Here is a 72089-nt window from a genome sequence, read left to right as displayed (position 1 = left end):
GCCGATAAGCCCATCTTTCTCCATTTTGTTCATTCTGTCTTCTCCAATATGGCCAAGCCTGAGGTGCCACAAATACTTTAGGTTTGTCTCATCCCTGGATCTCCTGGATCCTTTGGCATTCACTTCTTGCTTAGAAACATTCACAAACTCATCCATATGTAAATGATAGAGACTGTCAATCATAAAACCACGTGCGACTATTTTATTTCTGAAATAAATAGAACAGCAGTCTTTATCAAAAGTAAAAATATGACCATCCTGTGCTAGACATGAAACAGAAATCAAATTTCTCCTAGCAGCAGGTACATAATAACAATCTCTAAGTAATAAACTAAAACTAGACGGTAATCGCAGAGGATAGGTGCCCACAGCCACAGCAGCAACTTTTGCTCCATTGCCAACCCGAAGGGTTACCGCACCTTCCGCCAGCCTTCTACTTTTCTTTAGACCCTGCATGGTAGTGCACAAATGAGCACTAGAACCAGAATCTATAACCCAACTAGAAGTAGAAGAAACCGTTAGATTAGTTTCAATTACTAGCAAGTCTATACCTTCTGAAGGTGTGTCTCCCTTCTTGTTCTTCAAGCTCTCAAGATATGAAGGACAGTTTCTTTTCCAGTGGCCATCGACATTGCAGTGGAAACATTTTTCTTTGTCATTAGCCTTTTTCTTTTGAACTTTCTTCTTTGGCTTCTTGTCTTTCTTCTGCTTCTTTGCAGGCTTCTTTTTCTTCCAAGTAGACTTTCTCTTGAAATCAGAAGTCAACTCAGCAGCAAGGACATTGCCCCTTGAACCTTTCAGGGCTCCCTCAGCAGTTACCAACATGTTTAACAGTTCAGTCTTAGTGCATTCAATCTTATTCATGTGGTAGTTTACTATAAACTGTCCAAATGAATTAGGAAGGGATTGAAGGATCAGATCTACTTGCAATTCCTTGGGCATGTTCATACCGAGCTTCTCAAGCTCTTCTAGGTCCTTGATCATAGTCAGACCGTGATCATGGACAGACTGTCCTTCGCGCATCTTTGCTTTGAAGAGCCTCTTGGATACTTCAAAACGAGCTGTGCGACTCTGCTCACCATACAACTCTTGCAGGTATGCCAGTATATCCCTAGCAGTCTTCATATTCTCATGCTGGCATTGGAGTTCATTGGACATGGATGTCATGATGTAGCACTTGACTCTAACATCATCATCCGTCCACTTTTGATGCGTCTCACGCTGATCATCAGTAGGACGTGCTGGTAGTCTGGGGATATCTGTTTCGAGTATGTAGCCTAATTTCTCACAGTTCAAAATAATTTTGAGGTTTCTAAGCCAGTCTTTGTAATTGGTTCCAGTCAATCGGTTGGTCTCAAGAATACGGGTCAAAGGATTTGAAGCTGACATTGTGATCTGCAGAGAGTAAAGATTCTAGTTAGACTTTGTACTTGATCTAAATTTGTCCTAAGGTCTTTTAGAACAAATGTTCCTCCCACTATTTTCTCGAATCCCTTACACTCCCCTGGTAGGAAAATGGAAAACCTTCGCGATTAGGGTTTCTAGTGGGTACTGCGGTCCCACCTATTTACATGGCACCTCACCTAACAGTTTTTGGTGACATATAAATAGATGAGTGTACAACTCTTGTACAATGCTTCTCAAGCTTGTTGCAGTGCTACTTGGTCTCTAAGCCATGAAGACCTCACCTAACAGTTATTGGTCCCATTTCTTAGTTAAGTCAGACCCACCATATAACCGTAGAAATAAAGTCGTCATTGGGTCCTCACCTAACAGTTATTAGTGTCCAACCCCACCTTTACCCTACAACATCTCATGTCTATAGAGAGGTCTAGCCCCCTGATGCAACTTGCCCACTGTGTCCAGCCGAGACAAATCAACATCAGAAAGATCTTAGCAGCTCTACTACAGTGGAAGACCTATTGACTTAATATTGATTAATCAGGTCTTAGTGTTTGCAACTTGAGCTCTTCATAAGAGGTAATCGAACAATTGACCAGGTAAGCAGGTGGGAGGCTCCCCTTACTCAGAGAGTAAGGTCCTAATTAAGTAACCACCTTTCATGTTTTCCTAAACACCAATTAGATCAATTAATCTAATATGACTCGCTAATGTTGGTTCACTCTCGACTTGATTGAGGAGGTTTTAGTTTAGGTCTCATTGGGTTTGCTACATCACATGTAAATCTATCTACCCCGCTCTCATTCACATCATATGCAAACGGCACATTACAGGCAGTTACAATCACAGCAATAAATAAAGCTAAACTTTAAATAGGTGATGATCATGGATTCTAATTAGGTCATATTACAAGCACATGCACGTCAATCGATCAACTGGTCTTCAACTCTTGAATTGGTTCCAAGCCTTCTTGATTCGATCCTTGATCAACTCTTGATCCAATCGCCATCAACCGCTCAGATCGCCATTCATCTCATGCACTATCTTCGACTTGATCGTTGATGCACATCACATCACAGAAATACAACCAGATATAAAATAAAAATAATAATAAATTACATCCTCTTTTAGAAGGTACGCAGGCCTCTCAAAACATCAAATAAGATGTATGCAAGCATCTGAAAAATTACATGACATTACAGATCACATCGCAGGTCATTACATTTGATACCAAAAGGGTTTGAATCCTATGATCATCATCACATGCAGCAATTATACTTTTCAGATCTGAAACTTAATTGATTATGTTATGACATAGGTTGTTGATCATGCTAATCATGATTCTAAACTTTGTAATCTCATTAACAATGCAATTAGAATCATCATTTTATCACATAAAAATCAGCATGCAAAAATCAGCACCCCTAAAAAATCTGCATGTAGAAAATTTTCAGCATGCATAACCTTTTAAATTTCAGATCTAAGATGCCTTTAGATAATTAATCCTTACCTTAATCTACGATGCCTAGGCTCTGATCACTGTTAGAACCCGCCCATGCCGCAGAAAATTTAAGAAAAATTCAGATGCAGCGGAAGAGGCATGCGCGGGATCAACCGTTCATCGCATGAACGTTGTTCAAAAATCGTTCGTAGTTAGATAAGGATTAAAAACTTTTAAAACATTATGAAGACCAGATCTTCACCTTGTGCGGGTAGATGATCACCGCAAACTGAAGTTCGTGGATTAGGATGAAGGTTCGCTTGAAGCCGTTCAAGTGTCCGGCCTCTACGGGTATCCACACGAAGCAGAGATCCGATCAAAGCTTCCTTCTCTCCCCGGGGTGCTAGCTCCCTTGCAGAGACTACTTTAGGTGGCTGATTTTCTCCCTTTTGATCAACCCTTGATTGTGCTTGGGAGGAGGAAGAAGAAGGATGAAGATTGAAGAAGAATCAAAGCACCTTTGAAACCCTTTTCTTTCCCTTGCGTTGGATGAAGCAAAGGAGGAGGGAGGAGGCCACCAAGCTTCTTTCTTCTCCTCTTCTTGCTTGCGGCTGAACCAAGGAAAGGGGAGAGGGAGGCCACGGCACAAAGGGAAGAGGGCTTCTCATCAATGCCCTAGGTGCCTCCCATAGCCCTTTATAAGCAAGTGGAGCTCCTAACTTTTAGGAGCTCCTTGATAACCTTCCAAGAGGGGCGCTGGCCCCTCTTGTTTGCCGCACCAAGCAAGGAAAAGGAGGAGGGGCGTGTGCCCCTCCTTCATGGTTAACCTAATCCTCATTAAGTAAGGATTGGGATGCCCTAATGTGGCTAAGCCCTAATCTAATTAGGCTTAGTTCAAGGGTGAACCAATTTTGGGTTTGATCCATGCAATGTCCTAATCCAATTAGAACTCAATGAATCATGACTCAGTTGAACCCTTCGATCCTAATTTAATTAGGAGTCATTAGATTAATAATTAATTGGGACTTAAGAAATTCTAATCCAATTAGGACTTATTTAATTTTAATCCTAATCCAATTAGGACTCTAATTTAAATCCAAAGTCCTAATCCAATTAGGACTTCTAGGAATCCTATTCTAAGTAGGAATCCAAATTGAATTCAAAATCCTAATCTAATTAGGATTGTTGGAATCCTACTCTAAGTAGGACTTCCAATCCTACTCCAAGTAGGATTCCCAGTCCTAATCCAATTAGGACTCCCGAAATCCTACTCCAAGTAGGATTCGTATTTAAGTCCAATTAATTAATTCTCATTGTTCCTTCTTCAACTGATCATCAATCAAATTGATTACTCGTGATTCATAATCACATTTCAACCATCGAATCGGTCAATACTTCTAGTGTGTGTGACCCCATAGGTTCTATTCTGACTGGTAGTGAGATATATTGCGATCTCTATCATAATATCATTGAAAACTCCTTTCAATGGATTGGAACGATTCCAACTCAACTCATTAGGGTTTATCGATCATCGAGATATTTCCTGTGAGTCTCACCATCCACTAGTGACACCTAGCAGCATGTAGTGGCTACCCAGCAGAATGGAATAATGAACCTCTAGGTGCAGTTATCGTGTGATACAGTCCTTCTATCGTGGATCCCTATAGGGCGGAGGTCATGGACAACTCGTCAAACCCCATCGCCTGTCATATGTCAAGATTTATTTGACTTAAGCTCGAGAGTGGAAAACTCTTTCTCCACTGTACAATCTGCCTCGGCCGAGGTCTTACGAACTCAGTCTTATGAATCACATAGGATCTCTCCTTATCTACCAAGGTCGATAGATTCCATATAGGTGCATACCCTACTCCTACAGTGAACCTACTGCAGCCAATCTACACTGCATGGACCCATATGGCTAGAGACCATGTATGTGGGTAGTCAAACTACAATAACCTCACTGTGAGCAGCCGAAGCATCGCAGGTCAGAGGACCAGTCACACTACTGCAACATCAAGCAAGTTACTGACGAGTGGATAGACATCCAAGTGACTTCTTGTCTTGGTCACGCTCAGTACCCTTGTTCTCTAACAAGCACCTGTACTATCACTTCAGTGTCCCTATACTGTGGACTCGAGTATCATCCATCCGTAATGAAAGTGATGTGTGCACTGATCTTATCGGATCGATCACCGTCCTTGTGATGATCCATCGATCAGGAGTATTTAGAAATTAATCACCAATGATACATAGCTCAAATTCTCAACTCTTGAGAATATACATCATCATCTTATTAATTTCTTGGACGATTCATAGACACATAAATAATATGAATAAAAAAGATGCCTTTTATTTATTCAATAATAAATAGTCAAGTACAAAATTATGTTCCAGAATTAATAATGTGTCAGCCTTATTGGCTTCTAGGGCATATATCTAACACATGGATACTCTCTCCATACTTCTTAATTTAAAGGAACTATTTAGAGAGCAAAGCAGGACTGCTAGATATGAGATATCCAAGCAGTTGTTCCGTGCTAGAATGAATGAAGGGACATCTGTGCAAAACCATTGTCTTATGGTTATAGACTTGATCACCAGATTAAGTTAGTTAGGTTTTGCTATGGACAGTGAGCTCAGTCAGGATTTGATCCTGCAATCACTACCTGATTCATTCTCTCAGTTTGTTGTGAACTATCACATGAACAAATTGAATACCTCTTTGCCTGAGCTATTAAACATGCTCAAAACAGCTGAGGGCCACATCAAGAAAGGGAAGGGTCCAATTCTTCTTGTAGATGATGCCTTCAGGAAAAAGTCAGGCAATAAGGGTTCTAAGAAAAGGTTGAACCCTAAAAGAAGCATCAATAAGAAAAAGAAAGAAAAGAAAATCTCCAAACCAAGTACCTGTTTCCATTGCGGCAAGGAAGGTCACTGGAAGAGGAATTGCAAGAGTTTTCTTGCAAGTGTAAAGCAGGATGCAAAAGTTGCATCAAAAGGTATGTTTATGTTACATGCCAATTTGTCATTAAGTTCTTCAAATTCAAATTCATGGGTATTGGATACCGGCTGTGGTTCTCATATTTGCAAATCTTTGCATGGACTACAAAAAATTAGAAGTTTGAAGAAAGGTGATTTCGAGCTATATGGCACTGGAGGAGAGTCCATTCAGGCTGAAGCTGTTGGAATCTACCATTTGGAGTTGTCCTCGGGAGAGCTCCTGGAATTAGAAGATTGTTATTATATGCCCAAAATTATTAGAAATGTAATTTCCATTCCTTTGTTGTTAAAGAAAGGATATGAAATTAATGTAAAGAGCAATGGTTGCTCAATTTCTTTTTCTAATAAAGTCTATTGCAATGGCATTATGGAAAATGGTCTTCTTGTTCTATTACTTAATGACAATGTCTTTCATATTGATAAAAGCAATAAAAGAAAGAGAGAAGAAGTAAATAACAACTTTCTTTGGCATTGCCAATTTGGTCACATAAGCGAATCAAGAATCAACAAGTTGTACAAAGAAGAGTTCTTTGATCCTTATGATAATGAATCATTAGGAACTTGTGAATCTTGTCTTATGGGTAAAATGACTAAGTCTCCATTCATTGGACATGGAGAAAGGGCAAGTGAGTTATTAGGACTTGTGCATACAGATGTATGTGGTCCTATGACAACTCCAGCTAAAGGTGGATACTCTTACTTCATCACATTCACTGATGATTTATCAAGGTTCGGATATATGTATCTTATAAAACATAAATCCGAAGCCTTTGATAAGTTTAAAGAGTATCAAATTATGGTTGAAAAACAAACCGGAAAGTGTATTAAAATCCTTCAATCTGATCGAGGAGGTGAATACCTTTCTAGTGATTTTTTAAATCATCTTAAAGAAAAGGGCATTCTCTCTGAATAGACACCTCCGTATACGCCACAATTAAATGGTGTAGCCGAACGGAGGAATCGTACTCTATTAGATATGGTACGGTCCATGATGTGCTTTACAGATCTTTCTATTTTCTTATGGGGTTTTGCCCTAGAAACTGCTGCACTTGTATTAAATAGGGTATCATCAAAATCTGTATCTAGTACTCCATATGAGATATGGAGAGGAAAGAAGCCTAATCTTAAGTATCTTAAGATATGGGGCTGTAAAGCTTATGTCAAAAGAAATTTTGAACACAAGCTAAGTGCTAGATCAGATAAATGTATTTTTGTAGGTTATCCTAAAGATAGTATAGGATACATCTTCTATCATCCTACCGAACAAAAGATTTCTGTAGGTAGACATGCCACTTTCTTAGAGAAAGAGTTTATCTTAGAAAAAAGCAAAAATAGGAGAATTGAAGTTGAAGAAGTTCAAGACCTACAAATGGAAACACAAGATATTCCTCAACCAGATGTACCCATTGATGAAGTACAACCACAACACACATCTCCTCACCATAGGTCAAATAGAGTGCGAAATGCACCTAAGAAGTATGGGTTTATCATTAAGAATGATGAAGCCCGCATCGTTGAAAATGATGATCCTCTGACCTATTCGGAAGCTATCATGAGTAATGACTCTAACAAATGGTTAGAAGCTATGAAATCTGAAATAGACTCTATGTATACCAACCAAGTATGGACTTTGGTTGATGCACCAGAAGGTGTAAACCCTATAGGTTGCAAATGGGTCTATAAGAAGAAGATTGGAGTAGATGCCCAAGTAGAAACCTACAAGGCTAGATTGGTGGCAAAAGGTTTCAGGCAAAAGCAAGGAATTGACTATGATGAAACTTTTTCACCAGTTGCCATGCTTAAATCTATTCGGATTTTGCTTGCAATAGCTGCATACTATGATTATGAAATCTGGCAGATGGATGTTCTAAAGATATTTTTCTAGTTTATGGAGGTTCTGAGTTGAAACTAGAAGGATTTTCTAATTCTAGTTTTCAGACCCGGATGATAAAAAGTCCACTTCAGGGTATGTCTTTACCCTAAATGGTGGTGCAGTGAGCTGGAAGAGTTCCAAGCAACAAACTGTAGCTGACTCAACTACTGAGGCAGAATACATTGCTGTAAGTGAAGCCGCTAAGAAAGTTGTCTGGATGAAGAAGTTCATCTTTGAGTTGGGAGTAGTTTCTAAGATTGCTGGACCAGTCCTAGTTTATTGTGAGAACACTGGAGCTGTTGCTCAAGCAAAAGAACCAAGGTCTCATCACAAATCTAAGCACATTCTAAGACGCTTCCACCTCATTCGAGAGATTGTCGAGAGACAAGATATAGTCATTGAACGAGTAGACACAAAGAACAATCTAGTAGACCCGTTCACTAAAGCTCTACCATAGCAGCAGTTCGATCGCCATCTCAATTGTATGGGGATAAAATATAAAGGCGATTAGCTTTAATGCAAGTGGGAGATTGAAAGAATAGATGCCCTATAAGCCAGTCGCAATATGTATGGCAAAGAGTTTTTCTTTTGATTTTCCAAATCATGTACATGACATTTAATTATGAAACTCAGAATTCTGAAAATCACCCTCTACTGAGGTAAAGGCATTGTGTTTCATCATACGCTGTTTATTATATTTGTGATGAACCCCTTAGATTAGGGCAATTGTTTTAAGGCTATGTTGAGATCATACTAGTGAGACCTAAAATTCTAAAATCCTAATCTAAAAATGTTTTCAGTCGTTAGTACATTGAGTCGGGGATCAATGTTTACCGGAATGACTAGCACGTCTTATGTATGCTCGATGAAGAGAGTGATTGATCTCATAATCATTTATGTGGAGACACTAATACCAAGATATGGGTGCTCATTAGAGGAATGTGTTCACTGAAATGACCTGCATAGAAAAATCTTATGAAGTCTTACTTACATGTCAAAAGATGATTCTCTTAGTGGGAGTTGTGCAACTGATCCTATGACCTGAGATCACTATGGTATCTTGTGCACATGAACCCATATTTTGGTTTACACTCATTCATGACTTTAAGTTGTGTACGGGGTCTTCTGGATATGGTGAATTGTGTACGAAGATTATGAGTAGATCAACAAGGAATCAATCGCTTCTAGTAAGAGAAGATCGCATCCCATTTATTCTAATCATATGATAATTCAGGAAGTCTTTGATCAAAGCAGGATGAAAATTAGAAAGAGTTTCTAATGTTTCATGATTTGAATTATCATTAGAAAATTAAGAGAAATATAAATATGAAATTGAGTTTGACATACATTCATATTCATATACATATTCGGGATGCAGTTTGATTGAAGGATTGAATTGCACGGTAACTTGCCACTAAAGGATATTTTTGGTATTTCCACCAAATACCATATTTTTCGGATAGACATGACACGTTGCTAGACGTCAATCTTGTCTTATAGGTTTGATCGAATTAAAGAGTTTAATTCGATCACCAATTAAAAGAGTTCTAATTCCATATTTTTCGGGTTCGCGTAGTTTGGACCTAAATCGATTATAAGAGTTCTAATCAAGTTGGGTCAACTCGCACTCACACCTATTGTTGGATAAGTATGGAACTCAATGGGTCTCACACACAAGAAAACTGATCAAGGGTCTAATTGGATTAGATCATATTTGCAAGATAAACATTCTAGCAGGTGTTGCAAACCTTAGCTCCTGATTCGAATTGGATTCGAATCTAATTCGAATTGGATTCAAATCTGATTCTTAATTGATCTAATTTGATTAGATCATATCCTAATATGGGTTAGCCAAGAATTGGCACCTAATTGGTTTGTTTTGAGTCTAATTGGATTCATTTGATCTTATCCATTTTCTCTCTCCTCTCTTCATCACGCCTAAGGAGAATATGGCGCCCTCTTTCATGGCCTTTGGATCATCATCAAGGCTTGATCAATGGATGGGAATGACTCCTACATTTCATGCGTGAGAAGGAAATTAAAAGGTGAAGAGTACGGTGCAAAGATGAAATAACGTATCATGAAGAGGTGCTTCTTGATGGATAAGGATTACATATTATCCTTTCATTTCCTCCCTATCATGATATGCCCTTTCATCATGGGACGCCTCCCTTGGATCTCATGCCCCTCTTCATGGATGAACGGATGGATCCAAGCATCCGTACACTATCCATAAATAGCATCCCATTCCACCATATTTCTTCATTCCAACTCCACCGCATTCTCTTTGCCTTATCCCTTCTTTCTTACAAGGCTTTGTCTCTTTCTAGCATTGCTTCTAGGGTGTCCTAATCCAAGACAAGGTGGTTTTCTTTAGGACAAAAGGATTAGAAATGATTTTATAAAGAAGAAGAAAATTAGAAGGAAAGGAAAGCAAGCCATTAGAATTTTTTGAAAGAATTCTGCATTAAGGATCAAAGTATTTGGAGCTAAAGTCTTGAATCAAGTTTTCGTGTGGATCACCATTGGAGGGCGGACACTTGGATGCCTCGTGGAGATCATTCATATTGGATTAGCATTAGAGATATTCTTCTATTCCTATATTTATATTTATATATTATTTGGTTGTTACCATTAAGATGATCTAGGCTTATAAGGGTTTCATGTTAAGGGACTTTATTAAGAAATTTTTAAAATCCGTAGCTTCCGCTGCCCCTATATGAAATGTTAGAACCCTACACCTATACTTCAGGGATCGACCCCTCACAGACAGGGGTCGACCCCCTCCTGAGACGATAGAGAACAGCTCTCTGTCATCTCCCTGTGACTTCCTAGGGTCGACCCCTGACTGTTAGGGGTCGACCCCACCTGAGACCGACAGAGAAGTGCTCTCTGTCATCTTCCTGTGACTTCTTGGGGTCGACCCTTCTTTCACTAGGGTCAATCCTAGGGGTCGACCCCTGACTGTTAGGGGTCGACCACATCTGAGACCGATAGAGAAGTGATCTCTGTCGTCTCCCTGTGACTTCTTGGGGTCAACCCTTCCTTCACTGGGGTCGACCCCAACTCTTCATGGGTCGACCCTAGCTTTCCATGAGTCGACCCTAGCCTTGCAGAAACTGAATTTTGCGCTGGTTTTCCTTTGGATGCGCCACACATGAGCCTACAGGTATCATCCTAGCAGAAAATTTAGTATTGCATCTTTCCCCAATGGATCATGTAGGAGAAATTCGAGAGTGCTCAAGCGCTCTATCAACTCGATCATGTACAATACATGATCAGTTATCGAGGTTCCATCCTTTATTCGGGCGCTGAAAATGGCACAACTTGTTTTGTGCCTTTTAACATCATCGGAAATGCCGAAAGATTCATTCGACACTTGAACAATTTATTCTGGTTGTGCATTCTCGAACCTGCGATTAAACTTGTCGTTCATCGCAGCGAGCATAATGCAACGGACAGTGATACAGGCACTGAGTCACTTCTGATAAGTATTTCTGACTATACCCCGTGCATTAGTAGTGGGCTGCTTAGGTGCCGAATCCGTTATCACATAAAGAATCCGTTCATGCTCTAGCACAATCTTAAGTTTTCTAAGCCAGTTGTTAAAATTAGATCCTATCAACTTGTTGTTATCTAACAATGAATGGAGTGACAAACTAGTGGCCATTTATCTTCCATCTTGCCTAAACTTTGGTACATAATGTCTTGATACATGTTAATTTGCTTCAATTTATACCAAAAATTCAGTGATAATTACAAAGATTCTGAATGGGCTCTAATGTATTTGAAATATGTGTTCTCTATCTTAATGATTTAAGATGAGTTACAATGTAAAAAATACAAATCTCAAATTATAATTTTGAAAGCTTTCTTGAAAATTCTTATGAAACTCAGAATCTGATCTTGTATAACAATTTTTCTTAAACTCAATATAAATAATTGCTTATATCCTCACTTTTTTTGTATGTTTTATCATATGCTTCAATGATTGCATCATTTTGGAGAATGATTCAGTAAGATGTCTAGATGAAAACTACAATTTTAAAAAAAAATTAATGAATTGTGATGCCTTGATTGTTTGCTTCGATACGCTCGTAAAACATATCATTTTCTATTTCTAAAGTATACTAAAATTGGTCTAAATGATGTATTTTTCCATGATCTTGATCGCAAACAATTAATTTTTAAATATATATTTTTATTTTGAAAATAAGAAGATTTATTGTGTTTCATAAGGCTAGATTGGTGGCAAAAGATTTCAGGCAAAAGAAAGGAATTGACTATGATGAAACTTTTTCACCAGTTGCCATGCTTAAATCTATTCGGATTTTGCTTGCAATAGCTGGATACTATGATTATGAAATCTGGCAGATGGATGTCGAGGAAGAGGTTTGCATGACACAGTCAGAAGGATTTGTCTCAAGTGAGAGAGCAAATCAAGTATGCAAGCTTAAGAGATCCATTTATGGATTAAAGCAAGCATCGAGGAGTTGGAACATCCGTTTTGATACAACAGTCAAAGAGTTTGGTTTTATCAAAAATGTAGATGAACCATGTGTGTACAAGAAGACTAGTGGGAGTGCCATTGTCTTCTTAATATTGTATGTAGATGACATACTAATTATTGGAAATGATATTCCAATGTTACAATCGGTCAAGACTTGGCTATTAAAAAGCTTTTCCATGAAAGACTTGGGAGAAGCATCCTATATACTTGGTATAAAGATCTATAGGGATAGATCTAAAAGGATGCTAGGCTTGTCCCAGTCTACGTACATAGATCATGTGCTGAAAAGATTCAGCATGGAAGGAAGTAAAAGAGGTTACTTACCTATGAGTCAGGGCATACGTCTTTCTAAGAAGATGTCTCCTAAGACATCTGAAGAGAGAAATAGAATAAATTCTATTTCCTATGCTTCGGCAGTAGAATCGATTATGTATGCTATGCTATGTACTAGGCCTGATGTTGCTTATGCCTAGGCATAACAAGCAGATTCCAGGCTGATCCATGAGAGGATCATTGGATAGCTGTGAAAAATATTCTTAAGTACTTAAGAAGGACTAAAGATATTTTTCTAGTTTATGGAGGATCTGAGTTGAAACTAGAAGGATTTTCTGATTCTAGTTTTCAGTTAGACCCAGATGATAGCAAGTCCACTTCAGGGTATGTCTTTATCCTAAATGGTGGTGCAGTGAGCTGGAAGAGTTCTAAACAGCAAACTGTAGCTGACTCAACTACTGAGGCAGAATACATTGCTGTAAGTGAAGCCGCTAAGGAAGCTGTCTGGATGAAGAAGTTCATCTCTGAGTTAGGAGTAGTTTCTGAGATTGCTGGACCAGTCCTAGTTTATTGTGATAACACTGGAGCTGTTGCTCAAGCAAAGGAACCAAGGTCTCATCACAAATCCAAGCACATTCTAAGACGCTTCCACCTCGTTCGAGAGATCGTCGAGAGACAAGACATAGTGATTGAATGAGTAGACACAAAGAATAACCTAGCAGACCCGTTCACTAAAGCTCTACCACAACAGCAGTTCGATCGCCACCTCGATTGTATGGGGATGAAATATAAGAGCGATTGGCTTTAGTGCAAGTGGGAGAATTAAAGAGTAGATGCCCTACAAGCCAATCGCAATATGTATTGCGAAGGATTTTCTTTTAATTTTCCAAATCATGTACATGACATTTAAATATGAATAAAGACATTGTGTTTTATCATATGCTGTTGATTATATTTGTGATAAACTCCTTAGATTAGGGCAATGGTTTTGAGGCTATGATGAGATCATACTAGTGAGACCTGAAACCCTAAAATTTTAATCTTAAATATTCCAAGTCATTGGTACATTGAGTCGGGGATCAATATTTACCAGAAAGACTGGCACATCTTATGTATGCTCGATGCAGAGGGTGATTGATCTCACAATCACTTGTGTGGAGACACTAATACAAAGATGTGGGTGCTCATTAGAAGAATGAGTTCACTGAATCGACTTACAAAGAGAAATCTTATGAAGTCTTACTTACATGTCAGACTTACAAAGAGAAATCTTATGAAGTCTTACTTACATGTCAAAAGATGATTCTCTTAGTGGGAGTTGTGCAACTGATCCTATGACCTGAGATCACCATGGTAACTTGTGCACATGAACCCATGTTTTGGTTTACACTCATTCATGACAATAAGTTATGTACGAGGTCTTCTGGATATGGTGAATTGTGTACGAAGATTATGAGTAGATCAACAAGGAATTAATCACTTCTAGTAAGAGAAGATAGCATCCTATTTATTCTAATCATATGATAATTCAGAAAGCCTTTGATCAAAGCCGAATGAAAATTAGAAAGAGTTTCTAATGTTCTATTATTTGAATTATCATTAAAAGATTGAAAAAGATATGAATATAAAATTGAGTTTGACATATATTCATACTCATATACATATTCGGGATGTAGTTTGATTTAAGGATTGAATTGCACGGTAACTTGCCACTGAAGGGTATTTTTGATATTTCTACCAAATTTTATATTTTTTGGATAGACATGACACGTTGCTAGACGTCAAATTTGTCTTATAGGTTTGATCGAATTAAAGAGTTTAATTCGATCACCAATTAGAAAGGATTCTAATTGTTAAGTTCGGGTTCGCACAGTTTGGACTTAAATCGATTAGAAGAGTTCTAATCAAGTTAGGTCAACTCGCACTCACACCTATTGCTGGCTAAGTATGGAACCCAATGGGTCACACACAAGAAAACTTATCAAGGGTCTAATTGGATTAGATCATGTTTGCAAGATAAACATCCTAGCAGGTGTTGCAAACCCTTAGCTCCTGATTCGAATTGGATTCGAATTTGATTCTTAATTGATCTAATTTGATTAGATCATGTTCTAATACGGGTTAGCCAAGAGTTGGCACCTAATTGGCTTGGTTTGAGTCTAATTGGATTTGATTTGATAAATCATTCAATCTAGATCGTTAGATCTTGATCTACCGTTGGATGAAGACATAATGGAGCCCAATTGGATTGGGTTAAAGGATGGCTATCATAATTGACCATTGGATCTTAATCCACCATTGGATGAAGACATAATGGGTCAAGTGAATGGCGCTTTGCATTGGAGCCCTTGGATCATCATCATGAAAGATCAAGAGGTGAGGCATGATGGACATGTGATTGGCATGTGATATTGACTTGGTCAAAATATGGCACCACATGAAAGGACATATCATTTGATACACCTCCTCACTTGATCTGTGCCTCCTCTTATTTGATATGGCCCTTTAGATGATACCCTTTCATGAAAGGATGTGTGGATGGGATGCATCCCTTGGAGATGCATCCCTACGCCTATTATAAATAGGCTAGCGCTCCATGGGTTTCATCATTCCAACTCCACCGCATTCTCTCTCCCTTATCCCTTCTTTTTTACAAGACTTTGTCTCTTTCTAGCATTGCTTCTAGGGTGTCCTAATCCAAGACAAGGTGGTCTTCTTTAGGACAAAAGGATTATAAGTGATTTTAGAATGTGAAAGAAAAATAGAAAGGAAGGAAAGCAAGCCATTAGAGTTCTTTAGAAGAATTCTGCATTAAGGATCAAAGTCTTTGGAGCTTAAGACTTGAATTAAGTTTTCGTGTGGATCAACGTTGGAGGATGAACATTTGGGCACCTAGTGAAAATTCTACACATTGGATTAGTGTTAGAGGTATTCTTCTATTTCTGCATTTATATGATATTATTTGATTGCTTCTATTAAGGTGATCTAGGCTTATAAGGATTTAATGTTAAGGGACTTTATTAAGAAATTTTTAGAATTTCTAGCTTCCACTGCGCATTATAACATGTTAAAACCCTTCAATGTAGTGTTCAAGTCCTCCAATCAGGAAGAAAGCATAGAAAATGAAGAATCCGGTGATGAAGAAGAAGACCTATCATCATTCACTGAGAAAGTCAAAAATTTCCTGAACAAAGAAAAGAAGAACAAGATGAAAGGAAAGAAAGATTTGGCTAAGGGGAAGCCAAGCAAGAAAAAGAAGAAATCTTGGAGTGAAAATGAGGATTTCAGCTTCAAAGAAAAAGAAAAATCAGAGGTAAACAACTTGTGTCTTACGGCACATGAAGATGAGGTAAAAACTGAAACTCTTTATAATTTTACTTTTGATGTATTACAAAATGCTTACAAAGATCTCCATTATAAATATAAACAAGTTAGAGTAGATTGATTTTGATGAATATCTCTTTCTTTGCTTTACATGCTTTAATTTCATGATGTGTGTTTTGATGTCATGCTAAATTAAATGATTCATGCTTATTTAAATCATTTCTTGTAAGAAAGAAAACTTTGATTAATTGCTCTGATACACATCTGAAATATATAAATTTTCATCATTAAATTATATTAAAATTGGTCTGATTGATGTGTTTTGCGATTATTTTGATCGTGAACAAATGTTTTATCCATATGATTTTAATTTGAGAATGAAAAGAAAACCCCAGTAAATGAAACTGAAATCTTAATTGAGGAAAATAAAAAACTAAATCAGAAAAACCAACTTCTCACTGAAAGCCATGATAAACTTAAGAAAAATAATGAATTGCTTTCAGAAGATAATAGAAGATTAACTAAAAAGTTGACAAATTAAAACTTGGTGTTGAAAGATTTACTTTCATCTTTGAATGATAAATAATCAAAAAGCTGAATTTGATAAAGTTGGATTGGCATATCAACCTTGGTACATCCAAAAATCTTTGAAGAATATATTTGTTAAAACAGTTTCTAATTATTTTAAAATAGATTCTTATAATACTGATAAAAAGGAACAAAAGCCAAGTAAAATCTCTTCTGTTGTTCCTAAATCTGTACATTACAAATTTGATGAACTTAAAAGGCAAAAACAGAAAACTGAAAGTTTATCTACTACTCATGTTAAATCTATGTTTGTTAAATTCAACAAGAGGATGCAGAAATACATTTCTTGTAATCCTTAAATCTGCAAACTTATGGACAAAATAGCTATTAAGAAAATATGGGTTTCAAAAGGAACAATTATAGCTAACCTACAAGGATCCAAAAGAGCTTGGGCTCTTAAGTTGAAAATTTGAATATTTTTTGTAGGTGTGTCTAGCACTCAAGGCTCCAACAAAAGATGTTAATTTGGACATTGAGTGCTCTAGACACATATTAAAGAATAAAACTTTAAATATACTTAAGAAAAGTAATTTTAAAAAAAATAATAATGAAATCAGTAATCCTTGCATCTCATCATTTTCTTTGCTTTAGTATTTGATTAAAACATGAATTGCAGGTATTATTCAATTTTGTGATATAGGTAATATTTTTGGAAATATATTCAAATCACTTCATTTTATAGTATGCTTTACTTACTGTTGGATAAGTTGCTAAATAATTAATCAATTTTATAAGAATAACTCTATGAATTCTCCATATGCTTGATTGAGAGTTTTTATATCCATGGCATTATCTTCTATTGATCATAGACATAAAAATATGTACTTGATATGTTCTTAAAAAATATGCATTATAAATACCAAGATCAAAGAAACCTTTTTTTTCGGCATATAAAATTAACTCATGCTAGTATGGACCTAATTTCAAAAGACCTTGTCATTGGTTTACTTAGATTATTTTCTGCAAGGTCAAGGTTTGCTATGCATGTTAACTAAGGAAACAAACAAGAATCAATTTCTAAATCTAAAAATGTTGTTTCCATCACTAAGTTTTCAAAAGCTTACATTTGATTTGTTCTTAGCAAATAAAATTGAAGTATTTTCTGTATTTGCTAATTCTTGTAAAAGTGTTTCAAATGAAAAAGGTTTCCAAACTGTGAAGATAAAAAATATCATGGCACAGTATTGAAAACTAAAATTCTGATAAGGTTGACACAGAAAATAAAATTAAACAGAATATTTTTTTTTGCACCAAGAACACCATAAGTAAAATAGGTTAATAGAATCCTTGAAGAAATGAAAAAGACCATGCTGTATAATAGTCATTTACTTAAATGATTTTTGTTAAAAGCTATCATCACTGCTTGTCATACATATGGTTTCTATTAGATCTATTTTTGATGAAAACTCCTCTTAATCTTCTGAAAAATAGAAAATGAACTATTGCATATCTTTCATATTTTTCAGTCATACATGTTATGCTTGATATGTTCTTATGAAAATAATGCCAAATCTGATAAAGTTATTCCTATCTTTGGGTATCATTCATCAAGCAATGCATATAGAATATTCAATGAAAAAATCCTAGTTGTAGAAATATCAATTCATTTTATTCTTTATGAGACTAATAGTTTTTCATCAAGACACTAAAATCAGATTATATGATATGTATATGATTAATCTTTTTGCTTACATATAACAATCTGAAACTAAAACACTTAAGAAGAATGAACAAGATTATAATTGGTCAAGTTAAACTAAATTATTTTTGGAAGAGATAGAATTTGAAATCTTGCTGATAAAATCTGAAAACTTGTTAATAATTAGAACCAAATTGAGTTTTTCAGAAATGCACTTAATGAAGAAAAATTGGTGACTACTAAAAGATTTAATCAAGAAAAGATGAAATAAATCTTGATGAAATTCTTGCATGATTAGAAGTAAAGATCACCATTATCATTTGCTTGCTTTATGAGCTTTATATTCTGTCAAATGAATGTGTAGAATGCACTCCTATGTGATTATTTCATTAAAGAAGATCTATATAAAATAACCATCTTATTTGAAAACACTCATTACAAATATGATAAAGCAATATATGATTTGGAACAAGCACCAAAAGCATGATATGAAAGCTTGAGTAACTTTTTGATAGAAAGCAATATTAATAAATCTATGCATCAAAAAGAAAAATTTGTGATATTTTATCTGCTTAAAGTATACATTGATGACATCATTTTTAGTTCCACTAATGAAGCTTTATATGAAGGTTTTACTAAGCTCGAGCAGGGTGAGTTCGAAATATGTATGATGAATGAGTTAACATTTTCTCTCGAACTCCAAATTAAGACAAACAAGAAAGGGGATCTTCATTGGCCAAAGTAAGTCCACAATAAAATTCTTATGGAAGATTGGCATGAAGAAGGTATGTCTATGACCCCATCTTGTAGAATTTGAAAAGGATGAGCAAGGTAGATCTATTGTTTTGAAGCTGTATTAAAGCATGATAGAATAATTATTTTATCATGTAGCTAGTAGACCAGATTGTATGCTCATTATGTGCTCTTGTACAAGACTTCAATCTAACTCTAATGAATCATATTTTATTGATAACAAATGAATCATAATCAGAATTTTGATAGAAACAACTGATAATTAGATTAAAACTTAATTTGTGATCTTTTGAGCATAATAAGAATTTTGTTTGAAGCATATGTAACATGTGACATTCATAATTTGAAATGTATTTTAACTCTGCACACAAGTTTTTACTTCACCTTTGTCTTCGAAATAACTTGTGTTCCAAAGCTTAATGAAAATGGTTTTCACCTGCAAAACATACTTCTCAATGATATGTATTTTCTGCATTCATTGATTCTCCTTGTACTTTTCTAATTTTAATGAATATCTTCTTAAAAATAAAAAGAAAGAATAGACTGAATTTGCAATTTAGGCAAAATGAATTGATTTTGAATTATCTTCCATCTTGCCTAAACTTTGGTACATATTGTCCTAATACATGTTAAGTTGCTTCAATTTATACCAAAAATTCAGTGATAATTACAAAGATTCTAAATGGGCTCTAATGTATTTGAAATATGTGTTCTCTATCTTAATGATTTAAGATAAGTTACAATGTAGAAAATACATATCTCAAATTATAATTTTGAAAGCTTTCTTGGAAATTCTTATGAAACTCAGAATCTGATCTTGTATAATAATTTTTCTTAAACTCAATATAAATAATTGCTTATATCTTCACTTTTTTTGTAAGTTTTGTCGTATGCTTCAATGATTGCATCATTTTGGAGAATGATTCAGTAAGATGTCTAGATGAAAACTAAATTTTTTTAAAAAAATTAATGAACTGTGATGCCTTGATTGTTTGCTCCGATACGCTCATAAAACATATCATTTTCTATTTCTAAAGTATACTAAAATTGGTCTAAATGATGTACTTTTCAATGATCTTGATTATAAACAATTAATTTTTAAATATATATTTTTATTTTGAAAATAAGAAGATTTATTGTGTTTCATATACACATTGCAGTGAATCTATGAGTAAGAAATTAAATTCTATAAACATTCACTTGAATGATCTTCTATATCCCTTTCTGCATGATTGTTGCTTCCATCACTAAAAGAAAAAACTATTTTTAAAAGAGAGTGAATGCTCCTAAAACTAGAAATATTTTAACTCACTCAAATGACTCTTAAAAAAAAAAAATGTAATTGCTTTTGAAATAAATTGAGCTTCAAAAGAATTATTTTCTGATTAATATTTCAGTATATTTTTCAAAGATTAAGAGGAAGCATAACTTGTTCTTGAAATATTAAAAAGAGTGATTGCTATAAATTTTGAATAATTCGAGATCACTCTACATTCCTGATATCATAAAATTTCAGTTTTATTCACGCTTATCATTAAAATCTGAAATTCAACAAAAAGAAAAGAATGATTAAAGAAGAATGCATCTTTTGAGAGGGAGAGTTAGATATTCAATCTAAATACATTCTGTATCTTATCCAAAAGTTACATTCATTTGATCAATACCTTGAATGTTTTATGAATTGATTTTGATGAACCTCCTTGTATTGCTTTACTTGCCTTAGTTACATAATAGGCCTATATTTTGAGTTTAATTATATAAAGTTTTATATGTTCTCAATTGATAATTTGAATACTTCATTGAAAATACTTTTCTCAAATTATTAATCTGAAAGTTTCATTGAAAAGTATCCTCAAATTCTGAAATGGAATGAACAATTGAGGGGGAGAAAGAAATTGAAAGGGGGAGAGATCTCATAAGAAAATGAAAAATGATTCAAATGATCTCCAATAAGTATCATTTGAATATAAAATCTGAAAATTCTTGTGATACTCCTTGAAGCATGCTACTTATTGATACTTTTTGTGCTTCAATTATGAACTCTAATATTTGATGTGTTTAGCTCAACTAAAGTTGATTGCTTGAATTTAATGAAAAAGGAGAAGAGAAAAAGCTAACATTTGCTATGCCTAAATATCTTGAACCCTAAATTATATCATACATCAATTGTCAATATGTTAATCTTCCATGCTTGCATCTTGACAGTATTAATTGGAATAAAATTCTTGTTGCTGTAATTCTCTCGATTCCTATTAAATCTTTTAGTCTTTTTGATGTTGTCAAAAAGGAGGAGAGAATAGATTGAGTATATGCATGTGCTAATTTGATATATCTTTATACTTCATGAACTAATTATGCAATTATCCAAGAAACACAATGTGTTATGTTAAGCATATACTCAAAGTTTTGTCATCATCAAAAAGTGGGAGATTGTTGACCCTAGAATTGATTTTGATGATCACAAAACTTTGTAGCATAATTACTAATATTTGTGCTATAAGAAAAGGTTGTTTTTGTAGGGAGCTCCATTTGTTTGGATGCATGGAGAAGCTTAGAAGAATAATTCTCAAGTGCATGAGCCAACCTTTGAGTTAATAAGCTGAAATTTTGATCGTTCAGAGTCTCTTCCCAGAATGAATAGTAAATGGGTCAACCCTCATTTTCCACGAGTCAATCCATGTAAATGAGTCCCCTCACGAATCCCATTTGAACCAAGTTTAGATTCAAGCCTATTTAAACTTGCTACCCAATTGCTACAGTACCCTTTATTTCTATGAGTCAACCCTTTGATAGTCAACTTTAAAGACCACGCAATAGCACGTATCTGGTATGATAGTGATTACAGGTATCGATCCACAGGGATTGGAGTACAGTTGTTTTCTTAAAAATATTTGAAAAAGAGAATTTGTGAAGACTATTGAACTAAATAATTTAATAGAAAATGCAATTAAAATGATATCAGTTTGAGAGAACCTAGGGCAAGAAATTCATCACTAACAAAGCAACAAGGATTAATTGTATTTTACTTCATTCTTGGATTAACATGTAAATTGGCTACAAGCCTAATAAGCATTCAAATAAAGTTTCACAAAAGTAATTTAGGAATATCCATCTTCGGTTGGCATGAAATGTCTACCCTAAACTAATGTGGCAGGACACTGCATCTTTCCTAAGCATGGGTGATCTTTTACTAACATAGTGATCATGAAGAACAGTTGTATAAACTTTATATTTAAAATCACAGAAATTAAATATGAGATAAAAGAAGATATCCATTAAAAACAATAGGTTCATACAACTCCAAGAATATAAAATTAAATACATAAAACCCGTGTCCCTTTGTTAGGGCTGCATCCATCCCTAATAAAGGAATTAAGCTTCCATGTAGTAGTGGACGGTAGCAACAACGCAGGGGGACTCCATGACGATCGGCTTTCCCTCCCTTCTGCGTTTGCTCCCTCTTGGACTACTCCAGCACCGGAAGAATTATTGGGTGCAAATTAATGAGAAGAGTGAATCCCCCTAGAAGAGAAGAACTCCCTCCTTTTATAGGCTGCAATCTCCCACTCTCCTCTATTTCTTCCTATGGATATGGTCTTCCGAATGGGAAGATAAGGACGGCTGAAGATGCTGATTCGCGAGAGCTTGATCGATGGTTGCTGCGGGTTGTGATTCACGTGAAGCTTGGAATGGTTGAAGCAGAGCTGGAAAGAATGCGTGGAAGAATGGAACGTGTGCACGGGATGCTGCGTAGGACGTGGACAACATGGGATGGTTGGATCGATGAAGACTTGGGCTCTGTTCCGCTGAAGCAGGGGATGTGGAAGGAGCTCTTGGATGCTGGCTAGGATGCAGTAGCTTGATCCGATCTGTAGATGATGCAGGATCTGATCCGGACGTTGGGATAAGGATGCAAGGGAGGTTTGGATCCGTGAACGTGAAAGGATGCTGAAGAGGTTGGCTTGATTCGGCTAGTAACAGGGGATGGTGTGGATGGCATATCCGAACACGAACGAGAGAAAATCTAGGAAGACATTGGTACTGCTGGGAAGTTTGGACTTGGAGCTGTGAACGGCTTGAAGGGTAGATAAGCTGGAGCTTTGAACGCGGAAGGGATAAGGATGATTATGAATGTGAGATCGATCCGGAAGAAGGAAACTCATGCGGGACTTCAAAATATCCGGAAGTGCTGGGGGAAATTCAGAAGAAGATGTGGCTTTGTTCGGATGATGGAAGGTTGGATTCGCTGGGAGGAGAGCTTTGGATGTTGGGAGATTCCATGGGATCAAGCCAGAAGAGGATGGAACGCAAGCTTATCCCGTGGATCCTGCGGAGGATTTGGCTCTGTTTGGATGCCGTGAAGCTCAAGAGGGAACGGGAAGAGGACACGGAGAAACGGGGGATTCGGTCTATACTCGGTTCTAGATGAATGTCGTGAATGCAGGGGAGCTGGGAAGGGAGACCCGTGGCTGGGAAGTTCGGGAGGAATCACGTAAAAGGTGGTTGCTGGCTGTGGGATGAACGGTTGGAGATGTGAAGCAATAGAGTTCATCCGCAGATGAGGAGGAGACGTAGACGTGGGATTCAATGTGGAGCAAGGGAAAAGATGCGTGAACTCAGGATGTCCAAATTTGAAAGTTTGGACACATGGAGAAAATCAGGGATAACGTGTAAAGAAAAGAAAAGAAATTGATGGAGTTTAGGCATCACCCAATTGAGTTTGACTTGACCTGCATTCATTAGGCTCAATTAATAATTAAATTAAACTCGAATTAATTTATTAAAATGCAATGATGAGGGTAACACATCTTCTTATGTTTAAATTTAGAATATGTGTATAAAAATAATAATATATGCTATGTAAAATAAATTAATTTATGCATTATTTAGCACTTATCACACCCCCAACCTATATTTTGCTAGTCCTCGAGCAAAATAAAAACTAACTCACTTTCGCAGGAATCGTGATTGCATTTACCATATGCAATAAGACTTTAAACCCCTAGGTGGCCCTAGTGGACGAGTTTTGTCTCGTGAGAATTTTCGGCGCAGCTACCCACAAACTGCTGTCAAAAGAATTTATTTTATTATTTTATAAAATCTAATTTCAAATGCATTAATACCAAGAATTTCAAAAGCACACAAAGTTTTAATTACTAAGTCAGCCCAAATCCTAGATCAGAATGCAATTTAAGTTGAAGTCATTAAGTTTCTGTTAGAGAGTTGTAAGACTTATTTATACTTGGGTGCTCGGTGATATCTGGACCATACACAAGCTAGGGCTTTAGATTCTCCAAAATACTGCTAAAGCTAGTAGTTTCCAAGAATTGGTCAGATAAGACCTATTCACTAATTCAAAATCATCCTATCTTGTAGGATTTCGAGAGTTGTGGATGTTTACTTTAATACCTCATGAGCTTTATCTGTAATATTCCAGTTTACTCGAATTTTTACAACGACGGCTTTCACACTATCATCTTTTTCAAAGTCAATATTATTTTCTCTTTCTCTCTCTTTTTTTTTATGATTATATTTTTTTTATTTTGTATTTATAAATAAATTACGCACTTTTACTCTTGTAATGATTCCTCCGTGTAGCGAGCATTCAGTCAACACTCCCACACTAGATGGCATAAGGTGTTGGGCATCAAGACTCCCCTACGGACCTATGCTCGGGTTCATCATCACAAGCCTGCTGACCTTTGATGATAGGTAGCCCTTTTCGATGTACCTGACTAAATTCACCTATTTTTATTTTATTTTATTTTATTTTTTTTATTTTTTATTTTTTATTTTTTTGTTATTTGAGATAAAAGTGAATTAGATAAGTATGATTCATCAGGACTCAAGGTTGCTACCAGACTTAACAACATAATGTTGAACCTAACCCTTAGAAGTGCAGGCCATGTGTGTTGTGCAAGTCCAAAGTAAAAATTATTTTACAACTCGCTAAAAGAACTTTTAATAAAAAGAACTCAAATTGTCTTACTTCTGACTAGTCATTGGGCTTGTTAGATTTTATATACTTTGTATGTTTATCATTTCAGCACTAAGGCATAGAAATTAAGTTTTTTTTAAATCAAAAATTCGAAAAACTTTTTCACAAATCAAAAATTCAAAAAATTTCTTCAAAATTTTCAATCTTATACCCCCAACCTAGATCAGACATTGTACTCAATATTTTTTTAATATTTTATTATTATTATTATTTTTATTTTATGTTATTTTATTTTGGACAAAAATATGATGCATATGGAGGATCGAAGCATTTTACCTTAGTTGAATCAGTAATATGAGGACTCCTGAAAAAAATGCGGCAAGATAGTTCACTATGTTGGCAAACCATGGTGTTTTCACTTGTTGTACCTCAAACAATTGTTCATCTGGAAAGGAGTCAAGAAGTGGTGAAATATTATGAGGAGGCTCGATAAGGATTCTAGACAAATGATCTGCTACAACATTTGTGGTACATTTCTTATCACGAATTTCTAGATTAAATTCCTGTAACAACAGGATCCATCAAATTAGGCGAGGCTTGGTGTCCTTTTTTGAATGGAGGTACCGGAGAGCAGAATGATCAGTGAACACAATAATCTTGGATCCTAAGAGATAGGACTGAAACTTGTCCAGAGCAAATACTACATCTAGTAATTCTTTCTCAGTAGTGGTGTAATTCAATTGTGCATCTGAGAGTGTCTTACTAGCGTAGTAGATGACGTGAGGTAACTTATCTAGTCGTTGCCCTAAAATCGCCCCAATGGCATAGTCAAAAGCATCACACATGAGTTCAAATGGAAGGATCCAATTGGGAGGTTGTATGACAGGTGTTGTAGATAACTTAGATCGGAGTTTTTCAAAGGCCTCTTTATATGCTTTATCAAAGACAAAGGGTGTATCCTTGGCAAGGAGATTGCACAAGGACCTAGAGATTTTGCTGAAGTCTTTAATGAAGCGACGATAAAAACCAGCTTGGCCAAGAAAGGAACGATTTGTTTTATAGATTTGGGTGGAGGAAGATTAGAAATAAGATCAACTTTTGCTTTATCTACCTCAATACCCCTTTTGGACGCAATGTGTCCCAAGACTATACCCTCTTGAACCATGAAATGGCTCTTTTTCCAACTTAGCACTAGATTGATCTCCTTACATCTTTTCAAAACCAGGGCTAAATTACTGAAACAATCATCAAATAAGGGGCCAAAAACTGAAAAATCGTCCATGAATACCTCAAAAAATTTTTCTACCATGTCAGAAAAAATTGCCATCATACATCGTTGAAATGTTGCGGGTGCATTACATAATCCAAATGGCATTCTCCTATCCGCAAATGTCCTAAATGGACATGTGAAAGTGGTTTTCTCTTGATCATCGGGATACACGGCTACTTGGTTATATCCAGAATAACCATCTAAGAAACAGTAGAAATCCTGACTGGCTAACCTTTCTAATATTTGGTCAATAAAGAGCAAAGAAAAATGGTTCTTCCTAGTCATGGAGTTTAACTTCCTGTAGTCAATGCAAACACGCCAGCTAGTGGTCGTGCGTGTGGGCATTAACTCTCCTTCCACATTTTCAACCACAGTAATGCCCGATTTCTTTGGTACTACTTGAGTCGGACTCACCCAGTTGCTATCAGAGATAGGATAAATGATTCCGGCATTTAGCAACTTCACTACTTCTTTCTTATCCACCTCTTTCATGTTAGGATTGAGTCTCCTTTGCATCTTCTTTTAGGTGATTTCGATGCATGCAAATAGATGGGTCAATCCCCTTCAAATCAATTACGGACCATCCAATTGCATGTTTGTGTTCTCCTAGCACACTCAAAAGTTGACTCTCCTGTTTGTCAGACAGGTCAGCTACGATGATTACAAGTAGGATGTCTTCTGATCCTAGAAAAGTATACTTAAGTGTTACCAAAAGTGGCTTTAACTCAAGTTTGGGAGGGGACTCGATGGAGGGGCACTATGACGCACTAGAAAGGGTAGGAAGAGTTTCATATCGGATTCGCCAAGGATGAGAATTCGTGGGAGATGGATTGTCGAGCAGGACATTGACTTCTTCTATGGCCTTGTCTAGATCAAAGTTATCAATATCAAAATGGGCTAAGCATGCTTCTAGAGGGTCGTCTACCGGAATATAGAAAAGGGCTTCTTCTACAAGATCGTCCATTTTGTCTATTAGGAAGTACTCTTCCTCTCTTGCAGGTTGGTCAGAGGCATGGAATACATTTAGCTTTACTTTCATGTTTCCAAAAGATATATCCATCACCCCAGTTCTACAATTAATACATGCATTGGCTGTAGCTAAGAAAGAACGGCCAAGAATCATAGGGATTTGTTTTTTAAGGTTCGGCACAGGTTCCATATCAAGGACGATGAAATCAACTGGAAATAAAATTTATCTACCTTAACTAGGACATCTTCAATTGTTCCTCGTGGTATTTTAACAGATCGATCAGCCAATTGTAGGGATACCGAAGTAGGTTTTAATTCACCTAATCCGAACTTCTCGTAGACTGAATAAGAAAGAAGATTAACACTTGCCCCTAAATCTAATAGTGCTCAATCAATAGAATTGTCTCCTACCACACAAGAGATGGTAGGGGCACCAGGATCTTTGAACTTAGGAGGGGTTTTGTGCTGGAGGATGAAACTTACTTGTTCAGTTAAGAAGATCTTTTTAGGCACATGTGACCTAGATTTTCGTTTTTGGGTACAAAGGTCTTTGAGAAATTTGGCATAAAATAGAACTTGTTTTATAGTATCAAGGAGAGAAAGGTTGATTTTGACTTGTTTAAATACCTCCATTATTTCTTCCAACGAAGTTTCTTTCTTGCTAAAGGAAGAAGGTGCATTCAGACACTGAGGAAAAGGAGCCTTCGGTGTAAAAGGTGTGGTTGATACTGGACTAGATGGAAACAAGGAAGTGTTTGGATTCTCGTTAGGCACAGTCATACTCTTGTCTTCATTTTTTTTATGTTCTTTTTCTCCAACCTTATTGTCCACTACACGTCCGCTTCTTAAAGTAGTCATGGTATTAGCTTGTTCATGGTGAACATAATTCGGGTGGGTCTCGTGAGCCATGCACTGTCCCCTCGGGTTACTCACTGGTTGACTTGGAAGCTTGCCTTCCTCTCTCTTATTTAGGGTACTAGCTAGCTACCCTAGCTGGGTTTCTAATTTGGCAATCGACTGAGTATGTTAGTGCAACAGTTGTGTATTGGCTTCCAGTCCTTGAAGAGCAGTTAATACTTTCTGCTCAAAAGCAGTATCTCTCTGGGGTGGTAGAGGAGGGACATGTTGAAATTGTGAATAGTGAGTAGGAGGACGGTTTGGATGAACATTCTGAAACGGTTGAAAGTTTTGGGAATAAGGTTGGGAGGTGTTAGGAGTCTGCTGCTTCCAAGAGAAGTTTGGATGGTTGCGCCATCCCGGGTTATAAGTAGTGGAATATGGATCATTACCCGGTCGGGATTGTGTTTGGGTAGCATTAACTTGTTCTTGCACAAATTCAGGGAATTGAGCTGCCAAAGGGCACTCAAAAATAGGGTGAGATAGGCTAGAACAGAGAGCACAAACTTGTGCTTGGGAAAAGTTTAGAAGCTGTTCTCCAGATATTAGCTGGTCCAACTTGCAGGATAGTGCATCTACTTTGTCAAATAGACCTATGGACTGGCTAACTTCATTTATGGTCCCTTTTCTTTGAGAACTCGGGGGTGCTTGACGAGCGGAGGAGGCATGGTGGAGGAAATTTTCATTAAGGTTTTCAAACAATTGCCATGCCTCCTGGTCACTTTTAAGCATGAAAGTTCCTCCGCATGCGGCATCGATCATCTAACGGTTTCGTTCAGTCAATCTGTCATAGAAACATTGCACTAGCTGCCATTTAGGTATTTGATGATGTGGGCATTTACGGATTAGGTCCCGAAATCTCTTCCAAGTTTCATGAAATTCTTCTTCCTCAATTTGGGAGAAGCTTGTGATGGCACGTCTAAACTAGTTCGTTCTTCCTATGAAAAAGTATTTTTTAAGAAATTCTTGTTGCATTTGATCCTAGGAATGAATTGAATTGGCTTCTAAAGAATTTAGCCATTGCTTGGCTCTATCCTTAAGGAAGAAGGGGAATAATCTAAGTTTCAGAGCATCATCAATGAAGTTCTGAATCTTGACAGTGGTGCAAATCTCAAGAAATTCATCTAAGTGTTTATATGGGTCTTCATTGGTGAGCCCATAAAAAGATGGAAGCATTTGGATCACACTAGACTTTATTTCATATTGTACAGCTGCTATCTCAGGTAATCGAATGCAAGATGGGGAAGTATAAATGGTGGGAGTAAAGTACTCCCTCAGGAGTTTGGGTTGTTCTTCAGCCATCTCAGGAGGTGGGGATGATTCTAATGTTCTGATCTCAGCTCGAATATTCCTAAGGGTCCGTTCTATTTCAGGGTCAAAAGGTAATAGGTCACGCACTCTAGAATGACTCCCTTGCATAAACTAATACTTGATCAGTTGATAAGTGCTAATTAATCTATAATTTAATATTCTTTTTCCAGCACTTATCAATGTTCTTAAACGGATAACTACTTATTTTACCATGAAATTGAATAATCATTGAAATAAATTTAAATTATGGTAAGAAGTAAATAATTCTTTTCTTAAACCAGACTCTGAACTTATCTCTCTCTTGGTTGCGATCTTTCATGAAAACTACAGAAAAACATATAAGGAGGAGATCGTGTTGACCTGGTTCGGTAACCTGATGGAATTGTAATCAAGCTAAGGGTATAATTAAATGGGTTTTGGTCCTGATTAGATTGAAAGTTATAATTAATTATTTTTGTATGGGAAAAAGTTTTTTTTTTTAAGTCACAGTCTTGTTTATTTTATTGGTCAAGTCCAATCTATGCAAGTCTAATATATGTAGGTTGAGTCAAACTCATTTGGGATGGTCCCTGACCCGAATCACATGCACCTCGTGAATCAGACCCTCTCAGATTTTCGTTTCAGCCCAACTCATCTATTCCTTTCACCTCCAATCGAGTTCAACCATTTATGTTTTAACCTTCTCCCCCCACAACTCCCACATTATAATATTTGAGTCCGTATCACATCCATTCTTAGATTCCCGATTAATTCCCAATCTCCCCTATTCCTTCCCTCCCATGTCCAAAGAACAGATTCCTCCTTCCACGAATAACTCCCATCTCGTTCATCTCCTAGCTCATCCCCCGCCATTCTGTTCCTATCCACGAAATCATCGCGCCCAGAAATCCTTCCGAACCAGCCCGCATCCTCGCCTCCTCACGACCCCCTGTTTATCGCTTCAAAATAGAGCCATCTTCCAATCCAACCCGATCTTCCGGCCGTCCGCATCCCTCCTGTCGATCCCGCGTCTTCAGCCGAGATCCAGCACCACCGCATTAGCTTCGTGCCAGCCGCATCAACCGCGTGCCATCCGCCGCCCGTTCCACCTCCCAGCAGTCGAAAATCAGCCATTTCCTCCAAGCATTCCAGCCATCCCGAGCTTCACCCGGATTCGTTCCAAGAAGAGATCCCATCGATTCCCAGCTCCAATCACTGTGATTCAGCCTTCACCGCGATTCCAGCCGACTGCATTCAACGAGCCGGTAACCCAGCTCCTTCCGGATCGGCACCCGTTTCGAGCTCCATCCCCATCTTTGCCCGAGATCCAGCCATTCTCCCAGCATCATGCCCTCGCGTGCAACAGGAATCAAGCCTCCGCAAGATCATTCCCAGCATCATGCCCTCCTCCTCTCTCGGGATCCATCACTGGTCTTCGGCGATCTATAAGAGGAAGACGAAGAAGAGAGGAAAGGGGGAGAGCTCGGTTCGAGAACAAAGCTTGCTCTATTTCGGTGAAGGGAAAGAAATAAAAAAAAAAGGAAAAGAGAATAAAAACCAAGAGAGGGTTTGAAGCGGATGGCAAAGGAGTTCTTCAGCATACCAATGGAGATGACGAGCACCATGAGCAGCTAAGCCTCGGTTTAGGGGTTTGATGAAGCCATAGAGGAGTATTCGTTTTATTTTTATTGATTTGAGTTTGTATTGTAAGATGGTTGCATGATGAAGAATTTATCAATTGATTTTATGATTTATCCAATTTATGTGAATCATTTATCTTGCATAAAATATTTTACATAGATTGATCTATTTCATCGAATCCAATACCTGTGGTTTGGAGGAGATATTCATGTGACATCAACTTCATGTTTAATGATTTAATGATCAGATGCATCATGCTAGGTTAGACAGGTCATGCTTATCGTTAGAGTAGATGGTTTGTGCTAGACTTAGATGATTCATGCTGGGAATTAGTTATAATTTTTTTTTGTGATTGCTTTGGCTTGTAGTCGGAAGCAATCAAGTCTTACATACAACTCAATCATTGAAAGCGTCACGGATATAAATCTATCGGTGGAATCTAGCCCTAAACACCTCTCTCCATAGATAATTCATACTACTACACCCATATTAATTCTTAGTTTTTATCATTTACTCTAGCTTATCCCCTTTGAAGTAATTATTTAATTAGAAAAAATAACTTGTCTCCAATCCCTATGGACCGACACCCGTAATCACTATCCTACAGGATACGTGTTATTGCGTGGTTTATTTTTGAAATTGAAATAACCGATCAATTTTTGGCGCCGTTGCCGGAGATTGCTGGCATAGTTATTCTTCCTATCATTAAAAAAAAATTACAAAAAAAAACTTTTTTTAAAATATATATATATATCTAAAATAAAAATATTTTCTATTGTTGTTACTTTTCTTACCTTTTTTTTCTCTCTTATTAATTTTTAATTTTTTTTTATATTATTTGATCAGGAATCGAGCAAAATAATCTGGGATGATCAAAAAGAGAACTGCTGGAAAAGGAATGCTGTAGAGGTTTGCCTAAAAAAAATTTAAAATTGCTGGGAAAATTTCCTTTGGTAACCTCTAAACCTTTCTTGTTTAAATTGATTATTAGCTTGAATTTTGTGGTGATTGTTTGATTTTAATCTTAGCAAAATTGTGAATGCATGCCTGATACACATACACCAATTAATCTGCACATAGTAAGGGCAATCACCCCAACAAGATAAGAACCGGATTTCATCACCGGACTCTTGCCCAACTTAAGTGAACTCAATCTCACATAGTGTCATTTTAATTAAAATCAATTAGACGTTGGCTCCTAAGGACATTCGAGCTCAATAGGATGAAGATCACCGAAAGTTGCACCAATTTCGCTCTGTGGCTTAGTTGATGTCTAGGCAAGCTTTGTCCCTATAAGGGAGACAGTTCATCTGTTCGAGACAAGTGGGTTTTAAGTGGGACCTTTGCGAATGCATCGTGACCCCTCCACTTATCTTGGAGCTTACCTGGTCAACTCGGTTCATTAGACCGGATTGGAGGCTTAGGTGCCCTCTTCAAACCAGTTAGGAGCTGTCTAGTGATTTTAGGATAAATACAAGGATTGATGTGTTTATCTTTTATAGCATGCTTGACTGATCAAGTACTAGTGTATGCAAGGGAGTCGTTCTAGAGTACGTGACCTATTACCTTTTGACCCTGAAATAGAACGGATCCTTAGGAATATTCGAGCTGAGATCAGAACATTAGAATCATCCCCACCTCTTAAGATGGCTGAAGAACAACCCAAAATCCTGAGGGAGTACTTTACTCCCACCATTTACACTTCCCCATCTTGCATTCGATTACCTGAGGTAGTAGTTGTACAATACGAAATAAAGTCTAGTGTGATCCAAATGCTTCCATCTTTTTATGGGCTCACCAACGAAGACCCATATAAATACTTAGATGAATTTCTTGAGATTTGCATCACTGTCAAGATTCAGAATTTCACTGATGATGCTTTGAAACTTAGATTATTCTCCTTCTTCCTTAAAGATGGAGCCAAACAATGGCTGAATTCTTTAGAAGCCAACTCGATTCGTTCTTGGGATCAAATGCAACAAGAATTCCTAAAAAAATACTTTTCCATAGGAAGAACGAACCATTTTAGACATGCCATCACAAGCTTCTCCCAAACTGAGGGAGAAGAATTTTATGAAACTTGGGAGAGATTTCGGGACCTAATCCGTAAATGCCCACATCATCAAATACCTAAATGGCAGCTAGTGCAATGTTTCTATGATGGATTGACTGAACGAAACCGTCAGATGATTGATGCCGCATGCGAGGGGACATTCATGCTTCGAAATGAGCATGAAGCATGGCAATTATTTGAAAATCTAAATGAAAACTCCCTCCACCATGCTTCCTGTTCTCGTCAAGCACCCCTGAGTTCTCAAAGGAAAGGGACCATTTGTGAAATAAGTCATTCTATGGACCTGTCTAGCAAGGTAGATGCATTGTCCTATAAGATTGACCAACTAATAATAGGTGGGCATTACATGAACTCTTCCCAAGCACAAGTATGTACTATCTGTTCTAGCCCATCCCACCCTATTCATGAGTGCCCTTCAGCGCGCCAATTTCTCGAACTCGTGCAAGAACACATCAATGCTGCTCAAACACAGCCTAGACCGGGTAATGACCCATTTTCCAATACATATAATCCAGGATGGCGAAATCATCCAAACTTTTCTTGGAAGCAGCAAGCTTCGAATACAGCCCAACCCTATTTCCAAAATTTTCAAAATCCTCAGAATTTTCAATCCCCACAAAATATTCATCCCTACCCTCCCTTGATTCAATTTCAATACACTCCTCCTCCACCCCAAAGAAACACAGCCTTTGAGGAGAAAGTGTTGAACGCCCTTCAAGGTTTGGAAACCATCACACAATTGGTGCACTCTCACATGCAATCCATCGCCAAGCTAGAATTCCAAATGGGGCAACTAGCTAATGCACTGAACAAGCGAGAGGAAGGAAAGCTTCCAAGCCAACCACTAAGTAATCCTAGGGGACAATACATGGCTCAAGAAAATCAATTAAATGCAATTCATCATGAACAAGCCAATGCTTTGACTACCTTAAGGAGTGGACGTGTAGTAGACAATAAGATTGAGGAAGATAACAATAAGGAAGATGAAGAAGAGGATAGACATGTGTCAAATAAAAATCTAAAACCTTCTTCTTCTTCAGCTAGTCCACCTTCTGCCAAAACTCACATCCCAAAGGCCCCATTTTCTGAAGCTCTTAATTCACCCTCTCCCTTTGGCAAGAAGGAAACTTCACTAGAAGAAATGATGGAGGTTTTCAAACAAGTTAAAATCAACCTTCCGCTTCTTGATGCTATTAGACAAGTTTCCTCCTATGCCAAATTTCTCAAAGACCTTTGTACCTAAAAGCAAAAATCTAGGACACATGTGCCTAGAAAGGTCTTCCTAATTGAGCAAGTGAGTTCTATTCTCCAACACAACATCCCTCCGAAATTCAAAGATCCTGGTGCTCCCACCATCTCCTGTGTCTTAGAAAATAATTTCATTGATCGAGCACTCTTAGATCTAGGGGCAAGTGTCAACCTTTTACCTTATTCAGTTTATGAGAAACTTGGTTTAGGTGAGTTAAAACTCACCTTGGTATCCCTTCAATTGGCTGATCGATCTGTAAAAACACCACGTGGGATAATTGAAGATGTTCTCGTCAAGGTAGACAAATTCTATTTTTCAGTAGATTTCATCGTCCTTGATATGGAACATGAACCTAATCCTAAGAAACAAATCCCCGTGATCCTTGGGCGCCCTTTTTAGCAACAGCCAATGCATGCTTTGTAGAACAGGGGTAATGAACATATCATTTGGAAACATGAAGGTAAAATTAAATGTGTTCAATGCGGCCGACCAACCCGCGAGGAAAGTTGAGTGTTTTATGATAGACAAAATAGATGACCTCATAGAAGGAGATGCAAAAAACTATCTCACTCAGTCTGGCTGAAGACAATAAACTTAGCACTTGTTGGGAGGCAACCCAATTCTCTTAGATTTTTTTAACATTGAGGACAATGTTAGGTTTAGGTTTGGAGGTATTTTTTAAGTATTTTTAATCATTTTTGTTTTGTTTGCATCTCTTGCATTCGTTTTTATTTCATAATGTCAGGTTTATTCGAAAAAATAAAAAATAAAAATTTGTCTTTTAAAAAAAATTGTGTTCATTTTCATTTTTATAAATTGAAAAAAAAACAAAAAAGTAATAAATAATAATGATAATAATAAAAAAGAAATTTTAAAAAAAATATTTTTTTTACCTAATTTCTATACATGAATGCGAGAATGATAAACACACAGGGTATATAAAATCTAAAAAGCCCAATGACTAGTCAGAAGAAATATAAAATTAAGTTCTTTTTATTAAGTCTCTCTTAGGGAGTTATAAGCTAATTATTACTTTGGAATTTCATTACACACTGGCCGACCCTTCTAAAGTCTAGGCTCGACATTATGTTGATAGTATAGTAGCAACCTTGGACCCTGATAAATCATACTTATATAATCCAAAAAAAAAATCATCAATAAAAATGAATTTAGTCAGGAACATCGAAAAGGGCTACCTATTGTCAAAGATCAAGTGGGCTTGTGATGAAGACTCTGAGCATAGGTCCGTAGGGAAGTCTTGATGCCCGACACCTTATGCCAATTGGTGTGAGAGTTATCGACTGATTGCTCGTTACACAGAGAAATCACCACAAGAGTAAAAGTACACAATTTATGATATTAAAAAAAAAGAAAAAAAAAGACAATAGTGTGAAAGCCATCGTTGTAAAAATTCGAGTAAACTGGAATATTAAAGATAAAGCCCGTGAGGTACTAAAATAAACATCTACAACTCTCGAAATTCTGCTGATAAGATGATTTTGAATCAGTGAGCAGGTCTTTTCGACCAATCCTTGGAAACTACTAGTATTAGCAATATTTTGGAGATCCAAACTCTTAGCTTGTGTATGGTCCAGATTTCACCGAGCACTCTAGTATAAATAAGTCTTACAACTCCCTAAACGGAAACTTAATGACTTTAACTAAGATTACATACTAACCTAGAATTTGGGCTGACTTAGTAAATAAAACCGTGTGTGCTTTGAAATTTTTATCATTTATGTATCTTAAATTAGATTTTAATTAAAAAAAAGAGTTTTTGAAATTCTTTACTAGTATGCATTTGAAATTCGATTTTCCCTTCATAGATCAATTGATCTAAAAAAAAATAACAATAATAAAAAGAGACTTATTTAAAGATAGAAGTTTGTGGGTATCTTCACTGAAAATCCTCACGAGACAAAACTCGTCCACTAGGGCCACCTAGGGATTTAAAGTCTTATTGCATACGGTAAATGCAATTGCGATTCCTGCGAAAGTGAGTTAATTTCTTTTTTCTATTTTATTTTGCTCGAGGACTAGCAAAATGTAGGTTTGGGGGTGTGATAAGTGCTGATTAATCTATAATTTAATATTCTTTTTCCAGCACTTATCAATGTTCTTAAACGGATAACTACTTATTTTACCATAAAATTGAATAATCATTGAAATAAATTTAAATTATGGTAAGAAGTAAATAATTCTTTTCTTAAACCAGACTCTGAACTTATCTCTCTCTTGGTTGCGATCTTTCATGAAAACTACAGAAAAACATATAAGGAGGAGATTGTGTTGACCCGGTTCGGTAACCTGATGGAATTGTAATCAAGCTAAGGGTATAATTTAATGGGTTTTGGTCCTGATTAGATTGAAAGTTATAATTAATTATTTTTCTATGGGGAAAAGTTTTTTTTTTTAAGTCACAGTCTTGTTTATTTTATTGGTCAAGTCCAATCTATGCAGGTCAAGTCTAATATATGCAGGTCGAGTCAAACTCATTTGGGATGGTCCCTGACCCGAATCACATGCACCTCGTGAATCAGACCCTCTCAGATTTTCGTTTCAGCCCAACTCATCTATTCCTTTCACCTCCAATCGAGTTCAACCATTTATGTTTTAACCTTCTCCCCCTACAACTCCCACATTATAATATTTGAGTCCGTATCACATCCATTCTCAGATTCCCGATTAATTCCCAATCTCCCCTATTCCTTCCCTCCCATGTCCAAAGAACAGATTCCTCCTTCCACGAATAACTCCCATCTCGTTCATCTCCTAGCTCATCCCCCGCCATTCCGCTCCTATCCACGGAATCATCACGCCCAGAAATCCGTTTCGAGCTCCATCCCCATCTTCGCTCGAGATCCAGCCATTCTCCCAGCATCACGCCCTCGCGTGCAACAGGAATCAAGCCTCCGCGAGATCATTCCCAGCATCACGCCCTCCTCCTCTCTCGGGATCCATCGCTGGTCTTCGGCGATCTATAAGAGGAAGACGAAGAAGAGAGGAAAGGGGGAGAGCTCGGTTCGAGAACAGAGCTTGCTCTGTTTCGGTGAAGGGAAAGAAATAAAAAAAAAAAAGAAGGAAAAGAGAATAAAAACCAAGAGACAGTTTGAGGTGGATGGCAAAGAAGTTCTTCAGCATACCAATGGAGATGACGAGCACCATGAGCAGCTAATCCTCGGTTTAGGGGTTTGATGAAGCCATAGAGAAGTATTCATTTCATTTTTATTGATTTGAGTCTGTATTGTAAGATGGTTGCATGATGAAGAATTTATCAATTGATCTTATGATTTATCCAATTTATGTGATTCATTTATCTTGCATAAAATATTTTACATAGATTAATCTATTTCATCGAATCCAACACCTGTGGTTTGGAGGAGATTTTCATGTGACATCGACTTCATGTTTAATGATTTAATGATCAGATGCATCATGCTAGGTTAGACAGGTCATGCTTATCGTTAGAGTAGATGGTTTGTGTTAGACTTAGATGATTCATGCTGGGAATTAGTTATAATTTTCTTTTGTAATTGCTTTGGCTTGTAGTCGGAAGCAATCAAGTCTTACATACAACTCAATCATTGAAAGCATCACGGATATAAATCTATCGGTGGAATCTCGCCCTAAACACCTCTCTCCATAGATAATTCATACTACTACACCCATATTAACTCTTAGTTTTTATCATTTACTCTAGCTTATCCCCTTTCAAGTAATTATTTAATTAGAAAAAATAACTTGTCTCCAATCCCTGTGGACCGACACCCGTAATCACTATCCTACAGGATACGTGCTATTGCGTGGTTTATTTTTGAAATTGAAATAACCGATCATCAGTCAAGATAAAAGAAAAACACATCAAATCCTTGTATTTGCCCTAAAATTACAAGACAACTCGTAACTGGTTTGAAGAGGGCACCTAAGCCTCCAATCCGGTCTAATGAAGTAAGTTGACCAGGTAAGCTCCCAGGTAAGTGGGGGGGGTCACGATGCGTTCACAAAGGTCCCACTTAAAAACCACTTGCCTCGAACAGATGAACTGTCTTTCTTAAGGGACAAAGCTTGCCTAGACATCAACTAGGCCACAGAGCGAAATTGGTGCAACTTTCGGTGATCTTCGTCCTATTGAGCTCGAATGTCCCTAGGGGCCAACATCTAATTATTTTAATTAAAGTGATAGCTATGTGCAAATTGGTTCACCTAATTTGTGCAAGAATTTGGTGATGAAATCCAGTTCTTATCTTGTTGGGGTGATTGCCCTTACTATGTGCGGATTAATTGGTGTATGTGTATCAAGCATGCATTCACACTTTTGCTGAAATTAAAATCAAACAATCACCTAATTTGGAATCAATTTAGATAAGAAAAGTTTAAAGGTTACCAAAGGAAATTTCTCCAGCATTTTTTTTTAGGCAGACCTCTACAGCATTCCTTTTCCTACAGTTCGCTTTTTGATCGTCCCAGATTTTCTCTTCGATTCCTGATCAAATAATACCAAGATAAAAATCAAAAATTAGTAAGAGAGAAAAAAGAGATAAGGAAAGTAACAAAAATAGAAAATATTTTTATTTTATTTTAGATATATATATATTTAAAAGTTTTTTTTTTAATGAAAAGAAAAACAACTATGCTAGCAATCTCCGGCAACGGCGCCAAAAATTGATAGTCAACTTTAAAGACCATGCAATAGCACGTATCTGGTAGGATAGTGATTACGGGTATCGATCCACAAGGATTGGGGTACAGTTGTTTTCTTAAAAATATTTGAAAAAGAGAATTTGTGAAGACTATTGAACTAAATAATTTAACAGAAAATGCAATTAAAATGATATCAGTTTGATAGAACCTAGGGCAAGGAATTCACCACTAACAAAGCAACAAGGATTAATTGTATTTTACTTTATTCTTGGATTAACATGCAAATTAGCTACAAGTCTAATAAGCATTCAAATAAAGTTTCACAAAAGTAATTTAGGAACATCCATCTTCGGTTGGCATGAAATGTCTATCCTAAACTAATGTGGCAGGACACTGCATCTTCCCAAAGCATGGGTGATCTTTTATTAACTTAGTGATCATGAAGAACAGTTGTATAAACTTTATATTTAAAATCACAGAAATTAAATATGAGATAAAAGAAGATATCTATTAAAAACAATAAGTTCATACAACTCCAAGAATATAAAATTAAATACATAAAACCTGTGTCCCTTTGTTAGGGCTGCATCCATCCCTAATAAAGGAATTAAGCTTCCATGCGGTAGTGGACGGTAGCAACAACACAGGGGGACTCCATGACGATCGGCTTTCCCTCCCTTCTGCATATGCTCCATCTTGGACTACTCCAGCACCGAAAGAATTATTGGATGCGAATTAATGAGAGGAGTGAATCCCCCTAGAAAAGAAGAACTCCCTCCTTTTATAGGCTGCAATCTCCACCTCCCTCCTCCTCTGTTTCTTCCTATGGATATGATCTTCCGAATGGGAAGATAAGGATGGCTGAAGATGCTGATTCGCGAGAGGTCGATCCATGGTTGCTGCGGGTTGTGATTCACGTGAAGCTCAGAACGGTTGAAGCAGAGCTGGGAAGAACGCGTGGAAGAATGGAACGTGTGCACGGGATGCTGCATAGGATGTGGACGACACGGGATGGATGGATCGATAAAAACTTGGGCTCTGTTCCGCTGAAGCAAGGGATGTGGAAGGAGCTCTTGGACGCTGGCTGGGACGCAGTAGCTTGATCTGATCAGTAGATGATGCAGGTGTTGGAAACCCTGGTGGTCGCATGCATATATTTTTAAAAATTTTACAGCGAAAGCATGAATTAAACTATTTAATTCCTATGCATGCTAGAGATCATATCTCTACAACAAAAATAGATCCAGGACTTTAAACATTTATCCTAAACAAGTAGGCATGATTCTATGTCTAACATGTAGTCATGCAGAATTTCAGCAACCTAGTTGATTTCTAATTTTAATTTTTAATGAGATCAGATCTTATACCTTTTTGCTTTGAGAACTTTAATGATGCCTTGATCACCTTGTATAGCCACACACGTGTCCGGCCTTTACGGATAGTCCACGCGAAGCTCTAGGAAGATCCACAACTGCAGGAGTGCTAGCTCGTGCAGAGGTGCTGCAGTGGCTAAACTTTTCTCCCTCGAAGCACTCAACTTTTTGATTCTTCTTTGAGAGGATAAAGGATGGTGATGAAGGATAAGAAGGAGGAGAAAAGGTGGCTGGCTCTCAGAATTTTTTTAGAATTTAGAACCTTTTCTAAAGACCATCTCTACAAACCCTATGTGTGGGGGTCCTTTTATAGCCAAAAGACCCCCCATGCCTCATACCTCTTTTGGCAAACGAATTTGGCTGATAAAATTCCCAAAAAATTTTGGTGAATTGGAAGCTAAGAGATGAACAAATTCTCTTTCAATCTTAAGCCACGAATCCCTAAAAATTAGGAGGTTATTGTGCCCCAATCTTCTGCTGCACGCCACCCTGCTTGATGCATAATGCAGTCCCTACAAATTAGGAATTTGATTCTTATCTTTTTAGGAAGATTTGAGGTGCCATATTTTTTTGGAAAATAGCCCCACGAATCCTCTTTCCTCACACCAAAAATTGGCCAAAAATAAAGAGCATAGGCACCACTGCTTTTAGGGATAAGGATGAGGTGTCTTTCTTCTCCAAGAAAGAAGCTATGGTCCTAAATTTTAGAAATTCTTCTCCATAATAAATTCTGATTATTTGAACTCTTAATAAATTTTGATTCAATTAGGTTATGCCCAATCGTCTTGGATCGAACCCGATCGAATTATGTCAAACCCTAATTTAGCCCAAATTGAATCTAATTCAATTTGTCTTAATTAAAGTCCAATAATTCAATCAAATTAAATTTATTAGTAATCCAATTATTAATTAACCCTCCAATAATTCAATAATTATTTTAATGCAACTTTTGCTTAGGATAATTTGTCAATCGAATTGGCCAAATTATCCCTGAATGATTCTTAATCATCAATCAGCCATTTGATCAACCTAGAAATTTCTATGCGTGTGACCCCATAGGTTCGAACCTAAGCCGGTAGCACAGGAACAACTTCTTGTACTAATCTAAATGACCATCTAGCAATGATATTCAACGTCCGGATAGGCCGAATGATTGCAAAGCAACATTCAAGAACCCTTGGACTATGGTTACCGTATAATTTATCCCTATGACTCCTAAATGCCAGGATGACTTCAGAGTTCTGTCAACTCTATAATAAGTGCATCCATGATGTGATTCAACTTTAGAAATCCTTTGACTCCTCACAAGGATTACCCTGGCCAAGGTTTTGCTAAATTGAACACAAGGCATTATCTCCTATTTTCAGGAGGGGTCAATTCCATCTTGACTCACAACTGATTACGCAAGTACTTGACTGTACCTAGTGATCTTCCGTCACTGAATTAGAAATTCAGGTAGTCCGATACCAAAGTACAGTGAGTTGCTTGCTAGTCACAAGTTACGGTCTCAGGTCTGAGGGCCAAACTTATACCCATATCCACTCGGAACATCTCTTGACAGTAGAGCATTCCGGAATTGGTCATGTTCAGTGAAATGTACTCCTACAGTTCACCTGTGTGACATATCAGTGTCTCCACACTCCTTAGTTAAGAGGACAATCAACGTATATGTCACACAACGACCTAATCTCGATAATGCTGTCGTCCTAGTAACAACATATCATTTGACCGCGAACAATTTTAAGGACTTTAAGATAAATCCTCCTTTATCATAAAACAAGTCCTAAGGACTTCATCATATAAATGTTCATTTGAAGATGTACAATAAAATGATAAATAATGCCAAATAACAATTTATTAATTTGTCAATTCATTTACAAAATTCAATCATCAACATGCTGATGATTGACATTTAGGATACAATTCCCAACAACTCCCACTTAGCCTAAAACCAATCGGTACAGTATCTTATACCCATATTCGACTTGTGTTCGTTGAACTCTTTGATGCCAAGGACTTTGGTAAATGGGTCAGCCATATTTTCTTTTGTATCAATCTTCTGAAGATATGTCACCTCGTTCGACGATCTCTCAAACCAGGTGGTAGCGACGTAGAATATGCTTGGTCCGCTGATGTGATTTGGGTTCTCTTGCTTGAGCTATGGCTCCAGTGCTGTCACAAAATATAGTCACTAGACCATCAACGGAGGATGTCACTCCAAGCTCAGTGATGAACTTTCGCAACCATACAGCTTTCTTGGCGGCATCAGATGCTGCGATGTATTCCGCTTCACATGTAGAATCTGCCACTGTATGCTGCTTGAAACTCTTCTAGTAGATGGCCCCACCCTTAAGAGTAAAGATATATCCCAACATGTTCTTGCTATCACCTTGATCTAACTAAAAACTTAAATTGGTATATCCCTCATGTTTTAAGTCAGAATTGAAAGAATAGATGCCCTACAAGCCAATCGCAATATATATTGCGAAGGATTTTCTTTTGATTTTCCAAATCATGTACATGATATTTAAATATGAATAAAGGCATTATGTTTTATCATATGCTGTTGATTATATTTGTGATAAACCCCTTAGATTAGGGCAATAGTTTTGAGGCTATGATGAAATCACACTAGTGAGACCTAAAATCCTAAAACCCTAATCTTAAATATTCTCAGTCGTTGGTACATTGAGTCGGGGATCAATATTACTAAAAAGACTGGTACATCTTATGTATGCTCGATGTAGAGGGTGATTGATCTTACAATCACTTGTGTGAGATACTAATACAAAGATGTGGGTGCTCATTAGAGGAATGAGTTCATTGAATTGACCAGCCACGAGAACATCTTATGGATTCTTACTTAATCGTCAAAAGATAGTTCTCATAGTGGGAGTTGTGCAAGTGATCCTTAGACTTGAGATCACCATAATACCTTGTGCACTTGAACCTATGTTTTGGTTTACCCTCATTCACAATATTGCGTTGTGTACGGGATATTCTGGATATGATGGATTTTGTACAAAGATTGTGAGTAAGTCAACAAGGAATCAGTCACTTCTAGTAAGAGAAGGTAAAATCCTACTTACTCTAATCTTATGATGATTCAAGAAGCCTTTGATCAAAGCAAAATGAAAATTAGAAAGAGTTTCTAATGTTTCATTGTTTGAATTATCATATAAAAGATTGAGAGAGATATGAATAAGTGATTGAGTTTAATATTGATCCATAATCATGCACTTATTCAGGATGTAGTATGATTGAGGGATTGAATTGCACGGTAACTTGCCATTGAAGGGTATGTTTGGATTTGTCCAATACATTCCTCATCTTCCGGATAGACATGATATGTTGCTAGACGTCAATCTTGTCTTGTGGGTTGATCGGATCAAAGAGTTTGATTAGATCAAAGCATCAGAAAGGTTCTGATTGCTAAGTCAGGTTTAGCACTGAATTGGACCTAAATTGGATTAGAGGTATTCTAATCAAGTTAGGTCAACTTGCACCTGCACCTACTGCTGGCTAAGATAAGGAACCCAATGGGTCACACACAAGGAAATTAATCAAGGGTCTAATTGGATTAGATCATGTTTGCAAGATGAACATGCTAGCACGTGTTGCAAATCCTAGCTCCTGATTCAAATTAAATTTGAATCTGATTCTTAGATTAGGTTGATCTAATATGATTAGATCATGACCTAATATGGGTTAGCCAAGAGTTGGAACCCATTTGGCTTTAATTAGACCTGATTTGATTAGGTTTAATGTTTCCTTTAAGTTGGTTAAACCTAATTGGATTGGGTTTGATAGGGCCTTCACTTCTGAACCATTGATCGCTCCCTAGATGAAGGATCTGGTCCACTGGTTGGCGCCTTCATCTGGACTATTGGATGGCTTCCTGGATGAAGGATCTGGTCCACTTGTTGGCTCCTTATTCTGGACCATTGGATGGCTCTCTGGATGAATAATCTGGACCATTGGTTAGCGCCTGAATCTAGACCACTAGATGGCTCCCTGGATGAAAGATCTGGACTATTGCACAGCGCCTGAATCTGGTCCACTGGATGGCTCCCTAGATGAAAGATTTGGACCATTGCTTAGAGCCTGAATCTGGACCATTGGTGATGGCATCTTGCTTCTGGACCATTGGATGGCACCCTGGATGATGATGCCTTGATCTGGACCATTAGATGGCACCTAGATCTAGACCATTGGCTTTGGTTCCCTGCATTTGGGCCCTTGGATCATCAAGATTTAAGAGGGAGATGTAAGAAATAAGCGTATCATTAGATACGGCTTTTTCTAAATCTTGATACGCCTCCCTCTCTCTCTTGTTGGCACCCTCTTATCACACCCTTTGATGCATGAAGGGATGGCTAGGATGCATCCCTTCACATCTATAAATAGGGAGCCATTCCACCGTTGTTGCCCAAGAAGACAACCCAAGAAGGGGGGGGGGGGTGAATTGGGTTTTGATTAATTTTCGATCAATTAAAAACTATGATTAGTAATTAACTAAATCTATCGCAAGCAAATTAGTTAAGTTACTAAATGAAGTGAATGAAGAGATAGAGAGAGAAAACATCAACCAATACAAACACGAACCAATTTATAGTTGTTCGGAGCTAACCCTTGCTCCTACGTCCACTCCCCAAGCTTCACTTGGGAGTTTACTATAATCCACTGGATTACAGCCGGTTGTTTTACAAGTTCACAACCCAACTTGTTGTTTTCGCGAGATCACAACAAACTCGGTCGATTTTCACAGGCTCACCGACTAGAACCACCCGATTGTTTTTCCGAATCACAATCGAACCCTTACACCGTTGGTTTTAACTTCGGCTCACCAACAAACCTTAAAACCCTTGATTCAATCCCCTGATTGAATCAAGTGAGAAAACAGTTTGGAAAAAGTTACAAGGAAAGCTTCTTAATAAGCAAATATTAAACAATATGAAAAGAGAAGAGTTAGAAGCCCTCAAACAGAATTTGGAAGAGGAAGAAGGGGCTTCTCGAACTCTGAGTCTCCTCTTTGAATGCGCTAACGATTTGATATCAGAAGGAGAGCCTTGAATGCGAAGAAAAGAGTTTGTTGGATGGAGTTCAATGCACTTCTTTCTTCTTTCTCTTGTATTTACTCTTGAGAGCCTTTGGTAGGTGGAAATCCCTTTTTGTTTGAATGGAATAGCTCCCTTGGTGTCTACTACTGTTCATTCTGACTATTTAAGCAGTCTCCATTGAAAACTAGCCGTTAGACACCAAATTATGGCCATTCTGCACATTCTGCAACTCCTGACAATGTATCCATTGGGGTCGGAGTCGACTCGCTCGATCTGGAGTCGACTCGCTCGATCTGGAGTCGACTCGGCTGTTGCTGGAGTCGACTCATGCTTTACTGGAGACGATTCACCCACTGGTCAGGATTTGAATTAAAGTATTGTCCCGTTCTGTAGTCGACTCGGCCAAACCTGGAGTCGACTCGCCAATATCCGGAGATAACTCGGCCCTCTGGAGACGACTCGTTCTCAGGGTTCCAGAGATCTATTTTTCTGTAATTCTTTCTCGAGTCGACTCGGATCATCTTGGAGTCGACTCGGCTCTCAGAGCCCAAAAACTGATCTTCTGTCTTTGGAGTTGAACTGCCTTGGAGTCGACTCGGATCGTCTTGGAGTCGACTCCGCTCTCAGAGCGCGAAAATTGATCCTCTGTCTTTGGAGTTGAACTGCCTCGGAGTCGACTCGGATCGTCTTGGAGTGGACTCGGCTCTCAGAGCCCGAAGTTGGTTCTCTGACTTTTAGTCTTGCTTTCCTCTGAGAGTCGACTCGGACGTAACTAGGAGTCGACTCGCCAAACTTCGGAGTCAACTCGTAACCTTCTGAAGTCGACTCGGTTGCAGGGTCTGAAATACATCGTTCTGTCTTTCTTCTGTTACCCTTAGGAGTCGACTCGGAAACGTCGGGTGTCGACTCGGAAACCATTGGAGTCGACTCGAAACCTTCTGGAGTCGACTCGCTGACAGGGTCTGAAAATCAACTTTCTGTTCTTCTGTCAGTTCTCAGTCGGAGTCGACTCGTAGTGTACCGGAGTCGACTCGAGCATGTGCCAGAACTTCTAAAACGTTCGAGTCGACTCGTAATCTTCTGGAGTCGACTCGAGCTTCAGACTTTGGCTCAAACTGAGTTCCTTACATAACCAAAATATATTGAACCAAAGCTAGAGATACTTAAACATAAATTCATAAATATTTGCCTGAAATACTAGATTGAATTCATTAGTATAACATAAGATATACTCAAATGCTTTGAGCTCATCAAAATCAAATAGGGGTATAACCAATCACTCCACAATCTCCCCCTTTTTGATGATGACAAAACGTTGAGTATTTGTAAAGTGAATTACTCAACCAATAGGAGATTTATAATAGAGTTTAGAAATAATTCAAATGTCTAGACATTTAATTTATCCAAAATTGAAAGGCTTGAAACAGTAAATCCTGAAATTAAAGCTCCTCCTTTCATTTGGAATTATATAAGCCTTCATATCATGCAATCAATTGTTTGGCTTATACGTTTAATGAATTTGCTTTCTTAATATTTCAGATTCTCCTCCTCAACATATGCATTCAATTTTGTTTGGGTTCTCTGAATTTTCTTTTAATGTCTTGAAGCTTTTGATCTTAAATTCTTACTTTCAGAGGGAAGATCTGACAATTTGTTCTTGAGTATGATTCAACTAATCTCCGAATATCCCTTAAATAGATTCTGGAGATTACTCCTTGAGGAGCCCCAACAGAGAGATAATGAGCCTCGAGGTATCGAATCCACTAAGAACAAATTACATTTTGCTTTAAGGTTGTTCTTTTTAGTGATTTTCTTTACATTTCAATTTATATTTTCTCCCCCTTTTTGTCATCATAGCAAAAAGGGCACAATACATAGAAAAAAGTATTAGAACTCAAGAATGCACAATTTTGAAAGGAAATTTCTACTCATTGTATTAAATTCAAATTTGAGTACAAGTGTGATTACATATCAAAAGAATCCTCAAGGGACTGTACATCATAAAAATAGATAAAAATACACTAATTTTTCTTTGTAGTGGAGGATGTGGCTCCCGTTTTCAGTCTATTCATTTGCATGACTAAGTTTATCCTCTTAGAGACGTTTCCTAGCTGCTCGATGATCTCCGAGGTGGCACTAGACTGTATCGTGGTGAGCTAGGTCACACTTTTTTGGATTGTGTCAAGCTTGGAGATCAAGGCATTTGCTAGTCTCTCTGCTCCCTGACTCTGGCTACCTAGCTCAATTCTGATGCTGTCTCGCATCTTCCTTGTGTCATCCTTTACATCGCTAATGTTCCAGTATTGAGCTTGAACTAGGCTCCTTATGTTGTAGATTTCCTCCTTCAGGTCTGCAACCATTTTGGACACGGTTGCCAAGGAGGGGACTATCTCGGTGGAGGAAGCAGTCTGAGGACCTCGTAGCTCCCTCAGCAGATCATCCCTCAGCTCCCTCACTATCTACTGCCTCAACTCTCGGAGCTGCTCAGAAGATATCCGAACCTCCAGGGGCTACTGAGGTGGTGGAGCTGTAGATGGTCCAGCTGAAGTGGATGGGAATGAAGGGCCAGAAGTGGAGGGAAAAGTGGGAAGATCTGTATAGTGCTCCTGGTCATGGTCAGGGCTAGGGGAGTGATGAGTGGCAGGATCAGATGGTGTGGATGTGGATGGTTTCCTTACCCAGACTCCCCCGATCTTGTGGAATCCCATCCGATGGAGGGTCCCCTCACCCATGCGATCTGTAAAACGCAGTGAGCGAGAGGGTTCCCCCTCAGGGATAGGGACCTCTAACTCCCTAAAGATAAGAGTGAATAGCATTCCATATGGGAGACTTAACCTAGGCTTGTCTAGGGGTTCACAGAGATACTTGTAGATGAGTTTAGAAAAGTTGATAGGAGTGTCTTGGAGTATGTGGTACATCAAAGCTAGGTCTCTCTCTAAGATGAAGTCAAACCTACCAGTTTTGGGAAAGAGAGTCCTAGAAATGATACTTAGGAGAAGCCGCATTTCAGCCGAAAGCTGATTTGCGAACACCTCCTCTATAGGAGACTGAGGTGGACTCCCTATGATGGCCGTAAGGGCCTCTGTCCTATCTGAGGGATGTGTGGGAAAGATCCCCTCTCTGGAGAGATGGAGGACTCGAGCAATGAAGTCCTTGGAAATGAAAACTGGGGCACCCACTACTGTCCCCTAGATACCGCCGCTACCCCGTGCAACAGTACCGTAAAATTTCCTAACTAACCCTGGATAGGTAGGGAGGTCAAGAGAACAAAATAACTCTAAGCTCTGGGCCCTAAGGTGATGCCCTAGGTTGAACCCTTCCCGGGAGAGGAAGTCAAAGTTGACTTGCCTCCTGGTAGAGACAACCTTCCCGGCGCATGAGCACGAGGGAACCGGCCTAGGCGGGGAAGGAACCGGAGGTGGTGGCCTCGTGGGTTCATTCCGAGCCTTGGACCGTCGCTCGGCACCACTCGCGGAGGAGGGTCACTTCCGGCTTGGGACAACGACTTTCCTAGGCATTTTTGACCTAACCACGGAGTGATGAACAAGAAAAATGGAGGAAAACTCGACGGCGAGGACCTAGGATGGGTCGGAGAAGAGGTCGGAGATGACTCTAGGGCTTTTGAACAGTGGCGGCTGAAAAATAGAAGTGGAGAAAAAATATTTCGCTTAGGATTAAAAGTCGGATTCCCGACCTCAAGTCGACTCTGGTAAGTCGCGAGTCGACTCGACTCCCAAATATGCGCGAGTCGACTCCCCCACGAGCCGACTCCAAAATCTATTTGAGTCAACTTGAACTCTGGCACATAACCAAAATAAACTTGTTATTTCTGTGCCAAAAGAAAGAGTTATGGAACTATAAGAGATTTAAGAACTGATTTGATGATCATAGATAAGAAACCTTATGCCTAACATAAGCTAATCATCAAAATCAATGAATTAGAGGAGAGTATCACTAGAATGGATCAATCACTCCTAACCCTCTTCTAAGTATACAAAATCGATCTTCACTCAAGGATTTTATGAAGATGTCAGTAAGTTGATCATCAGTACAAACAAATTGAAGTGTCACATCACCATTCAGTACATGATCTCTTATGAAGTGATGTCTTATCTCAATGTGTTTAGTTCTTGAATACTGAATTGGATTTTTAGTTAGATTAATGGCACTTGTATTATCACAGCTAATGAGAATTTTATCTTGTTTAATGCCATAATCTTCAAGTTGTTGTTTAATCCATAAGATTTGAGCACAACAACTCCCGACAGCAACATATTCGGCTTCCGCCGTAGATAGAGCAAACCGAGTTTTGTTTCTTGCTAAACCAAGAGATTAAATTTTCTTCTAAGAATTGACATGACCCGCTGGTGCTTTTTCTATCAAGTTTACAACCAGCGAAGTCTGAATCAGTGTACCCTATTAAGTTTATGCTTGATTCTTTAGAATACCATAAACCTATGTTTTTTGTTCCTATTAGGTATTTAAAAATTCTCTTAACTGTAATAAAATGTGATTCCTTAGTATTAGATTGATATCTAGCACACATGCATACACTAAACATGATATCAGGTCTACTTGCTGTAAGATATAATAAAGATCCTATCATACCTCTATACATCTTTTGATCCACTGATTTACCTGATTCATCTTTGTCTAGTTTGCATGATGAACTCATGGGTGTGCTGATTGGCTTGTTTCCATCCATATCAAACTTCTTAAGCATCTCCTTGATGTATTTAGCTTGATTGATGAAGATTCCCTCTTTAGATTTGGAGTCCGAGGAAATAGTTCAGCTCTCCCATCATGCTCATTTCAAATTCACTCTGCATTAAGTCAGCAAATTCTTCGCAGAAGCGATTGTTAGTAGCACCGAAAATAATATCATCTACATAAATCTGTACTACTAACATATTTTTGTTTTTCTTCTTTAAAAACAGTGTTGTATCAACATTCCCTCTAGAGAATTTATGGTCTAATAGAAATTTGCTAAGTCTTTCATACCATGCTCTAGGGGCTTGTTTTAGACCATAAAGTACTTTGTTTAGTTCATAAACATGATTGGGGTATTGATGATTTTCAAAACCATGAGGTTGTTCTACATAAACCTCCTCATTAATATACCCATTCAAAAAGGCACTTTTTACATCCATTTGAAATAGTTTGAAGTCTTTAGAGCATGCAAATGCTAGTAATAATCTAATTGCTTCAAGTCTAGCTACAGGAGCAAAGGTTTCATCAAAATCTATACCTTCTTCTTGATTATAGCCCTTTGCTACTAGTCTAGCCTTGTTCCTAACCACAACTCCATTCTCATCAAGTTTGTTTTTGTATATCCATTTAGTTCCTATTATTGAGTATTCAGTGGGTCTTTCTACCAAATTCCATACCTTGTTTCTAGTAAATTGATTTAGTTCCTCTTGCATAGCAGTTACCCAATTTACAACATTTTCAACTTCTCCAATGTTTTTAGGTTCTAAGTGCGAAACAAAAGCAAGGTGATTATTTAAGTTCCTAAGAGAAGCTCTAGTTCTAATAGGTTGTGATGGATCATCTAGTATTAATTCTTTAGGGTGATCGTATGCATACATCCAAGCCTTTGTAAGCCCATGATCATCAATTACCTCTTGGCTTGTTGAAGTTTCTCCAATTTGCTTTGGTTCATTCTCTTGTAATGTCATGTCATCTAACTTTTTCTCAAGTATTCCTGCATCATCATCAGGAGCTACTCTCTTGCTAGAAGAGACATCATTAGTATCATCAAAAACTACATGTATAGACTCTTCAATAACAAGGGTTCTTTTGTTGAAGACTCTATAAGCCTTGATGCAGAGTATCCCAAAAAGATACCCTCATCAGATTTAGAATCAAATTTACCTAAGTTATCTTTCCCATTATTGTGAATGAAACACCTACACCCAAAAACATGAAAATAGCTTACTTTGGATTTTCTATCTCTCCAAAGTTCATAAGGTGTTTTCTTTATAATTGGTCTCAGTAAAACTCTATTTAATATATGGCATGATGTGTTAATAGCTTCTCCCCAAAAATACTTTGGAAGGTCACTTTCACACAACATGGTCCTAGCCATTTTCTCTAGGGTTCTATTCTTTTTTTCCACAACTCCATTTTGTTGTGGTGTCCTAGGTGCAGAGAAATTATGATTTATCCCCTTTTTACTACAGAATTCATCAAATAGATGATTTTCAAATTCTGTTCCATGATCACTCCTAATAGCTATAACTGAAGCATTTCTTGCGTTAGTTACTTCCTTATGAAATTTCTTAAATACAGAAAATGCTTCATCTTTATGAGCTAAAAACATGACCCATGTATATCTAGAAAAATCATCTACAATAACAAGACCATATTTGTTTCCACCAAGATTTGTTGTTCTAGTTGGTCCAAATAGATCCATGTGTAGTAGTTCAAATGGTCTAGTAGTAGTGACATAATTTATGGATTTAAAAGAGCTCCTAGATTGTTTGCCATATTGACATGCATCACAAATTTTATTTTTCTCAAATTTTAGTTTTGGCAAACCAATTACAGAATCTCTTTTAACTAATTTAGATATTGCATCCATACTTGCATGACCTAATTTACGGTGCCATAACCAACTTGCATCATCAACCTTAGTATCACTAGCTACTAAGCAAGGACTGTTTTTAGCAAGATCTTCAAGATCTACTACATAGACGTTACCACGTCTAATTTCTTTAAATACTAGGCCATTGTCAATTGAGTTGGTTATGATGCATAAAGATGGCTTAAACAAAACATCAAAACCTCTATCACATAATTGACTAACGCTAAGTAAGTTATGCTTAAGACCATCTACAAATCGTACATTATCAACGAAGGTTGAAGAGGTGATTTGTACTTTACCTATACCAACGATGTGACCTTGGTTATTGTCTCCAAATGTCACAGCACCTCCCTTCTTAGGCTCTAGGGTGAAGAATTGCTCCTTGTCACCCGTCATGTGTCTTGAGCAGCCACTATCCAAGTACCAATAGTTTTTGTCGACCTTGGCTACAAGACACTCCTACACAAGAAAATCATACAATCTTAGGTACCCAAGTTTTCTTGGATCCTTCATGATTAGTAACATTGGTTCCTTTTGGAATCCAAATCTTTTTAATCTTTCTTTTAATTTCAGGTTTTTTATGATTACACACATTAGCTATATGTCCTACTTTACCACAACGAAAACAAGTTGCATTTTTGGTTTTACTTTCTCCGACCTTTACAAAAAAGTTTTTAAGAAATTTTTGTTTGTTGTTAGGCTTATACCCTAAGCCAGCTTTACTACATACAGCTCTTTGACTATTAAGTATCATGTCTAGTTTTTCAGAACTAAAAGTAAACTTCTCAACTATAGATTTATACTTTTCAAGTTCTTTTGTTAAGTTTAGTTTTTCTGTTTTTATTGAATTTAGATCTTTTGTAAAGTTATTTTTTAGAGTTCAGTTACTATTTTTAAGTTTTGAAACTTTCTTAGTTAGTCTTTCATTATCTTTAATTAAGGTATTAGTTTTTTGAGTTAGCAATTGGTTGCTTGTTTTAAGTTCTAAGTTTTTCTTGATGATAGAGTTCTTGTCCTTAATTAATTTATCGTGCTTATGAGTGTAAGATTGATTAGTTAGTTTCAATTCTTTATTTTTAAGGTTTATTGTCCTATATTCATCCATTAATTCATTAAAAGCATCATACAATTCATCAAAGATAAAATTTAAATGTGTTTCGGATATTACCTTATTATCATTTGCCATGAAGCAAAAATTTGCTTTTTTCTCTTGTTCCTCATCCGATGATGATGATGATTGATCGGAGTCTGTCAAGGTGGTGACAAGAGCTTTCTTCTTCTTGTATTTGATGCTCTTCTTCAGTAAGGGATAGTCGATTCTGAAATGTCCCGGTTTCTTACATTCATAGCAACCGGTTCCCTCACTTTCTCTTTCCTTACCTTTGTCCTTGTTGTAGGAACTTGAGGGACCTCTCCTCTGATGAAAGGACTTATTCCGGTTGATGAATTTTCTGAACTTTCGCACGAGAAGAGCCTCATCATCATCTCCCTCATTGTCTTCTTCTTCGCTGCTGCTACTGCAAGATGGATCTTTGTTAGAAGAAGTAGATTTGAGGGCTATTACCTTTTTCTTATGAGAGGATTCTTCTTCGCTATGTTGTTTCATCGTGAGCTCATGCACCATCAGGGATCCAAGAAGCTCCTCGAGTGGCAGCTTGTTCAAGTCCTTGGCTTCTTGGATTGCCGTTACCTTGGCTTCCCATGACCTTGGCAAAGATCAAAGAATTTTTCTAGCAAGGTCACTGTTAGCATAACTTTTGCCAAGGCTTTTTAGACCATTGACAATATCAGTAAATTTAGTAAACATGCACGTGATAGTTTCATTAGAATCCATTTTAAATAGTTCATACTTATGAACTAGCATGTTTATTTTAGATTCCTTGACTTGATTCGTGCCCTCGTGGGTCACTTTAAGTCTATCCCATATCTCTTTTGCAGAACTGCAAGTAGAGACTCTATTGAATTCATTACGGTCTAAGGCACAATAAAGCACATTCATTGCTTTGGCATTTAGTTGTGCCCTCCTTCTATCATTGTCATCCCAATCTTTTTTAAGTTTGGGAATAGTAATGTTATCTACAAAAATAGAAGGAATGTATGGTCCATTAACTATGATGCTCCAAATCTCATAGTCTTGGACTTGGATAAATATCCTCATCCTAGCCTTCCAATAGGTGTAGTCGGTTCCATTGAAAAATGGAGGCCTATGGGTGGATTGCCCCTCAATAAGTGAAGATCCAAAAGGGATTGTCATTTTGATCTTTTACTCTTTTAATAGAAGAGCTCCTGCTCTGATACCACTTGTTGCCCAAGAAGACAACCCAAGAGGGGGGTGAATTGGGTTTTGATTAATTTTCGATCAATTAAAAACTATGATTAATAATTAACTAAATCTATCGCAAGCAAATTAGTTAAGTTACTAGATGAAGTGAATGAAGAGAGAGAGAGAAAATAGCAACCAATACAAACACGAACCAATTTATAGTGGTTCGGAGCTAACCCTTGCTCCTACGTCCACTCCCCAAGCTTCACTTGGGAGTTCACTATAATCCCCTAGATTACAGCCAGTTGTTTTACAAGTTCACAATCCAACTTGTTGTTTTTGCGAGATCACAACGAACTCGGTCGGTTTTCATAGGCTCACCGACTAGAACCATCCGATTGTTTTCCCAGGATCACAATTGAACCCTTACACCGTTGGTTTTAACTTCGGCTCACCAACAAACCTTAAAACCCTTGATTCAATCTCCTGATTGAATCAAGTGAGAAAACAGTTTGGAAAAAGTTACAAGGAAAGCTTCTTAATAAGCAAATATTAAACAATATGAAAAGAGAAGAGTTAGAAGCCCTCAAACAGAATTTGGAAGAGAAAGAAGGGGCTTCTCGAACTCTGAGTCTCCTCTTTGAATGCGCTAACGATTTGATGTCAGAAGGAGAGCCTTGAATGCGAAGGAAAGAGTTTGTTGAATGGAGTTCAATGCACTTCTTTCTTCTTTCTCTTGTATTTACTCTTGAGAGCCTTTGGTAGGTGGAAATCCCTTTTTGTTTGAATGGAATAGCTCTCTTGGTGTCTACTACTGTTCATTCTGACTATTTAAGCAGTCTCCATTGAAAACTAGCCGTTAGACACCAAATTATGGCCATTCTGCACATTCTGCAACTCCTGACAATGTATCCATTGGGGTCGGAGTCGACTCGCTCGATCTGGAGTCGACTCGCTCGATCTGGAGTCGACTCGGCTGTTGCTGGAGTCGACTCATGCTTTACTGGAGACGATTCACCCACTGGTCAGGATTTGAATTAAAGTATTGTCCCGTTCTGTAGTCGACTCGGCCAAACCTGGAGTCGACTCGCCAATATCCGGAGTCGACTCGGCCAAACCTGGAGTCGACTCGGCCAAACCTGGAGTCGACTCGGCCAAACCTTGGTGTCTCCTACTGTTCATTCTGACTATTTAAGCAGTCCCCATTGAAAACTAGCCGTTAGACATCAAATTGTGGCCATTCTACACATTCTGCAACTCCTAACAATGTATCCGTTGGGGTCGGAGTCAACTCGCTCGATCTGGAGTCGACTCGGCTGTTGCTGGAGTCGACTCATGCTTTACTGGAGACGACTCGCCCACTGGTCAGGATTTGAATTAAAGTGTTGTCCCATTCTGGAGTCGACTTGGCCAAACCTGGAGTCGACTCGCCAATATCCGGAGATGACTCGGCCCTCTGGAGACGACTCGTTCTCAGGGTTCTAGAGATCTATTTTTCTACAATTCTTTCTCGAGTCGACTCGGATCATCTTGGAGTCGACTCGGCTCTGAGAGCCCAAAAACTGATCTTCTGTCTTTGGAGTTGAACTGCCTCGGAGTCGACTCGGATCGTCTTGGAGTCGACTTGGCTCTCAGAGCCCGAAAATTGATCCTCTGTCTTTGGAGTTGAACTGCCTCGGAGTCGACTCGGATCGTCTTGGAGTCGACTCGGCTCTCAGAGCCCGAAGTTGGTTCTCTGACTTTTAGTCTTGCTTTCCTCTGAGAGTCGACTCGGACGCAACTAGGATCGACTCGCCAAACTTCGGAGTCAACTTGTAACCTTCTGGAGTCGACTCGATTGCAGGGTCTGAAATACATCGTTCTGTCTTTCTTCTGTTACCCTTAGGAGTCGACTCGGAAATGTCGGGAGTCGACTCGGAAACCATTGGAGTCGACTCGAAACCTTCTGGAGTCGACTCGCTGACAGGATCTGAAAATCAACTTTTTATTCTTCTGTCAGTTCTCAGTCGGAGTCGACTCGTAGTATACCGGAGTCGACTTGAGCATGTGCCAGAACTTCTGAAACACTTGGAGTCGACTCGTAATCTTCTGAAGTCGACTCGAGCTTCAGATTTTGGTTCAAACTGAGTTCCTTACATAACCAAAATATATTGAACCAAAGCTAGAGATACTTAAACATAAATTCACAAATATTTGCCTGAAACACTAGATTGAATTCATTAGTATAACATAAGATATACTCAAATGCTTTGAGCTCATCAAAATCAAATAGGGGTATAACCAATCACTCCACAACCGTATTCCCCATTCCAACTCCGCCGCATTCTCTCTCCCTTATCCCTTCTTTCTTACAAGCCTTTGTCTCTTTCTAGCATTGCTTCTAGAGTGTCCTAAGCCAAGACAAGGAGGTCTTCTTTAGGACAAAAAGATTAGAAGTGATTTAGAAAGGTGAAAAAAAAATAAGAGAGGAGAGAAAGCAAGCCAATTTAAATCCTTTGGAAGGATTCAACATTAAGGATCAAAAATCTTTGGAGCTAAAGTCTTCATCGAGTTTCCATGTGGATCACTGTTGGAGGGCGGACATTTGGACGCCTCGTGAAGATTCTACAAACTTGGATTTAGCGTTATAGGTATTCTTCTATTTTAACATTTATATTTATATTGTTTGATAGTTACCATTAAGGTGATCTAGGCTTATAAGGGTTTCATGTTAAGGGATTTTATTAAGAAATTTTAAAATCCCTAGCTTCCGCTGCCCATCATGACATGATCGGAACCCTTCAGTGGTATCAGAGCCATCCTTAATTGGTTCAATCAAATAATTATGCATGATGTATGATTATTAATTTACTATGAGATAGTAATGTCATATGTGAAAGAGTAGATGCCCTATAAGCCAATCATTTGATGGATTTCTCTTTGTAATCCTCCAAATCATGTACTTTGACACTCAATATATATCAATAAAGGCATTGTGTTTCATCATTTGCTGCTTATCTATTTTATTATTGGATGATGAACTGTTAGATGTATGCCCTAGAAGCCAATTTGGCTGACACATTGTTGATTCTAGGGACATAATTTTGTACTTGACTGTTTATTATTGAATAAATAAAAGGCATCTTTTCATTCATATTATTTATGTGTCTATGAATCGTCCAAGGAATTAATAAGATGATGATACATATTCTCAAGAGTTGAGAATTTGAGCCATGTATCATTGGTGATTAATTTCTAAATGCTCCTGATCAATGGATCATCACGAGGACGGTGATCGATCCGATCAGTGCACAGATCACTTTCCTTCTGGATGGACGAGACTTGAGTCCACAGTGTAGGGACACTGAAGTGATAGTGCAGGTGCTTGTTAGAGAACAAGGGTACTGAGCGTGACCAAGACAAGAAGTCACTTGGATGTCTATCCACTCGTCAGTGACTTGCTTGATGTTGCAGTAGTGTGACTGGTCCTTTGACCTGCGGTGCTTCGGCTACTCACAGTGAGGTTATTGTAGTTTGACTGCACACATACATGGTCTCTAGCCATATGGGTCCATGCAGTGTAGATTGGCTGCAGTAAGTTCACTGTAGGAGTAGGGTATGCACCTATAAGGAATCTATCGACCTTGATAGAAGAGGAGTGATCCTATGTGATTTGTTAGACTGAGTTCTAAGACCTTGGCCAGGGCAGTAATATAAAGTGAAAAAGAGTTTTCCACTATCGAACTCAAGTCGAACAAATCTTGACATATGACAGACGATGGGATTTGACGAGTTGTCCATGACCTCCGTCCTGTAGGGATCCACGATGGTAGGACTGTATCACACGTTAACTGCACCTAGAGGTTCATCTTTCTATTCTACTGGGTGGCCACTACATGCTGCTAGGTGTCACTGGTGGATGGTGGGACTCATAGGGATTATCTTGATGATCGATAAACCCTAATGAGTTGAGTTGGAATCGTTCCAACCCATTGAAAGGAGTTTTCAATGATGTTGAGATAGAGATCACAATATATCTCACTACCAGTCAGAATAGAACCTATGGGGTCACACACACTAGAAGTATTGACCGATCCGATGGTTGAAATCGTGATTAGGAATCACAAGTAATCAATTTGATTGATAAGAAGTTGAAGAAAGGAACAAAGGGAATTAATTAATTGGACTTGAAACAAGAGTCCTACTTCGGGTAGGATTCCTAGAGTCCTAATTGGATTAGGACTGGGAATCCTAGTTGGAGTAGGACTGGGATTCCTACTTGGAATAGGATTCCTACAATCCTAATGAGATTAGGATTAAAATTAGATTCCTACTTGGAGTAGGATTCCTAGAAATTCTAATTGGATTAGGACTTCGGATTCAAATAGAGTCCTAATTGGATTAGGACTAAAATTAAATACATCCTAATTGGATTAGGATTCCTTAAGTCTAAATTTATTATTAATCTAATGAATCAACATGACTCCTAATTGGATTAGGATAAGAGTTCAATTGAGTCATGGTTCATTCAAGTCCTAATTGGATTAGGACTAGCATAGATTGAACCCAAAATTGGCTAATCCTAATTAGATTAGGATTAAACCATGAGAGAGGCACCTAATCCTCTTTGGAAGAGGATTAGGCTAACCAAGTAAGAGGGGCATCAGCCCCTCTCCAATTGGTTAGGGCGACAAGAAGAGAGAAGGGGCCGGCGCTCCAAAGAAAGAAGGTTGTCAAGGGCTCCTAACTTGTAGGAGCCCTTGATGCTTATAAAAAGGGACCTAGGGCCGGCGCCCTAGGTGTGCTCTCTTCCCCCTCTTGCTGCCGCCACCAGCCCCTCTCCTCTCTTAGTTCAGCCGCAAGCAAGGGAAAAGGATCTCCAAGTGTTGGCGGCCTCCTCCCCTTCCCTTCCTTCATCCAACGCAAGGAACAAAAGAAGGCTGCGTGGGGTTCTTTCTTCTTCCTCATCTTCATCCTTCTTCTTCCTCCTCTCAAGCACAATCAAGGGTTGATTGAAAGAGAGGAGATCAGCCATCAAAAGAAGTCTTTGCAAGGGAGCTAGCACCCCGGGAAGACAAGAAAGATTTGATCGGTCCTCTACTTCGTGTGGATACCCGTAGAGGCCGGACGTTTGAACGGCTTCAAGCGAACCCTCTTCCAAAAACCACGAATTCAGATTTGCGGTGATCATCTACCCGCGCAAGGTGAAGATTTGATCTTCCTAATAGTTTTAAAAGTTTTTAATTCTTGCCTAATTACGAAAGGTCTCGAAACAACGTTCATGCGATGAACGTCGAACCCGTGCATGCCGATTCCGCTGCCATCTGATTTTTGTTTTGAAATATCAGCGGCATGGGCGGGTTCCCAACAGTGGTATCAGAGCCTAGGCTTCGTAGATTAAGGTAAGAATTAAATATCTAAAGGCATATTAGATCTGAAAATTGAATGATCATGCATGCTGAAAAATTCTGCATGCAGATTTTTCAGGGGTGCTGATTTTTTGCATGCTGATTTTTATGTGATAAAAAGATGATTCTAATTGCATTGTTAATGGGATTACAAAGTTTAGAATCATGATTAGCATGATCAGCGACCTATGTCATGATACAATCAGTTAGTTTTCAGATCTGAAAATTATAATTGTTGCATACGGTGATGATCATAGGATTCAACCCCTTTTGGTATCAAATGTAATGACCTGCGATGTGATCTGCGATGTCATGTAATTTTTCAGATGCTTGCATGCATCTTATTTGATATTTTGAGAGGCCTGCGTGCCTCCTAAAAGGAGATGTAATTTATTTTTATTTTTATTTTACATCTGGTTGTATTTCTGTGATGTGATGTACATCAACGATCAAGTTGAAGCAAAGGCATGAGATGAAAGGTGATCTAAGCGGTTGATGGTGATGGGATCAAGAGTTGATCAAGGATCGAATCAAGGTGGCTTAGAACCAATTCAAGAGTTGAAGACCACTTGATCGATTGATGTGCATGTGCTTGTAATACGACCTAATTAGAATCCATGATCATCACCTATTTAAAGTTTAACTTTATTTGATGCTGCGATTATAACTGCCTGTGATGAACCGTTTGCATGTGATGTGAATGCGAGTCGGGTAGATAGGTTTACATGTGATGTAGCAAACCCAATTGAGACCTAAAACAAAACCTCCTCAATCAAGTCAAGAGTGAACCGACATGAGCAAGTCATATTAGATTAATTGATCTAATTGGTGTCTAGGAAAGCATGAAAGGTGGTTACTTAATTAGGACCTTACTCTCTGAGTAAGGGGAGCCTCCCACCTGCTTACCTGGCCAATTGTTCGATTACCTCTTATGAAGGGCTCAAGTTGCAAACACTAAGACCTGATTAACCAATATTAAGTCAATAGGTCTTCCACTGTAGTAGAGCTGCTAAGGCCTTTCTGATGTTGATTTGTCTCGACTGGACACAGTGGTCAAGTTGCATCGGGGGGCTGGACCTCTCTATGGACATGAGATGTTGTAGGGTAAAGGTGGGGTTGGGCACCAATAACTGTTAGGTGAGGACCCAATGACGACTTTATTCCTACGGTTATACGGTGGGTCTGACTTAACTAAGAAATGGGACCAATAACTGTTAGGTGAGGTCTTCATGGCTTAGAGACCAAGTTACACTGCAACATGCTTGAGAAGCATTGTACAAGAGTTGTACACTCATCCATCTATGTGTCACCAATAACTGTTAGGTGAGGTGGCATGTAAATCGGTGGGACCGCAGTACCCACTAGAAACCCTAGTCGTGTGGGATTTCCGTTTTCCTACCAGGGGAGTGTGAGGAATTTGAGAAAATAGTGGGAGTTACATTTGTTCTAAAAGACCTTAGAACAGATTAGGATCAAGTACAAAAGTCTAACTAGAATCTTTACTCTCTGCAGATACAATGTCGGCTTCAAACCCTCTGACCCGTATTCTTGAGACCAACCGACTGACCGGAACCAATTACAAAGACTGGCTTAGAAATCTCAAAATAGTTTTGGACTGTGAGAAGATAGGCTACATACTCGATTCAGATATCCCCACACTACCAGCACGTCCTACTGATGTTCAGCGTGAGTTGCATAAAAAGTGGTTGGATGATGACATTAGAGTAAAATGCTATATGATGGCATCCATGTCTAATGAACTCCAATGCCAGCATGAAAATATAAAGACTGCTAGGGACATACTGGCACACCTGCAAGAGTTGTATGGTGAGCAGAGTCGCACAGCTCGTTTTGAAGTGTCCAAGAGGCTTTTCAAAGCGAAGATGCGCGAAGGGCAGTCTGTCCATGATCACGGTCTGACCATGATCAAGGACCTAGAGGAGCTTGAGAAGCTCGGTATGGACATGCACAAGGAATTGCAAGTGGATTTGATCCTACAGTCACTTCCTGATTCATTTGGTCAGTTTATAGTAAACTACCACATGAATAAGATTGAATGCACTAAGACTGAACTAATCAACATGTTGGTAACTGCTGAGGGAGCCTTGAAAGGTTCAAGGGGCAATGTCCTTGCTGCTGAGTTGACTTCTGGTTCCAAGAGAAAGTCTACTTGGAAGAAAAAGAAGCCTGCAAAGAAGCAGAAGAAAGACAAGAAGCAAAAGAAGGAAGTTCAAAAGAAAAAGGCTAACGACAAAGGAAAATGTTTCCACTGCAATGTCGAAGGCCACTGGAAGAGAAACTGTCCTTCATACCTCGAGAGCCTAAAGAACAAGAAAGGTGACACACCTTCAGAAGGTATAGACTTGCTCATAATTGAAACTAATCTAACGGTTTCTTCTACTTCTAGTTGGGTTATAGATTCTGGTTCTAGTGCTCATTTGTGCACTACCATGCAGGGTCTAAAGGAAAGTAGAAGGCTGGCGGAAGGTGCGGTAACCCTTCGGGTTGGCAACGGGGCAAAAGTTGCTGCTGTGGCTGTGGGCACCTACCATCTGCGACTACCGTCTGGATTTAGTTTAATACTTAGAGACTGCTATTATGTACCTGTTGCTAGCAGAAATTTGATTTCTGTTTCATGTCTAGCACAGGAAGGTCATGTTTTTACATTTGACAAAGACTGCTGTTCTATTTATTTGAGAAATAAAATAGTCGCACGTGGTTTCATGATTGACAGTCTCTATCATTTACATATGGATGTATCTGTGAATGTTACCGAGCAAGATGTGAGTGCCAAAGGATCCAAAAGATCCAGAGATGAGATAAACCAAAGATATTTGTGGCACCTCAGGCTTGGCCATATTGGAGAGGACAGAATGAACAAAATGGATAAAGATGGGCTTTTAGGCTCATTGACTTCCGAGTCATACCCAGTTTGCGAGTCCTGTCTTCAAGGAAAAATGGCTAGACTGCCCTTTGTAAGACATGGGGAGAGGACCACTGAAATACTTACCCTAGTACATACAGATGTATGTGGCCCATTCGATGTGCTAGCCAGGAGACGTTATTCTTACTTCATTACCTTTACCGATGATTATTCACGGTATGGGTATGTGTATCTTATGAGACACAAGTCTGAATCTTTTGAAAAGTTCAAAGAGTTCAAGAATGAAGTAGAAAAACAAACTGGAAAACCTCTTAAGGCTCTTCGATCAGATCGAGGAGGAGAATACCTTAGTGGGGAATTCCGGAACTATCTCAAAGAAAACGGCATAGTCTCACAATGGACACCTCCGGGTACACCTCAACTCAACGGAGTGTCAGAGAGGAGGAATCGGACCCTATTAGATATGGTCAGGTCCATGATGAGCTTCACTGATTTACCTATGTTCCTTTGGGGAGATGCCTTACTCACAGTGATTTATTTATTGAATAGAGTTCCCTCTAAATCCGTTCCTACCACACCGTAGATATGGCATGGTAAGAAACCAAGTCTGGGTCATCTCAAGATTTGGGGATGTCCGGCCCACGTCAAGAGACTACAGGCGGACAAACTAGAGGCTAGGACCATAAGTGCTCGTTTTATAGGATATCCTAAAGAGTCATTAGGATACAATTTTTTCGTCTCAGAGGATCACAATGTGTTTGTGAGCCGTCATGCCATCTTCTTGGAAAATCAGTTTATCCTTGATAGAGGCAGTGGGAGGAAAATTGAGCTTGAAGAGAAAGTCTCTGAAAAGCAACGAGTCATATTGAACCCATTCATACAGAGCCAGTACACGATGTCCCTCGACCACCTCGTAGATCTAGTAGGGTCTCCCATCCTCCCGATAGATACTTAGGTATACTAGAAGAGGATACCGAGGAAATGTTCCTAGTGGGAGATAGGGATCACATACAGGATCCCAAAACCTACAACGAGGCGATATCTGATTCCGAGAAATGGCTGGAAGCTATGAAGTCAGAGTTAGACTCCATGCATTCCAACCAAGTCTGGACCTTAGTAGATCCACCAGAAGGTATTGTACCTATTGGATGCAAATGGATCTACAAAAGGAAGATAGGTTCGGATGGAGAGGTAGAGACCTATAAGGCAAGGCTTGTGGCGAAAGGGTATAGTCAGCGCGAAGGCATTGACTATCAGGAGACCTTTTCACCTGTAGCCATGCTAAAATCCATCCGAACATTGCTTGCCATTGCAGCATTTTATGATTATGAAATCTGGCAGATGGATGTGAAAACTGCTTTCCTGAATGGATATCTTGATGAAGATATCTATATGGAACAGCCTTTGGGTTTCACTTCCAGTGATGGAGATCATAAGGTCTGCAAGCTGCAAAGGTCCATCTATGGACAAAAGCAAGCATCTCGGAGTTGGAACACTCGTTTCGATGACGCAATCAAAATGTTTGATTTCATCAAAAACGAAGAGGAACCGTGTGTTTACAAAAAGGTTAGTGGGAGTGCTGTCGTTTTTCTCGTACTGTACGTAGATGACATTCTCCTGATAGGGAATGATATTCCCATGCTAACCTCGGTTAAGGTCTGGTTGTCAAAAGAATTCTCCATGAAAGACCTTGGGGAAGCATCCTATATTTTGGGAATAAAGGTCTATAGAGATAGATCTAAAAGGATGCTTGGCCTTTCACAGAAGATGTACATAGAGGAGGTGCTGAAAAGGTTCAGCATGGAAAACTCCAAGAGGGGTCTCTTACCCCTAAGACATGGAATTCATCTCTCCAAGAAGATGTGCCCCAACACATCTGAAGAGATTCAACGCATGAGCAAGATACCCTATGCATCGGCAATAGGAAGCCTCATGTATGCCATGCTGTGTACACGACCTGATATAGCTCTTGCTGTGAGTGTCACAAGCAGATATCAGTCAAATCCAGGTGAAGAACACTGGACAGCTGTGAAGAATATTCTTAAGTACTTGAGAAGAACTAAAGATTTATTCTTGGTCTTTGGAGGATCATTAGAGTTAAAGGTAGAAGGGTACACAGATTCAGACTTCATGACTGATGTCGATGACAGGAAGTCAACATCTGGATATGTGTTCTTATGCAATGGTGGTACGGTGAATTGGAAGAGTTCTAAACAACCGATCATTGCTGATTCTACCTTAGAAGCTGAATGTTAAGCCGTATCTAAGGGTGCAGTGGAAACCTTCTGATTAAAAGTTAATTGCAGAGTTAGGTGTAATGTCATTAGATGCCATAACACTTTACTGCGATAACATTGGCACCATAGCACTAACTATGGAGCCATGGTCTCATCAGAAGTCCAAGCACATAGAGCGGCGCTTCCATTTCATACGCGACTATGATGTAGAGGTGCAGAGAGTAGACTCCGCGGACAACGTGGCAGACCCGTTCACTAAGCAGCCGAGTCAGCAAAAGACTGAAGCCCACCTTGAGAAGATGGGCCTAAGATATTTGACCAATTGGCTTTAGTGCAAGTGGGAGATTGTTAGATGTATGCCCTAGAAGCCAATTTGGATGACACATTGTTGATTCTAGGGACATAATTTTGTACTTGACTGTTTATTATTGAATAAATAAAAGGCATCTTTTCATTCATATTATTTATGTGTCTATGAATCGTCCAAGGAATTAATAAGATGATGATACATATTCTCAAGAGTTGAGAATTTGAGCCATGTATCATTGGTGATTAATTTCTAAATGCTCCTGATCAATGGATCATCACGAGGACGGTGATCAATCCGATCAGTGCACAGATCACTTTCCTTCTGGATGGACGAGACTTGAGTCCACAGTGTAGGGACACTGAAGTGATAGTGCAGGTGCTTGTTAGAGAACAAGGGTACTGAGCGTGACCAAGACAAGAAGTCACTTGGATGTCTATCCACTCGTCAGTGACTTGCTTGATGTTGCAGTAGTGTGACTGGTCCTTTGACCTGCGGTGCTTCGGCTACTCACAGTGAGGTTATTGTAGTTTGACTGCACACATACATGGTCTCTAGCCATATGGGTCCATGCAGTGTAGATTGGCTGCAGTAAGTTCACTGTAGGAGTAGGGTATGCACCTATAAGGAATCTATCGACCTTGATAGAAGAGGAGTGATCCTATGTGATTTGTTAGACTGAGTTCTAAGACCTTGGCCAGGGCAGTAATATAAAGTGAAAAAGAGTTTTCCACTATCGAACTCAAGTCGAACAAATCTTGACATATGACAGACGATGGGGTTTGACGAGTTGTCCATGACCTCCGTCCTGTAGGGATCCACGATGGTAGGACTGTATCACACGTTAACTGCACCTAGAGGTTCATCTTTCTATTCTACTGGGTGGCCACTACATGCTGCTAGGTGTCACTGGTGGATGGTGGGACTCATAGGGATTATCTTGATGATCGATAAACCCTAATGAGTTGAGTTGGAATCGTTCCAACCCATTGAAAGGAGTTTTCAATGATGTTGAGATAGAGATCACAATATATCTCACTACCAGTCAGAATAGAACCTATGGGGTCACACACACTAGAAGTATTGACCGATCCGATGGTTGAAATCGTGATTAGGAATCACAAGTAATCAATTTGATTGATAAGAAGTTGAAGAAAGGAACAAAGGGAATTAATTAATTGGACTTGAAACAAGAGTCCTACTTCGGGTAGGATTCCTAGAGTCCTAATTGGATTAGGACTGGGAATCCTAGTTGGAGTAGGACTGGGATTCCTACTTGGAATAGGATTCCTACAATCCTAATGAGATTAGGATTAAAATTGGATTCCTACTTGGAGTAGGATTCCTAGAAATCCTAATTGGATTAGGACTTCGGATTCAAATAGAGTCCTAATTGGATTAGGACTAAAATTAAATACATCCTAATTGGATTAGGATTCCTTAAGTCTAAATTAATTATTAATCTAATGAATCAACATGACTCCTAATTGAATTAGGATAAGAGTTCAATTGAGTCATGGTTCATTCAAGTCCTAATTGGATTAGGACTAGCATAGATTGAACCCAAAATTGGCTAATCCTAATTAGATTAGGATTAAACCATGAGAGAGGCACCTAATCCTCTTTGGAAGAGGATTAGGCTAACCAAGTAAGAGGGGCATCAGCCCCTCTCCAATTGGTTAGGGCGACAAGAAGAGAGAAGGGGCCAGCGCTCCAAAGAAAGAAGGTTGTCAAGGGCTCCTAACTTGTAGGAGCCCTTGATGCTTATAAAAAGGGACCTAGGGCCGGCGCCCTAGGTGTGCTCTCTTCCCCCTCTTGCTGCCGCCACCAGCCCCTCTCCTCTCTTAGTTCAGCCGCAAGCAAGGGAAAAGGATCTCCAAGTGTTGGCGGCCTCCTCCCCTTCCCTTCCTTCATCCAACGCAAGGAACAAAAGAAGGCTGCGTGGGGTTCTTTCTTCTTCCTCATCTTCATCCTTCTTCTTCCTCCTCTCAAGCACAATCAAGGGTTGATTGAAAGAGAGGAGATCAGCCATCAAAGAAGTCTTTGCAAGGGAGCTAGCACCCCGGGAAGACAAGAAAGATTTGATCGGTCCTCTACTTCGTGTGGATACCCGTAGAGGCCGGACGTTTGAACGGCTTCAAGCGAACCCTCTTCCAAAAACCACGAATTCAGATTTGCGGTGATCATCTACCCGCGCAAGGTGAAGATTTGATCTTCCTAATAGTTTTAAAAGTTTTTAATTCTTGCCTAATTACGAAAGGTCTCGAAACAATGTTCATGCGATGAACGTCGAACCCGTGCATGCCGATTCCGCTGCCATCTGATTTTTGTTTTGAAATATCAGCGGCATGGGCGGGTTCCCAACATGAACCCCATAAATTAGGACATTGGTTTTAGGGTTATGATGAGATCATACCAGTGAGACCTAAAATCCTAAAATCCTAATTTAGGATATTCCCAGTCAAATTGGTATATTGAGTCGGGGATCAATATTACCGGAAAGACTGGCACATCTTATGTATGCTCAATGTAGAGGGTAATTGATCTCACAATCACTTGTGTGAGACACTAATACAAAGATGTGGGTGCTCATTAGAGGAATGAGTTCACTGAAATGACCAGCCATGAGAACATCTTATGGATTCTTACTTAATTATCAAAAGATGGTTCTCATAGTGGGAGTTGTGCAAGTGATCCTTAGACCTGAGATCACCATGGTACCTTGTGCACTTGAAGCTATGTTTTGGTTTACCCTCATTCACGACATTGCGTTGTGTACGGGGTATTCTGGATATGGTGGATTTTGTACGAAGGTTGTGAGTAGGTCAACAAGGAATCAGTCACTTCTAGTAAGAGAAGGTAACATCCTACTTACTCTAATCTTATGATGATTCAAGAAGCCTTTGATCAAAGCAAAATGAATATTAGAAAGAGTTTCTAATGTTTCATTGTTTGAATTATCATATAAAAGATTGAGAGAGACATGAATAAGTGATTGAGTTTGATATTGATCCATACTCATGCACTTATTCAGGATGTAGTATGACTGAGGGATTGAATTGCACAGTAACTTTCCACTGAAGGGTATGTTTGGATTTGTCCAATACATTCCTCATCTTCCGGGTAGATATGATACGTTGCTAGACGTCAATCATGTCTTGTGGGTTGATCGGATCAAAGAGTTTGATTAGATCAAAGCATCAGAAAGGTTCTGATTGCTAAGTCAGGTTTAGCACTAAATTGAACCTAAATTGGATTAGAGGTATTCTAATCAGGTTAGGTCAACTTGCACCTGCACCTACTGCTGGCTAAGATAAGGAACCCAATGGGTCACACACAAGGGAATTGATCAAGGGTCTAATTGGATTAGATCATGTTTGCAAGATGAACATGCTAGCACGTGTTGCAAATCCTAGCTCCTGATTCAAATTAAATTCGAATATGATTCTTAGATTAGGTTGATCTAATATGATTAGATCATGACCTAATATGGGTTAGCCAAGAGTTGAAACCCATTTGGCTTTAATTAGACCTGATTTGATTAGGTTTAATGTTTTCTTTAAGTTGGTAAAACCCAATTGGATTGGGTTTGATAGGGCCTTCACTTCTGGACCATTGGATCGCTTCCTGGATGAAGGATCTGGTCCACTGGTTGGCGCCTTCATCTGGACCATTGGATGGCTTCCTGGATGAAGGATCTGGTCCACTGGTTAGCGCCTGAATCTGGACCACTGGATGGCTCTCTGGATGAAAGATCTGGACCGTTGCTTAGCGCCTGAATGTGGACCACTGGATGGCTCTTTGGATGAAAGATCTGGACCATTGCTCAGCGCCTGAATCTGGACCATCGATGATGGCATCTTGCTTCTGGACCATTGGATGGCACGCTGGATGATGATGCCCTGATCTGGACCATTAGATGGCGCCTAGATCTGGACCATTGGCTTTGGTTCACTGCATTTGGGCCCTTAGATCATCAGGATTTAAGAGGAAGATGTGAGAAAGAAGTTGATACACCCTTCTCCTTAGCACCCCATCATGATGGGATGCATCTCTTGGCACATGCCTCATCATGATGAGGTGTGTGGATGGGATGCATCCCTTTATGATGCATCCCTCCATCTCTTATAAATAAGGAGGTGCCTTAGGGTTCTAAAGATCATCCAAGAAAAAGCCTCTCCTTCTCTCTCCCTTATCCCTTCTTTCTTACAAGCCTCTCTCTTTTGTCCTAACCCAAGATAAGAGGGTCTTCTTTAGGACAAAAAGACTAGTGAATGTTTTAGAGGTAGAAAGGAAGAAGGAAGTGAAGGAAAATCAGCCAATTAAATTCTTTGGAAGGATTGAACAATTAGAATCAAGTTTTGGTGGAGCTAGAGTCTTGAACCCATTCCTGTGTGGATCAACATCGGAGGTTGAACATTTGGACACCTTAGGACATCTTCAGATATATTGGATATAGCGTGATAGGTATTCTTCTATACCAAAATTATATTTTCTACATTATTTGGTTATACTATTAAGGCGATCTTGGCTTATTAGGGTTTCATATAATGGGTTTTATAAGAAAATTTTATAATCCCGTATCTTCCGCTGCGCCCTAGGGCACTGAGAAACCCCAATAGTGGTATCAGAGCCACCCTTAATCAGTTTAACCAAATGATAATACATGCTATTATCTTGATGCTATGAGATAGCTATGTTGTTTGTATGCATGATTAGTTTATGCCATGAGATAGTGTTATATTCATGTTGTAGCATAGTATAATTGCTAGTGCTAAATTATAGAATGTGCAATGAGACCAATATAGTGGTATGAAAACTTTGGGCTGACCCATTCTGGAATAATCAACTCAGTTGGTGTCTAGGAAGGAAGCCACAGGTGGTTACTTAATTAGGACCTCACTCTCTGAGTGAGGGGTGCCTCCCACCTGCTTTTCTGGCCAATTATTTGATTGTCCTTTATGGTTGAGCTTAATGTTAGTAAGATACTACTATTTGAAAGCCCTCACTAAATTCATAATTAAGTCGTAGTGTTAATTGCTTTAAGCTGAGCCATTCTGAATCAATTGACTAAGTTGGTGTCTAGAAAAGAGGCTACAGGTGGTTATTTAATTAGGACCTTACTAAGTAAAGAGAGCCTCCCATCTGCTTACCTGGCCAACTATTTGATTGACCTCCATGGAAAAGCTAATTGCTGATATAACACTATAAAGGTCCTTCCTTCATGCTTAGATATTATTATGTCAATATCTATGCTAGCTTGTTGTGATTCCCACAAGGCTAGTATTAGGGATTGATATTGTAATATCTTGGTGCATATGATGCATATGGCATATTTTAATATGTTGCCTTGTTGTGATTCCCACAAGGGCAGCATTATTCAAATATGACTGTATAAAAATGAAGGGTTTGACTTAACTAGACACAATAGTTTGTTGTGATTCCCACAAGACTATATGTGTGCTAGACGACAGAATAAAGTTGGAAATTGCATGGGATGCAATTGGAAAGAGTTTCCTACCTTTGAACTTGTAAGGGCTTGTTGTGATTCCCACAAGGTCTTTTATAAGGAATTTGGATCTCAACCCCACTAAGAAAATTAGTATTTTCTCGTTCATCATACTTGAGGGTTATGATATTCGATAAAAATAGTGGGAGTAACAATTAGATAAAAGTCCTTGTCTGATTGAATACATGTCATCATGATTGGTCTGCTTATATTAGTGTTCTCTGTAATTATAGATTAATTCTGCAAAAATGGCATCTTCACTCTCACTTAGAGGTATCTTAGATACAAACAAATTGACTGGTCCCAACTATGTGGATTGGTTGAGGAATTTAAAGATTGTTCTCACACAAGAAAAACTTTCCTACATTCTTGAAACCCCTGACCTAGGGTCAGCAGGGAAAGATGCAACTGAGGAGGAATTGGCCACATATCGTATGTGGAAAAATGATAGTTTGACTGTTAAATGTATCATGCTTGCTTCTATGAATAATGAATTGCAGAGGCAGTATGATAGCATGGATACTCACTCCATACTCCTTAACTTAAAGGAGTTATATGGTGAGCAGAGCAGAACTGCTAGATATGAGATATCTAAACAGTTGTTCCATGCTAGAATGATCGAGGGATCGTCTGTGCAAGACCACTGTTTAAAGGTTATAGACTTAATCACTCGATTAAGTCAACTTGGTTTTGCTATGGACAGTGAGCTCAGTCAGGATTTGATCCTGCAATCACTACCCGACTCATTCTCGCAGTTTGTCGTGAATTATCACATGAACAAACTGAATTCCTCCCTGCCTGAGCTTCTAAATATGCTGAAAACAGCAGAGTCTCACATCAAGAAAGATAAGGGTCCGATCCTTCTTGTTGGTGAGAGCTCAAAGAAGAAGTCGGGCAACAGGGGTTCAAAGAAAAAACTAAACCCTAAGAGTCGCATCAAAAAGAAGAAGGGAAAGAAAATCTCTGGACCCGGTACCTGTTTCCACTGTGGCAAGACGGGGCATTGGAAAAGGAACTGCAAGAGCTTTCTTGCAAGTGTGAAGCCTGATGCAAGTGTTGCATCAAAAGGTATGTTTTTATTACATGCCAATATGACATTAAGTTCTTCTGATTCTAATTCATGGGTATTGGATACCGGTTGTGGTTCTCACATATGCAATCTTTGCATGGACTGCAGAAAATTAGAAGACTGAAGAAAGGTGACTTCGAGCTATATGGTGCTAGAGGAGAATCCATCCAGGCTGAAGCTGTTGGCACCTACATACTGGAGCTACCCTCCGAAAAGTTCTTGAAGCTAGAAGACTGTTATTTTATGCCAAAAATCATTAGAAATGTAATTTCAATTCCTTTGTTGCTTAAGAAAGGATTCGAAATAAATGGAAAGAGCAATGGTTGCTCTATTTCTTTATCTAATGAGTATTATTGTCATGGCACTATGGAAAATGGTCTTTTAGTATTATGTCTTAATAATGTTATGTTTCATATTGGCAAAGATAATAAAAGAAAAAGAGAAAATATTAATAATACCCTCCTCTGGCATTACCGATTAGGTCATATTAGTGAGACAAGGTTACATAAGTTGTATAAAGATAAATTCTTTGATCCTTATGATTTTGAATCATTAGGAACTTGTGAATCTTGTCTTATGGGTAAAATGACCAAGTCTCCATTCTCGGGACATGGAGAAAGGGCAAGTGAGTTGTTAGAACTCG

General features: G+C 38.5%; 1 non-coding gene across 1 annotated transcript; it reads right to left on the bottom strand.

Annotated features, from left to right (window-relative positions):
* Positions 1-32829: 32829 nt before the first annotated feature.
* Positions 32830-32935, bottom strand: LOC149753746 (small nucleolar RNA R71). Its single transcript, XR_016409275.1, has one exon. It is a non-coding gene; the product is annotated as a small nucleolar RNA R71 (small nucleolar RNA).
* Between the last annotated feature and the right edge of the window lie 39154 nt (positions 32936-72089).

This window comes from Phoenix dactylifera, chromosome 4 (genome assembly GCF_051530095.1).
Source record: "Phoenix dactylifera cultivar Ajwa chromosome 4, Ajwa_hap1_PhDact_Kaust_v1.1, whole genome shotgun sequence".
Lineage (NCBI taxonomy): Eukaryota > Viridiplantae > Streptophyta > Magnoliopsida > Arecales > Arecaceae > Phoenix > Phoenix dactylifera.
This window is presented reverse-complemented; position numbering and strand designations above follow the sequence as displayed.